This window comes from Quercus robur, chromosome 1 (genome assembly GCF_932294415.1).
Source record: "Quercus robur chromosome 1, dhQueRobu3.1, whole genome shotgun sequence".
NCBI lineage: Eukaryota > Viridiplantae > Streptophyta > Magnoliopsida > Fagales > Fagaceae > Quercus > Quercus robur.
In genome coordinates this window covers 9621350-9677953 of record NC_065534.1, presented here as the reverse complement: position 1 = coordinate 9677953, position 56604 = coordinate 9621350, and the positions used below count along the sequence as shown (strand labels likewise).

The following is a 56604-nucleotide window of genomic DNA, read 5'->3' as shown; positions in this document are numbered from 1 at the left end:
TGAAGGCCTACTCGGACAGATACTGGGAAATGTACAACGAGATAGAAGGAAATTACGATGACGTCGCCATTAGTACGTTCAAAAGGGGCCTTTCGACAGAACATGGCTTAAGAAAGTCCCTCACTGGGAAGCCAGTCACCAGCATGCGCTAACTCATGAACAGAATCGACAAGTACAAAAGGGTCGAGGAGGACCAGCAGATGGGGAAGGGTAAAACGAAGGTTGTCCCTCAAGAGAGGAGGGACTTTAGGTCGGACCGCTTTCACAGCAGTAACAGGCCGAAAAGAGACTATGCGGAACAGTCCGGACCTACTGGGCTCAGGCAGTCCATGCTGTGTTTCGAGAACCATTGCACAAGATCCTAGAGAAGGTGAAGTGCGAACCGTTCTTTCAGTGGCCGAACAGGATGGCAGGCGACCCCTCAAAACGCAATCAGAATCTGTACTACACGTACCACCAGGAGCCAGGTCACACCACTGATGATTGCAGGAATCTGAAAAACCATTTGAATTGGCTTGTTCGAGAAGGGAAATTGAGGCATCTGTTGCACCGCCCTGAAGGATGGCAGGAACAGTCCAATACTGAAACCAGGCAAGGCACATTGAGGCCACCCATTGGCACAATAAATGTCATTCTTGCCGCACCTGGAAGGATCGATTCCGGCCCTCTCAGAGTGATGTCAGTGGGCAGGTTCCCGACTGAGTCAGACGAAAGAGAATCCAAGAGAGCTCGAGTGAGTGCCACGCCATTAATTAGGTTCTCGGAGGAGGACAAGTAAGGAACCCTTCAACCCCACGACGATGCCCTAGTCGTCACGCTCAGAATTGGAGGTTACGACGTGAAAAGGGTGTTAGTTGATCAAGGCAGCGCTGTGGAGGTAATGTATCCTGATTTGTACAAGGAGCTGAACCTGAAACCAAAAGACCTGTCGCCATACGATTCCCCCCTAGTCAGCTTTGAAGGAAAAATCGTCACCCCAAAAGGCATGATAAGGCTGCCTGTGCAAACAGACTCAGACGTGGTAGAAGTGGACTTCATTGTCGTGGATGCATACTCTCCCTACATCGCTATCGTGGCCTGGCCGTGGCTTCATGCACTAGGGGCTGTGCCATCAACCTTGCACCAGAAAGTGAAGTATCTGTCAGGAGGTCAAATCAAAGAAATAATAGGGAACTAAGGAATGGCTAGGCAATGCATGGTGTCGGCAATCTCACGACGACCAAATAGTGAACCTTCCACTTCAGCCGAGAACGGCTTATAGCAATCAATGACCCCGGTCCAAACTGCGGGTAGTGGAGGACCAGCCATGGAGGTGAGCTGTGAGGAGCTGGAGAAAGTACTCGTCGGATCAGACCCTGAGAGGTTTTTTCAGATCGGCTCGAAATTACCACCATAGGAGAAATCAACGCTAATTGATTTTCTTCGACGGAATGAGGACGTATTCGCCTGGGATCCCTATAAGGCCCTCGGGGTTGACTCAGATCTCATATGCCATCACCTTAATGTTAACCCGGCTATAACACCAAAGAAGCAACCTCCTTGGCGGCCGTCAAAAGAACATGCAGACGCTGTGAGAGAAGAGGTCGCAAAATTAAAGAAAGCTGGGGCTATCAAGGAGGTATTCTACCCCGAATGGTTAGCCAACACAGTCGTGGTAAAGAAGAAGAGCGGGAAATGGCGGGTCTGCGTAGACTTCACGGACTTAAACAAGGCCTGCCCGAATGATCCTTTCCCAATGCTGCGGATAGACCGATTGGTAGATGCGACTGTCGGACACCCCTGAATGAGTTTTTTGGACGCTTTCCAGGGCTACCATCAGATATCGCTGGCTGCCGAAGACCAAGAAAAAATCGCTTTTGTCACCCCAGTTGGAAACTATCATTATAAGGTGATGCCCTTTGGTTTGAAGAATGCCGGGTCGACCTATCAGAGGATGATGACCAGGATGTTTGAACAGCAGATGGGTAAGACCGTTGAAGTGTATATAGATGACATGGTAGTAAAGAGCAAATTGGTGGCCGACCACATCAGAGACCTCGGTGAAGTCTTTCAAGTTCTGAGAAAGTACAATCTACGTTTGAACGCATCCAAATGTTCATTTGGGGTGGGATCAGGGAAGTTCTTAGGTTATATGGTGACCCACAAAGGAATAGAAGTCAACCCTGACCAAATAAGAGCCATTCATAGCCTGCAGCCCCCTCGGAATCCCAAAGAGGTCCAACATGATAGCTGCTTTAAACCGTTTCATCTCCTGCTCAGCGAACAGATGCAGACCTTTCTTCCTCCCATTGCACAAGTGGAAGGGCTTCGAGTGGACTGAGGAGTGTGCTTTAGCTTTCCAGCAGCTCAAGGAATACCTTGCCTGACCACCGATCATGTCCAGTCCCGATGCCGACGAGGTGTTGTTCGCATACATCGCAGTAGCCCCTCATGTGGTGAGCTTAGTGCTAATCCGAGAAGACAACAGCACGCAACGACCCGTGTATTACGTGAGCAAATCGCTGCAGGAGGCAGAGACTCGGTATCTCCCCTTTGAAAAAGCTATCTTGGCCATCGTACAAGCCACACGGAAGCTCCCCCACTATTTTCAGGCACATACAGTAGTTGTGCTAACTCAACTTCCGCTGAAATCTTTCCTCCGCAGCGCCGACTACACAGGTAGAATTGCTAAGTGGGGAACGATCCTGGGCGCCTTCAACATTAGATACATGCCTCGCACCGCCATAAAAGGTCAGATCTTCGCTGATCTAATAGCTAAATTTGCGGAGCCCACCCTAGAAGGAATGGAAATGTCAGGATCACCAAGTGCTGATGAGAAACTGATCAGCACAGTCTCTCAGCATGAACATAGTTGGTGGAAAGCACACATCGATGGAGCAGCGAACCAAAGGGGCTCAGGGGTGGGGCTCATTCTAGTCTCTCCCGAAGGGATAACCATAGAAAAGTCGTTGAGGCTCGGATGCTCTGCCACGAATAACGAGGCCGAGTATGAGGCGCTGTTGGAGGGGATGTCAATGATCCGAAAATTGGGTGGAAAGTGCGTAAGTATATTCTCGGATTCAAGACTCATCGTGGGACAAGTGAACGGGGAATTGGAGGCGAAGGATGAAAGAATGCAAGAGTACCTTGCCCAGGCTAAACACCTGCAGACCCATTTCTATCACTTCCGCTTAACACATACTCTCAGGAGTGGGAACACCCATGCTGATTCTCTCGCAACGCTGGCCACCTCCTCTGTTCAGACCCTTCCGCGAGTTATTTTAGTTGAAGATCTTTGCCGCCCAACAACAGAGAAGGCCAACGGAATTCGAGTACACAACGTCGGGGCAGGACCTAGCTGGATGGACCCTCTGGTGCTGTTCTTAAAGCACGACGCCTTGCCGGACGATAAGGTTGAGGCTAACAAAATCAGAAGGAAAGCTTCTCGATTCTGGCTGTCCGAGGACTCCAAACTTTACAGACGCTCGTTCTCGGGGCCATACCTGCTGTGTGTGCACCCAGAGGCTACAGAACTTATCCTAGAGGAGTTACATGAAGGGATTTGCAGAAGTCATACGAGGGGCAGGTCCTTCTCCCACAGGGCCATGACGATGGGTTACTGGTGGCCGAGCATGCATAAAGAGGCTCTGGAATATGTGAAGAAGTGCGACCAATGCCAAAGGTTCGCCTCAAACATACATCAGCCAGGCGGAGAACTTAACCCGCTGTCCAGCCCTTAGCCATTCGCACAATGAGGCCTAGACATACTAGGACCGTTCCCCAAAGCGGCTGGGAACAAGAAATTTCTCCTCGTCGGCACCGATTACTTCACAAAGTGGGTTGAAGCTGAGGCGCTGGCAAACATCAGGGACGTCGATGTTAAGAAGTTTGTTTGGAAAAATATTATCACTAGGTTCGGGACCCCGCACACCCTGATCTCGGACAACGGCCTCCAGTTTGACAGCAAAGCCTTTAGAGAGTACTGTAATGAGCTGGGAATTATCAATCGATACTCCACACCGGCCTACCCACAGGGTAATAGACAGGCGGAGGCCATCAACAAAACCATAGTGAATGGACTGAAAAAGAGATTGGACGACGCGAAAAGGAGGTGGGTTAAAGAGTTAACCCACGTCTTGTGGACATACGGCACCACGCCTTGCAGGTCCACAGGAGAAACCCCCTTTTCATTGACTTACGGAGCCGAGGCTGTCATCCCACTGGAGATAAACTTCCCGACACAGAGGACTACTGCCTTCAACCCCATTGTTAATAACAGCCTTCTGGAAAAAAGCTTGGATCTTCTTGAAGAAAAAAGGGAAACGGCAATGGTCCACCTAGCATACTATCAGCAAAAGCTCAAACAGGGCTACGACGCCAAGGTGAAGTCAAGGCCATTGGCGCCCGGGGATCTAGTGCTGAGGAAAGTCCTGGGCACCGCAAGGAACCCTGCATGGGGAAAGCTTGGACCAAACTAGGAAGGCCCATACCGTATCACTTCCGTAGCCAGCATAGGGGCATATTTTTTGGAAGATTTGGATGAACATGTAGTACCACGCCCGTGGAATGTAAATAACCTGAAAATGTACTGTTATTAATGAAAGACACCATTCTTGACGCCATATTACTGTACAGCTACTCAGGTTAAGTGTTAAACAGAACCCAAGTCCTGCCTGGCTCCTCGGACCACAGGCTTGGGGGAAATTAACCACGAAGCGATTCTCACTAAGTGTTAAACAGAACCCAAGTCCTGCCTGGCTCCTCGGACCACAGACTTGGGGGAAATTAACCACGAAACCATTTTCACTAAGTGTTAAACAGAACCCAAGTCCTGCCTAGCTCTTCGGACCACAGACTTGGGGGAAATTAACCACGAAGCCATTTTCACTAAGTGTTAAACAGAACCCAAGTCCTGCCTAACTCCTCGGACCACAGGCTTGGGGGAAATTAACCACGAAGCGATTCTCACTAAGTGTTAAACAGAACCCAAGTCCTGCCTGGCTCCTCGGACCATAGGCTTGGGGGAAATTAACCACGAAGCGATTCTCACTAAGTGTTAAATAGAACCCAAGTCCTGCCTGGCTCCTCGGACCACAGACTTGGGGGAAATTAACCACAAAGCCATTTTCACTAAGTGTTAAACAGAACCCAAGTCCTGCCTGGCTCCTCGGACCACAGGCTTGGGGGAAATTAACCACGAAGCCATTTTCACTAAGTGTTAAACAGAACCCAAGTCCTGCCTGGCTCCTCAGACCACAGGCTTGGGGGAAATTAACTACGAAGCGATTCGCACTAAGTGTTAAACAGAACCCAAGTCCTGCCTGGATCCTCGGACCATAGACTTAGGGGAAATTAATCTCGAAGCAATTTCCACTAAGTGTTAAACAGAACCCAAGTCCTGCCTGGATCCTCGGACCACAGACTTGGGGGAAATTAACCTCGAAGCAATTTCCACTAAGTGTTAAACAGAACCCAAGTCCTGCCTGGATCCTCGGACCACAGACTTGGGGGAAATTAACCTCCCAACGACTCACTAAGTGTTAAACAGAACCCAAGTCCTGCCTAGATCTTCGAACCACAGACTTGGGGGAAATTAACCTCCCAGCGACTCACTAAGTGTTAAACAGAACCCAAGTCCTGCCTGGCTCCTCGAACCACAGACTTGGGGGAAATTAACCTCCTAGCAATTCTCACTAAGTGTTAAACAGAACCCAAGTCTTGCTTGGATCCTCGGACCACAGACTTGGGGGAAATTAACCTCGCAGCGACTCTCACTAAGCGTTAAACAAAACCCAAGTCCGGCCTGGCTCTTCGGACCACGGACTTGGGGGAAATTAGCCTCGCAGCAATTTTTTCTGAATTATTGACTATCATTCTTTACACATTCATTCATTCATGCTTGGTTTCAACATTTAATGGCAGAATAGACATCCATTTATGATGAAAACAGAAGAGAAAGTAAAACAACAAGAATAAAGGGAAACGACACCTTTCATTAAAATCCCCAAAAACGATCCTTTTACAACCATTAAAACAGAACAAAATATAAAGGGTCTAACAAGTAAGATCCTACACTACTTCCCTAAATCTAATCCCTGAGCAGGCCCGGGTTGGCCGTCTGCTGGCTGTGGCCCCGGAACAGTCTCCTTAGCCTGGGCAACAACCTCTTTGATTGAAAGGCTATCCTCGGGCAACTTGTCCTTCACGGCCGGCTGCGCATCCTCAGCTTCAGGCATAGCGGAGTCCGAAGCTAAAGCCTACGTTGGGAAAGGCTCTTCAGGCGCGACCTCGTCAGGGACTGCCACCCAGTCCAAGGCTACACCCCAAGACAGGGTAATGTATTCCCTGCATACAGTAGCCACCTCCTCGGCCAGCCTGACCTCAGTGTCCTTGACCCCGCGATCATAAGAGGTTGCTACTGCTTTCTCAGCCGCCTCCCTAGCTAGACAGGCCTTCCCCTTGACCTTCGCAAGCTCGGCCTTGAGATCTGAAACCGCCTACTTCTCTGTCGCGAGATTTTCCTCGAACTGGCGGAGCTGTAGGTGCAGATCGTCAGCCTGCTTAGTAGCGTTTTTAAGGCCGGCCTCCGCGCTCGCCCGACCCTTCTTTGCCTCCTTTACTTCATGGCTCAGACCATCATTTTCCTTCTTGAGGTCTCCTGCAGTCCTCTCGGCAGCACAGCGGGACTGAGCCTCGTTGTGAAGGTCCTCTCATGCCTTTTTGGCCCATTCCTTAGCAACGAAGATTTGCTGAGTGACCTGCACCAGAAAAGAAGAGGGTTAATTGAAGAGAATGATGCATAAATAGATATGTAACAAGAAAAGAGATAGGAGAAGTTCTCACTTACCATGGCCATGTCCCTCTTCAGCGACATGAAGAGCTCGGGTTGCCGAGTATCCCGTAACCCCTTCATGTCGCGAGGCAAGAGAAGAGGCTGTTGTAAGGCCTCAGCCAAGAATGACGCCTCCCGTCGCTGGGATTCCCACAGGGTTGCATCCCAAGAAATTGGAGCGCCGTTCGAGCCGCGGCGACCATATTCGTTGTTCCCTCCGAACAGCCGCCTCATCTCGGCTATCAATGGACTTGGTCCTCTTCTCTTTCGGCTCTCTGGTCTCTTTGCCCTTCTTTTGAGGCTTGGCTTTTTCTTGGCCAACCTCACCCTCCTCCAATTCCCCCACAGGCCTTTTTCGCCTCAAATTGGGCATAGGTTGTAGTGCCGCATCCGATGTGGGAGGAGGAGCCTTGGTGGTCGGCTGCTCCTTCGGGGCATCCTTGGAGGATTGCCCCTTGTTCCTATTGGCAAGAAGGCCCCTAAGGCCAGACCTTTGTTTCAGGTCCATTCCTTCTTCTTCAAGCTCTTGGCTGGTACCAATTTGCGCGGTTACTAAACCAAGGTTAGGGGCTGCCGAGGCGCGGTCTAAATCTGACTCAGAATCCGAGAGCTCTACTGGCCTGGCCGACACCTCTCCCTCCTCGGCGAAATGGAACTGGTCTATCTGATCCTCCAAAGACAAGTGCGAGGAACCGGCTTCTTCCTCGGGGATAACCACTACGGGAAAGGCACGCTGAGCAAGCAGCTGGACGAGGGGCAAATCTCTCGAGGCGAGAAAACCTAGTATGGAGACGTCGATCCGTGCCAATCGCAGACTACCAGCCCTGATTGCTTGGCCGGATTCCACCAGAGCACGAGTAAGGGGCACGTAGTCTAAAATCAGAGGCGCAGCTCGCAATTGCCCGTCTGTACTCACGTAAATCTCAGACCTTAGAAGGAAATTGAGTGCCTGGATGTTGACCAAACTTAGTCGAGGAGTCGTATGCGCCTTGTCTGCAAGGCCCGAAGAGAGGGTTATGTTAATCCGAGGAGGCAAACAAGCAAAGTCAGAATCGAAACAATAAAAAAAAAAGGGGGGAAAGATCAAAACTAAGATCCTTTCCAAGGGATCTAACTCTATGGTGCCCCACCTGGTTTCCTGCCTTGACTGGGCAGTGAAGACCGTCGTGCCACTGTCCGGAGACGATCAAAAGGTCGTCCTTCAAGCCTTTGTTGGACTTGGGAAGGTAGGATATCAACCTCACCTCATCGGACCTGGACTTCAAGTAATATGAGTCGCCGAGGCTGTGCAGTTCATATAGATGAACCACGTCATGCCATGTAAGGCCGAGGTTCATCTGATTGTTCAAGACCTCTATGCACCCCAGGATCCGGAACATATTCGCGACGCATTGGTGAGGGGCCAACCTATGACCACGCAAATAATCCCTAGTTATCCTCCCCATAGGGATGGTCATTCCTCCTTCCACAAAGGCTATCACTGGAATGGCAACCTGCCCCGTTTTCCTCTTGATTATGACCTCCTCTAGAGAACAATACTTTAGACCTACCTCCGGCGGAATACGGTATTTGGCCCTGAAGCCCTCCATACCGGCCGGGGAATTTACCAATTTGTCAAGCTTACCCATCCCCCCTAATCCTAGGTGACGCAAAGACGATTTACTTAAGGAGTAATGCCGGAAAAGGCAATGGAAAATGAATGTACACTTACGGGTGAGGAACTTGCAGGAAATCTTCAAAGGGACGACTACGAAGGCTTGAACGCTTTAAAAGGGATAGTGCAAGAGTGCTCTAAGTGCTTGAGTGCTTGTCCAAAAATGAGAAGGAAATGCCTTCGAAAATCTTATGTATCTGGGAGAAGATGGACAGACATACTCCCGCCTAGGGAAATGGAAATGATCCCAACCGTTGATCTAACATCCAGCCATCGGATTAAAAAGATATAAAACCGCTAAAAGCAATAATTAGTGCCTCCTGGGTCATTAAACACCTCCATCATTAATGAGTCACGTGAGAAGCATACTGTCGCACGGGTGAAGCAGGAATCCACAGTAAATAGTTTTATGAATGTCAAAATCCCGCCTTTCCTCCTCGGACGAGAAAGAAGGAGCCGGAATTTTGAGGGGCTATTGTAGGGGTGAAATTTACAGGTCAACAGTGGGCTTTGGGCCCCGCGCGGAGTCTAGCCATGACGAGAAGGGAAAACGGGGCTAGAAGATTTCTAGCCCAATCCTGTTGGGCCGGACTTATTTAAGGGGCGTCCGAGGAGGAGTGCCTCCTCGGACACACCAAATGGGAGTCTAACGTACACCCTGCACACAGAGAGGAACCATCCTAAACAAGAGGAAAATGTTAGACGTCCAGGAGGCAACCACAGCTGCCGCATTAAATGTAAGGAAGCTACTTTTCCAGCCGCATTAATGTAGAGAAGACAAGTGAACAATGTTATCTTGGCTAGTGCAACTCACAGAAGGATAAGGTGGATGCCCGATGGGACAGGCACTCAAGTAAAAGTCCAGATGGTTAACAAGTGTAAAGCCCTTATCAACTTGAGGGTGCTATATAAGAGAAGGAGATCCCCATGAAGAGGAGATCGAAGAATTGAGAAGAAAGGGAGAGAGAGAGATAAAAGAATTCTGTAGTCTGTAACCAAGAGCAAGAGGTGCACTTATACGTCTCCTCGGATCGATACCCTGTGAACTAAAAATGGAATATTCTCACGTTTAATATGCTGCATGGCATACATCTAACTGACGTTCACTTCGTCTAGCCCTAGTTCTGTAACCCGCTCTCTACAAATTTATTGTCTGGGGTCTTTTGGGCCAGAACCACTTACTTGCTGGGCCTGACCCTCAAAAACCGCCCCTACAAAAGTAAATACTAATTTGAAAAATGGCATAAACAAACAGATATATCATAATTTTTTTTACAATATTTATGAACTTTTCTCCAATAAAATTAAAATTTTATTTCTAAACAAACTTAAATAAAAAATAATCTCACCTCCTAAATCTCATCCACACACAAAATAAACAAGATCATTACAATAAGTTCTTGAGCAAATTTTCTCACTTTCTTGTCTCACCCTCTCTAACTATTTCTCTCTCACCGATGCCTCCTTGGCTAACTCTATCATAACTTTCCCGCCGCTCACCGTCATCATCAATAGACAATAGTTGTGGCTCCGAATTTTCATGCTTCATTTTTTCTCTACAACATCAAACTTTATGCGATTATATGTGGTTTTGCTATGATTCATTTGATAGAATTGTTTTGTTTCTTTAACACTTTCATTATAAGTGCAATCCAACAACCCAAAACCATGGGTTTTTACTTGAACTTTCGAAACCAACTTTATTTCTAAAATACTTATGAATCATACATAATCTACCCATAATCCCAATTTATTTCTAAAATACTTATAAATCATATATAACTAACTCATTTTTATAGGAAATAAAGTGGCAATGAATCTAATCCCAAAAAAATAAAAACTTAATGGACAAAGGATCGTATATGCTACACATTTTCATTTTCATTTTCAATTAACTTAATAGATTAAAATTTGAGCTAAAAAACAAAATAACTTCAGTAGGTTCTAATCCTCAAATAAATGACAAACAAGAAAGACAAAACAAGACAAATCAAAACAACACATCACTGTTGATCTTATTCTAAATAAGGATTTTTTGGTCTCCTCCAAAATCTCAAAATCTTACAATGGGCTTTTTCATTAGCCGCAACCCGCAAGTTTGATAAATAATAAATAAACAAATCAAAAGATAAGTAAATATATTATCAACAACTTCATGGTCTAAAGGAATAAAGATTTGAGGATTATCCTAAACTCATGTTTTTATAGCCTGTAAAAATACAAACATGATGCTATGGGTTGTGCTCCTCATGATCATTGTATGTTCCTTAAGAACCCATGTTAATTAAGCATAGGAAAATTCACAATGGTAATTGCCACAAGAAAACCCTTATTTGCATGTTTTGTTCTATTTGATTATTATGGACTTGCCATCTTGACCTTGGAATTAGACAATGTCGAGGATCAATTTTTTGCAGTGGCCTATTCTGAAGCCTAATCAACAAAACAGCCTAAGCAAGATAAAACCCATACGTTATCTTATTCTTACGTTATCTTATTCTTATCCCATGTTGTTTAAAGCCCACTTGAAGGGATCTCTTATGGGAAAACGTTTTTTAGGTGTTTATTGGAGGGCCAAATAGTTTTTTTTTTTTTTTTTTTTTTAATTTCATTTTTTAGTCCAATGGAATAGTAATCATGTGGGCTTGAAGCACATGCACTTAAATGTTTTAAATATTGCTTTAAATGTCTTGTTGATATAATCCCTTACAGGGAAGCCAAAAAATAAATAAATAAATACAGGGAAGCCAACCAAGTAGCTTACAATGGCCCGTTTGGTACATGTGTTTAAAAACTGAAAATTGTTATTTGAAAACATTTGTGGAAATACATGTGGGTGAAAAAGTGCATTGAAATGCGTCAAATGTTGTTTAAAAACTGAAAATGGTTGTTTAAAAACATAAACCAAACACCCCCAATCCCAAAATCAACACTGAACAAAACTAATTTCATTTTTCCATAAACACATGACTTAATTACAAAAACTCGATTCTCAAAAAAAAAATTACAAAAACTCAACAAAAAAAAGAAGAAGAGAGAAGTAAATATAAATTTCTACGGATTTTCGACATTCTTAGAGATCTCTATAAAAGCCAAGTAGGTGGGAACATTGAAGCAATATTTAACAACCTTAAACCGCTATCATTTATTATTGTACCACAAAACAATGTTTTTGGGCCAAATAAATTAAAAGCCAAAACAAGTTTATTAGGTTATTATCACACGTGTGGATTCCAGTTAGCTCAATTGGTAAAATCTCTGATGGTTGAATAAGAGATCTGGGGTTCAACTCCCACCTACACCAAAAACCAACTGGTGTCTTGGTCTGATGATAAAAGAGCTATCATCAGGAGCGGACGCCATAGGTTAAAACTCTCTCAAAAAAGAAAAAAGAAAAAAAAGGTTATTATCACACGTGGATAACCTCTCTCAATCTCCCTTATCTTCTTCTTCTTTTTTTTCTTTTTTTTGAGAATGCAATCTCCCTTATCTTATTGTTCTAAATTTTCCTATTTTGAAACTCATCACCATTGCCAAGAGTCTTTTAATTCAATTGACACATTTTAGTGTTTCAAATAGAGACATACACATACACTTAGATTAGATTAAATTAAAATTTCTATATTGTATAAAACAAATAGAGACATACATGATTTAAATCTCTCATATTCCATTATAACTATTGAATTTATTTTTTATTTTTAAAGTTCATTTCCTTTTCTTGTTGTAATTATGCTCTAACTCCTTTTATTCACAGGTTAATGCTTTTGTGTTCAATTTTTTTAGACAAAGTCGCTTCCCTTTGTAACTAATTGAACAATTTTTTTTTTTTATTGGTGTCTTGATTTGATGATGAAAAATTATCATCAGGAACGGACATCATAAGTTGAAACTCTTTCAAAAAAATTTTTGAACGTATTTTATTCTTCATTTTTTAATTTTATATTGTAAGGACCCCATAGCTCAACCAATTGAACTATAGTCCCAATTAAATATAATAGTAAACTATACATCTTACATACATAAAAATTATTCACACGTAACAATTAACATGTAAGATAATAAAACAAAAAAAGAGCAAAGGTAAGACTTTAATGAGTAGTATTCTTTATAATGTTTTGGATGGGCATGTCAGCCAATTATTCATCATCAATTCATTATCTCCTTAATTTTTATTATTATTTTATAAATAGCTCCTTAATTCTAGATAGACAACAACCGAGACCGAGTTTTAGAATGATTTGCATTTCTTCCTTCACAACTAGTGTGCGTTTGGATTGGGATGAAAAATTAAAATTATTTTACTATTCAGCTTATTTTTGCTACTATTTATAGGCTATACTACAATTTTTGTTACTATTTTAAGGCTTCACTATACTATTTTAACTAATTTTTACCTTTATTTACAGTACTTTCAACAATAAGTTTTTAATTTCAGCAAAATAAACAGTATCTAAACACACTTTAATACCAAAATTCTCACCATCACTAGAGCTTTATTTTTTTATTTTTTTATATGACTAGAGTTTTTTTTTATGGATTTTACTAATATGTGCTCTAAGGGCACACAATAATTTTATTTTTTGGAAAAAAATTTCTTGAGAATTGAAAAAACATTGACAGCTTTTTAAATTTCCAATAAAATATTTCCCAAAATGGAAAGCATAATGTGTACCCTTAGGGCACACATTAACCGACCCTTCTTTTATTCAGTTATCATCAATGTATCGTAACAACACATTATATGGGGTCCAAGCCCATATAACCAAGGTGTACAAAGGCCGCGAATTAATTTGATAAAAAATTATAATAGGCCTTCTAATTCCATAACCAAGTTTAAGCTAACTAATTTTTAGAAGCCCAACATAACCTAAAAATTTAAATTTTCTCCCACCACGACAATGGAAACAATTAATTAATTAATTAATATTATTATTATTATTATTTTTTGTTTACAACAAGTAGGGAAAGAGCAATAACCTAAATAAATCATTTTATTTTAACGAGTTTATACAAACTAGTAATAAGCTTTAAATTAAATAAACATTATTTCCGAGAGAAAATTACCACCGTATAGAAAGCTCACCAGTCACCACCAGGAACAAGAAAAGTTATAACCAACTTGACAAAATGAACTTTCTCAAAAAAAAAAAAAAAAACTTGACAAAATGAATTATTTGACATTTTATTTTATAAGGTCTATATTCTCTATGTATTAAAAGAATATTACTCTTTTTTAGATTCACTTTTTTTTTTTTTTTTTTTTTTTTGAGAAAGTGATTCACTTTTAGTACGTTTCAAAAATACTTAGAAAAATATTCTTTAACATTACTCATTCAGCGAAAACTAAAACAAGACTCTCCAAATAAATAAATAAAACTAAAACTAAAACTAAAACAAACACACCTATGCAATTAAAAATATTTACAAATACAAAAATGGTGATCCACCCTTTCACACCAACTTTTCATTGTCCCTTGCAAAAGAGGGGGGGAGAGGGGAGCCTAGGTTTTTAAAAATTCCTTCCACTTTTTTGCAGTTTCTATGAAAAATAAAAAATATATACTAAGTGTGCGCTTGAGATGAGCTGAATTTTTTAGTTTATCTATACTTTCAGTTTTTTTTCTACTATTTATAGGTTCCACTGCACTTTTTGATACTATTTATGGGTCTCACTGTACTATTCAGCTAACTTTTACTTTTATTTATCATATTTTCAGCAAAAAATTTTCAGTTTTAACTAAATAAGCTGTAATCAAATAGACACTAACTTATACACATTGGCCCTTTAAGAAAATAGTCTGATTTTGCCACCGCTTGAAATGATTGATCTAACAAAATTATTTGAAAATTACATTGTTACCCTAAAGACATATATAGGTTAATGAAGTGAAATGGTATGAAAAGTTTATGAGTTTCTTTTTTTGGGTCTTAGACTCAGTGTATCCCCAAATCTTTTAACAAAGGGACTATTCATTGTCGCGATGAGTAGACATAGGTAAATCGCTAACCTAGGAGGTTTTTTTTAAAGTACTGGCTCGAACTCGGGCTCTTTTACCTCTATTCGAGACAACCAGTCAGCCAACCCCCACTAGGTTAGTTTATGAGGTTTTTAGATCTACTCCTTGGTTCTCTTTACTTCCCGCAATCCAAACCGGTTTTAGGTGCTCCAATTAAATCATTCCACTCACATTGGCCTAAACGGTATCAAAACATCTGCAAATTGAAAAACAGAAGAGAAAAAAAAGAAGGAGATAAATTGCAAATTATACGCCTTAAAAGTTTGGTTCTGTGCAGCTTAAACGACACCGCTTAAACGAACACATCCCTTCACTAACCACTAACCCAGCCACCTCTCCTCTGCTCTGCAACCCAGACCGTGACTCACTCTGTCGAAGGCTCCAGGTCAGCTCCAACGCAGCGGCGACGGCCACGCCGACAGTAAGTTCTCTCTCTCTCTCTCTCTCCTTTTGTTTTCTTTGGTCAATGTGCAATTTTTTGGTTGGATTAAAATAGCTGAAATTGTCTTTGGGTTATGGAGTTAAATGAAGTTACTAAGGAATCAAAGAATGTGATTTTATCGTTTGGAATTTTTTAGCTTTTGTAATTTTTAACACTTTTGTAGTGAGCTGTAGTGTTAGGTGTTGCAAAGTGTTTGAGTGTATATATTGTAGGCTGTGGGTTGTGCTTGAGCTTATGCTCTGCTTTGTGTGATGTTTGTTCTGGCCAAGATTTTTGAGTTTCCTTGTTTCCTATGTTTTGTGGTTGTAAAATTTTGTCTGAATTATCAAAATAAGATTTTAGTTTCGTATTCCGAAACAATGTTTGAAAACCATTTAGACATTTTCTCGAACACTTCGTAAGCACTAGTTAATGTACCTGAAATTTCATCTCATAGCCACTTTCATTCACTTCAAAAATCATGGTATAAATTTAAAGTTACAATAGCTGTTTCTAAGCATCTTTCTTATTCATAAACTGATTGAGGCCTTTAGATGATCGGGAAATTGTAATCGCTCGTAATGTTTGTTATCTTGTAGTTTATTTGATATTTGGATGTAATCAAATTGGGGCAATTTCAATTCAAAAAGCTAGCAAGTATGGTTTGGATTTTTAAAATATTTAAAGATTGTGCATTTATATATTGGCTGTATGTATAACTGTATAATCTTCATTGGCCTTTTTGAGCTTTGAATTCTGGATATGGGTGTGCTAGTGAGGGTCTCACATGGGTTCTGATACAATTAGTCTAGGAACACTTTTTTTTTTCTTCCTTCTTCTCCACAATTGTTGGTGTGGCCTGTTGTGATTAGTGAGTAATAAAAGTGTTGTCAGTGGTGGGCACTTATGAAAGTAAAGTTGCTTCAATCACAATTTATCACTTTAGCAAGTTGTTTCCCTATCATTGCTCATTATGAGATTATCATTGCTAGTGATTTCTAATTCTTTTTGGGCAGCGCTTTTGTATACATCATGCGTATTTAAGGTTCTCCCCTTTCAATCAATTTTCTTATTACTTTTGAACAAAATCATTGCAGGTGACCAGAGCTTGGTGAAGAAGAGTACTCTTTTTTATTTTTGGGGACCCATAGCTGAATCCAGAATTTTGAGACTAAGGCTTGGTTGTTGTATTTTTCCTTGTTTTGCCTTGAGTTATGGTTGTGTACCCCAGTGGAGGCATTACAGAACATGAAAGAAGATGCTTAACAGGTTAAGTAGGCGTTGCTTTAGCACCGCTGCTCTGCAACCATGGCTCTTTGTAGGCTTGGGCAACCCTGGAGATAAGTATAGAGGAACCAGACACAATGTAACATTCAAAATTTTATGCCTCTCATGACCCCAATTTCAGTTTCTTTAAATTTTAGTTAACATCAAAGTACGTTCTTAACTTGGTTTGCATCAGGTGGGGTTTGAGCTGATTGATGCATTTGCTGAATCACAAGGGATTTCAATGAACACTGTTCATTGCAAAGCTATCTTCGGGGAAGGCAAGCTCACTCACTTTGTTAAGCTCTCCCACTTTAAATATATTCTACAATATTTTTTCTTCATTTTTTTGGGGGTTTCCGTTGGTTGAATTTTTTGTAATCAATATCAGGTTTTGTTGGTGAAGTCCCTGTTTTCCTTGCAAAGCCTCAAACTTACATGAATCTTAGTGGTGAATCTGTAAGTGACTGAGACTTTTCACTTTTACATGAAACTTGATATTACATCAATAACAATGAGGGCAACTATCTTTTGTGTGATATGGATGGTGCTTTCTTTTTTAAAGCTACACTCTGCACTATACCCGATTTCATTCTCGCTACTGTATTAATACTAGCCTACTGAATCAGTGAATTGTGTTAGTGATGTTTAACTTTTCTTTATGTCTGGATTCTCACACGGTTATCAGTTTTATGCAATGACTTGTGCATTTCTTCTATTAATTGCAGACTGGACCACTTGCAGCTTATTATAAGTTACCTCTTAATCGTGTGCTTGTGGTAATTTTTCTTTTTAATGGAATTAAAAAAAGTTCTGTTTAATTGATAACAATGATGTCACTGTTCTTTATAAGTTTTTTATGGTTGTAGCTTCATGATGACATGGGCTTGCCTTGTGGGGTGCTTCGTCTTAATGACAAAGGAGGTCATGGAAGCCACAATGGGTATGTGGGGAAGATAATGGTTGACTATTTAAGCAGCTTTCATTCCTCGTGCATAAGTTATCATGACAATTATGGTTTGGCTTTTGCACAATGTTGCTTGATATGAATTTAGATCTGCTCAAACACTTGAAAGTTTCTCACTCTTATAATTTAAATAGCCTAGTATTGCAATTCCTTGACTATTGGAAAGGCAAATGATGAAGAAGATAAAAGACCAGAATTCTGGAACTGGAAGGCATATGATCCTTTATTTGGAAACAAATGAAATGAGAGATGTGGTGTATGTTTGATATAACTAAAGATGGATGGATCAGCATAAGATATTCTATTTGGTGCTAGGATGGTACTCTGGTAGCATGACGTCTAAGCATGTAGATTTACACTAGGAGAGGTATTGGGTATATGACATAGGATAGGACAGTGTGGTATAGTCAGTTAAGGGTATGTATTTAGGAGACTGCAGCCAGAGTTGAGGAATTTTATTTAGTTATTAAGAAGTAGGAGATGGAACCTTGTTTTCTTAATCTTTATAAGATGGGAGGTAGAACTTGAAAGGGAAAAGTCATTACCATTGTGAGATATAATGATAATCAGAAAAGAAACAGATTATATTGTTTTGTGTGTGGTTATTGGAAGCATGGTGTTACTCTAAATGCATGTTTGTTCTTATATTTTCACTAGGCTTGCTGCTATTTGAATGATTCCATATTTCATATTAATTTCCTCCTGCATAGCTTTTATTCATCATTACAAATGACTTAATTTGTACACAAGTTTAGAGAGTGCAAGGATCCAGTATATTTTTTTCCTACTCTATGTCCTGATTTGATAGCCTTTTTATTATTATTTTTTGGTTTGGTAATTAATCTGCTAGCCTGCATATAATCTCTAGTTAAATCCTTATGAATGTGGCTTGTGATTATTTGTTATTGACCACCGTGTTTTGATTTTAAAATTTTGTACTTGAAAATTTTAAATGAGGATTAATTTTGCAGAGGGTCTTTGATCTATTACATTGGGCCTTGTTGAATTAGTATTAAAATTGATCGCATTAGGACATTGTGTGGTAACTTAGGACTTGGTTGGAAGGGATGTGCTTGCAGCTTATTTTTATTGGATAAAAAGCATCATATACTATGTAGTTGCATCCCTTCTAGCCACCCATACATGTGGATTTCTTTGTGAGTGTGTTTTGGGTGTAGTCTGAAAACAGAAAGTATGCGACTGATTTTTATTCTCCAAGTAGGAGTGTTGATATATGTCCTTTTTAATCATGAATTGGTGGGGTTGTTTCTGCATAGTTTTGGTGTTGATTTTAAGTGCATTTCGTGGAACATCTGTACTCATACTTTTTTTGGGTTATATTTAAACTAGGCTGAAGAGTGTGATTGATCAATTTCGAGGGAACAGAGAATTTCCTCGGCTAAGGATTGGTTAGTTTGGATGCTCATAATGTAAATGCAGTTCCTAACTGCTTTAATTCTCTTTTTGTACTGAAACTATTTTGATTATCTTGTTAGGTATTGGGAGGCCTCCTGGACAAATGGATCCCAAAGCATTCCTGCTTCAAAAGTTCAATGCAAGGGCTCAGGAACGAGTAAGTCGTGGTTGCTTAATCTCGATTATGTTAGACAGCAGTGTAGTTAACCCGTATGTTCAAGACAACCTTATCCTTATTAGGATTCCAAAACCAGTTAATAGAACTCTTTTTTTTTTTTTTTTTTGGGTTAATTGAAACCATCCACACTAAACTATAGGCGCATTTGCAAGGTGCACCCTAAAATTTTAAATTTTGCAATCAACACCCTAATTTGATGTTAATTTGCAACGGATAGCTACAATTCATCTTTAATATTTATTATTATTATTTTATTGTTATAAGTTTTGATTCCCCTGGGGAGGGGGAAGGGGAGCTTCAAACAACAAATAATAGAAATATTTAAGGGTGTTTTGGAGCATTTTGCAATTTATTTTATGTGAATTTGGATCTTTGTTATATCCAATACATATGAATTTCACCATATTTTCAGATTAAAAATGTGTTACAGATTCCCCATTCAGATTCTAAATGATATTTGATTTGAGTCTTTATCTATCTTTTGAAGGTCTGTTTTGTTTTACAACATCAGGCTATAAGTGGAAGTTCAGTTCTAGTTCTTGCTTTGTCATCTGGCTTAACTATTTTATGAATTGAAATGGGAATGGTGTGCAACTTTTGCTCTTAATTGGTCGAGTAATATGCTATGCTTTTTTGTACTAGATTGATACTGCTATGCAAGAGGGGGTTAGCGGTTTAAAGCTTCTTTTATCTAGAGGATTGACAGAGAGTGCAAGAAGCTTTAACAGGGAGCAAAAGTACAAGCATATAAGATTGCAGACTATGCCTACATGACAACATTATTACTTAGGGGGAGGTTAGAGGCACCATTTCGGCAAATAACGTTGGTTTCAGCTTCGCTTATACAGGCTGTTCTATCTGTTCCTCCATGGCTCTGCCTTTATTATTTCACTGTTAATAATCCATTTTTTTTTAATCTACTCAACTTACTGATCACTATTACACCATTTTTTTTTTTTTGATAATCATATTACACTATCTTTCTAGTAACTCTTGTCAAACTACTTTCATAAAATTGCATAAGCTTAATGACACTAGGCTAATCACTGTTAAAAAATAAATAAAAATGACACTATAGGCTAATTAATTCTGTTCATAACTTATCTTGACATACTACTGACTTATGCTCAGCTAGAAATTCAACTAGATCAGTTAACAAAATCCAACTACCCCAAAATTGTTTCATTTTTGCTAGAACTGCTTAGTTGGATTTGCTTAGACCATGAATTGATACACATAATTTGGTAATGAAATTGTTACGTATAATTTAATATTTTATTTGGGTGGTGAAAATAAATTTGTTGTAAGGTGAGAAAAACTCTAGCTTTGATAAAGAGCTTTGTGTGTTTTTATTTTATATGTGCAAATATACTAACCATAGCAAAAACAGAGAGGAACCTTAATATCCCTAACTAGTGATACGATCAAAACTGCAAAATTGACCTTAAAAACTTTAGGCAATGCAAGATAACATTCTTATGGGAGGAGATTCAATAGAAAGGAAAAAAATTAATAAACTGCTTCAGAAAATTAAATTAAAGTTACGCACCTGTCCAATAAGGCAATAAGTGGAAAATATAATCATGGTGGTGATCCAAAATACAAAGCCATGGTATTGCAGTCTCGATATGCAAAGTGCAAACAGATCCCATTCTTGATCCATCCAATAGACCTGTAGGCCTACATTACATTGAGAAGTAAAGCAAAGGGCATGATGAGTAACAACAAGCTTACATACACAAATTATATGAGCAAAACAACAATATCTGATGTACAGATGTAGCAAGAAAAATGAAGAAAACAAACGATTAACTACTATTTTGCTTTGCTTACCATTTTTGACTTGACAAATCATGTTCTAACTTCTAATGGGATTAAGGCTCATTGATCACACAATTGTGTCCTCCACATCTAAACCATTGAATGGAGCCACGACTAGCTTATGGTGATCAAGATTAAGCATCTAAGATTAAATCAAAACATGAAAAGGTTAATTAAGAGAGAAGTGATTACCACTCACATCTAAAGGCAAAGTCCTGGCTGAGTTTACATTCATTTAGATCAATGCATTTTTGTGAAGTATCATAATGTGATTCTACATTCACTTTAATGATTACTCAAATAAAATAGGAAACCGGTTTTACTAGGCAAACTTCTATTAGACTAGCTTAATAAATAAATGAGAATCATTCTCTCACACTTGTTGATGTACACTCCATACACATAATGTCTATAATTTCACGCGCAATGTCCATATATATATAATTGATATCCATATTAAAAATGTGAAAATAGATTATGTATGTGAATAATGTACAATAAGGAGTGTGAGAGAATGACAAGACAACTTAATTAAGTGACTTCCCACAAGGAAAAATTGAGAACAAAATCAGAGTTCAAAGCCACTAATTGAAATAGTCACCTCTTAAAGGATTGGAAAGCAAAGAGCTAGATCTCAAATGGTAAACCAATCATGGACAAAAAGGAAAATTATAAACCAATGGCATCGTTACCCAAGAGGCCAAGATGACACATCCCGGTATTATGTTCCTACTTCCTACACATTGAGAGTGAAATGGGCATTTGGAAAAGTGTGTTACAACTAAAGCTAAAGCAGTACATCTTAGGTTGACAATAAAAATACTTAATTAAAGGAATAAAACATTGTAGGTCTCTTTTTTTGTGCCAACAAACATTACGGTCATTGTTTTTTGCTTACACTCAAAGGAAAGGAATAACTATCAAGCAAAGAAAATGAAGAAGGAAAGGAATAACTTTTACATTTTCAAAGTTCAAACCTGACCTCAAGAACCACGCAAGCATCAAGAAGAAGGTGGAAAGAGAGGAGCATTGCAATCAAACAGAGCCCAAATCAAACAAATAATCCAATCCAAGCTCAAATCAATGAAACCTGAAGGAGGTTGGCCCATCTTCTTGTAATCGATATGTAGGAAGGCCTGCTAAAGAAACCCATGGATCCTTGACTGGGCCCAACTACCCTTAGAGCAGAAAAAGGTCATTTGAACTTATAACAATTTTCTATATGTTTTTTTGGTTAAACTGGAAAATAATATTAATTTATGAAATTTATTATATAATTATTTTCAAAATTTAGAACTTTTACACATTTGTATGAAAAATAATAAATTACTACATAAAGAATTTAAACTCATAATTTTTTTGAAAGGTAACAATAGTTTTTATATGTTTTTCCATTGATAAACATATAGAAATCAGGGCGTGTCTCCTAAATGTCAAACCTTGGATACGTGTAGAGTGCAAGAATTAGTAAGGTTGTTAAAAAATAAAAAAAATAACGTCATTCACAATAAGCATGCTAAGAGCTTGCATCGGTCAATGCAAAATAGAAAAAAAAAAGTGCTTAATCTTACATATTTAAGTTTCAAAATCATCCATACTAGCCAAGCTAAAATATGTGAATTTGTAAAGTTACTTTAATAACTGCGTAAATTTAAATTAACACTATTTATTTTTCATTTAGTTTTTTATTCTTTCTTTATGTATCACATGGGTGAAGGAAGAGAGTGGATGACGGTTATTGTGTGTAAAGAAAGAGAAACAATTAAAAAAATCAAAAGAATTTGATATTTTAATAAAGTAAAGTGTGTAATAGATAATCCAATATAGATGTTATAGTAACTGTGTAAATTTAAATTAACACTATTTATTTTGCATCTAGTTTTTTATTCGTTCTTTACGTATCACGTGGGTGAAGGAAGAGAATGGACCGCGGTTGTTGTGCGTGAAGAAAGAGAAACAATTATAAAAATAAAAAAACTTGATATTTTAATAAAGTAAAGTATATAATAAATAATCCGATGTAGGTGTTTTTAAAAGTAGTTACTTAAAATAGAAAAGGTAGGCTCTTTAAGTTAAAATAAACTGAGATTTTTGCATATCAATGGACAAATTTTCCTTTAAACCGACGTAAGTTTGAAAATACAAAAAAAAAAAAGAGGGCTAAATAAATGTAATAGTAAGAGCCTTATCTTCAAATTTGTGTGGGACCTGTAATTGTGAAAATATCAAGTAAAAAAATAAATAAAAACTGGATAATTGATTGTCCGAAGGAAAAAGAGAAAGTATAAAATCTTTTAATGTTTCCACAAACTCATGGGGCTTTTCTGACCGTCGGATCAACCAGTACGATGTGTTGCGAAGTCGCTGGATCTACCAGACTCGCATAGATCCAAAGAGCAAGTTTGGATAGGTTGCAATTGTAGGTCACCGCTTACTCTGTAAAAGTAACCTTAGCGGTTTGGTGTGGGTCCCATTTGTTGCGTCCATGTTGTTGTCTTAGTCTCGTTTCAGAAGTGACATCCAGCTCTCACTCTCTTAAATTTGAAAACCTTACTCATTAAGAAAAAGAGTGTAACAAATAGAATGATATTATTACTATTAAGCACTTTTTTTTTTTTTTTCATTTTTTTGGATAAAATGTTGAAAAATATGAAACACATTAAACAAATTAAAGATGATGAGTTTAAAATAAGTTGATTTAAACAATTAAGGGCATCAAGTAACTTAGTACTTGTTTATTAAAACTATCATTAAAGTTTAAAAAGAGTCCATTTTAGAAAGAAAAAAAAAATTCTGTCCATTTTAATGGAAATAAAATAATTTTCAAGTAAGGCTTGTATTGTATGTCATCTATTCTTATTAGTGAAATTAAGAAGTCATGTTATTTTTTTCGTTAAGATTGGAAATTCATAAACTATGCAAAAGATTGTGCATCCCATAAATCCATACTCTCACTTATTTATTTATTTTTTATTTAAAAAAAACTCAGTAGATGGATAGAAAGTGTTACATTCATAATATTTTCACAATAAATTTTAAATAACAGATTGCTAGATTGTTACAAGTTTTTAATTTGACTCTATTACTAGAGTTATTTTTTTACTCACAAGTAACACAGCAAGTAACAAGGAATAATTTGCAATTTAAAATTTGTTGTGAAAGTAACATTTTTAATAAATTATAGATATTAAATTAAACCAAAAAAGTTAAAACGCGTGAAAGGACTCGCCTCAAAGGCGCGTAGGTCAAGGATATATATATTCTCATTTAACACTTACTTACAGCCTCATCTATATATGATCCATCTTTATTTTGGTTGCTTGTTTAGTTTTTTTTTTTTGAGAAATGCTTGTTTAGTTTATACATCAAAAAACAATATTTCTATATATTCTTCACAAAACCCCCATCTTTTTTATACCCAACGAAGAGAAACAGAGAGACAGACCCAAAAACGAACCATCAATGTCACCTTAAAAACCAAAAAAAAGGTAAATGTCATTGCCACCTCATCTCTGTCATTCACACATGCATACACACATCAAAAGACCCATATAGGCATAGAAATTAGAGGCACCCCATTACCCCAATCTCATATCTCTCACTCTCACACAAGCACACTTACACGTACCTACACTCAAACACACAGACAGAATCACACAAAGAAAAAAAAAAAAAAAAAAAAACCAAAAAAAAAAAAAAATGAGAAACCCATCAGCATCAGCAGGAACAGGTACAGGAACAGGAAGAGGAGGAGGTGGTGGGAGTTCTGGCAAGTCGACACCGTGCTGCGTCAAAGTGGGGCTGAAGAGAGGGCCGTGGACGCCGGAGGAGGATGAGCTTCTTTCCAATTACATCAAGAAAGAAGGTGAAGGGCGGTGGCGAACGCTGCCAAAGCGAGCTGGGCTTCTTCGCTGTGGTAAGAGCTGTAGGCTCCGATGGATGAACTATCTCCGCCCTTCTGTTAAGCGCGGCCAGATCGCTCCTGATGAAGAAGATCTCATTCTTCGACTCCATCGCCTACTCGGCAATAGGTATATATAACAATACCCAGTTCACATCTTCTGGGCTTTCATAACATTCTCAGCAATACATATCAGATTCCTTTTTTGTTTTTGTTTTTGTGAGCTAGTTCGTAGGGTTTCACTGTTTTTTTGGTGGGGTTTTCTATTTCTAACTAGGGTTAGGTTTTCTGTGAGTTTGTAATTGTAATCTGATTGTATTCTCTCTTTTCATTCTATGAATCTGTTTTTGTGTTTCTTCTCCAAAACCTAGAACTGGGTTTTCTTTCTTTTTCTGTATTTCAGTCTATATCTCTCAAATTCTCAATTGGGTTTTCTTTTTATATTCGTATAGGTGGTCATTGATAGCTGGAAGAATTCCTGGACGTACTGATAATGAGATAAAGAATTACTGGAACACTCACCTCAGCAAGAAGTTGATCAGCCAAGGCATAGATCCAAGAACCCACAAGCCTTTAAACCCAGATTCATCCTCTTCTGGAGGCACTGGTGGAAATAATGCTAAAGCTTCTTCATCAAAAACCAATCGTACTGTCCCAAACCCTAATAACTCTAGTCCTGCCACTTCTCCAGCTGTAGAAGAGAGTACTCCTAGTGGCAGTGGAATAATGACCATCAAGGATAGTGGGTACTTCCAAAGTGCTAATTTGGATCAATATCATGCTTCAGGGATCGTTATCAATGGTGGCTATGCAACTTTGCCAAACTCAGATGGTTCAGCTGGAATTGGATTGAGAAGCAGCAACAATGGACTTAGCCCTGAAGATGAAGATGACATAAATTACGGCTCTGATGATGTGTTCTCTTCCTTCTTGAATTCATTGATCAATGAAGAGGCATTCACTGCCCAACACCAATTCCAACAACAGACTATTACTAATGGGATTGCATCGGTGTCTGCTGATCCTTTGATTTCGATCACTGCTTCGAGTTTTGGCCTTGGGGCTGGCTGGGAGTCTGCACTCATGACCTCCACTTTCAACCAAAGTGATACCAAGAGGCCTGTCAATGATCAGATTGAATAGGATTTCCATACCACCTGCTTGTATTAAGTGCAGTTGGTTAGTTAATGGAAATTATTCTAGGGGGTTTGCATTATTATCATTTTATGTATGTTATCTGTTCTTATTCCACTTGTTTTTATCGTGGCTATTGTGTTGTATTTGTGGTGATGTATTATTATATATCTTGTAGGCTACAAAACATAAATATTGAAAGGTTGTAATAATATAGTTTGTATGTGAATGGAAGTGTGTGAATGCTATTTCATACCACAAAGGAATTACAGTTATCATGTTTCTATCTAATTTAACAAGAAGTGAATACCAAAAATTTCAGTTCTTTTTAACATCAAAGCACTTCAAACATTGTCTATACTTATTATACGTCAAAGATACTCCAACCACAAGCATTTCATGGATATAAGATATGGCTATTCAGTTTGACAAGATCCGAAGATAATTAAATTTATAGCAAGCAGTTTATGCAACATTCTCTGACTATTATGTCATGGAAGACAGTACTTTCTAAGGCTATATATACCTTCAAGTTTGATTATCAAATCATGCATAACTTATCCATTTATTTCTTGTTTATATCTTTCTATTTGTGTTTCTATTTTCTTCCTATATTCATCTTCTTCATATTTATCTTTTGGATAATCATGTACCTGCTAAAGAAATGGATAAAAACTTGAAAAAAGCCAACATCAGAACGACATGATAATTTCACTGATCTATTGAATAATCAGGCTTTTACTTGATACAAATGTTTTAAGTTCCCAATATATTATGATTCGAGGTCAAGAAAGGAATATATAATGAGAAGGAAATTTGGTGGCTATGATGTGAAAATTTAGTGACTAGAGAGTAAAGGTTGACTAGCAATGTCGCAGGAACTTCCATTTCATGAAAACTAATAGTGATTTGATGCTCTCCCAAACTGTTTTAGAAGTTTCTATACAGCTTATGTGGGTTTTGAAGGCAATTCTTTTTCAAATTGAATTTGTACAATTTGACATTTCAGCAATTGTTCTGATGGTCAAAATGTTGCATGTCATTCATAACTTTGAAAGCCAAGATGATTCCTATCTATGAATGTGAAATATATTAAGGTGTAATTAGTACCCTAGTCAAGGCAAATTTTGCTTCTTACATATCTTCCTCAGAGAAAAATAGATGAGGTGTTTGTGTCCTTCATGAAATTTGAGAGATACATGAAAATTCGAAAGGAGTTTGTCCAGTATCTCATGTTAAAAGTCTTGTAAAAATGAAACACACATTATAATGGTGACATGGTATGTATATATGAAAAGAGAGAATAATAACATCTTTGTATTGGAACAATGTTTCTTCAGCATGTAAGAGCAAAGCTTTTCAATGTCCGTTGAAAACTTTATAGGCTTTGCTTCAATTGCCTATTAGAAGTAAGTTTAACGACTTAGCTTTAAGATGTATAAACTTATGGTCCGTTTGGATTGAGGGAGATTAAGAGGGAGTAGAGTAGAATAGAATTGGCTCAAAATTAGCTTTTTTTTAGCCTACTCTATTCTACTCCCTCTACTCTCCCTTCCATCCAAACAGGCCCTTAGTTTCCTTAGTTCATATGTAGGTTAATTTTAGCTCTTTCTCTCCTCATTCCAAGATGACTTAATATAGTTTTATTAATTACGTATGGAATTTATATATTTATCATATGCAAGAAGTGGCCTAGATTTTTACCCTGAGTCTAGATTTAAAAATCCACCTATGAAGAGTTTCTCACAATGATTTATCTACTATGCATATGGTTTCCCATTATAGATTTGATTCAAGTCACAATATAAGGTTCCGCACTTTCCTTCTCAAAGTGAGAAATTCCTACAGATTATGTAATTGCTTCTTCAATTTTTATAACAATAATATGGATAAATTTCCAAAGAAGTTATCACAGTCAATTAGTTAAAATTCATTTAAATACTGAATTCATCTAAGCAAACCCTTTTTCTACGATGCACTAGTTATTTTTACCCTAAGTCTAGATTCAATAATCCACCTGTGAAGAGTTTCTCACAATGATATCTCAAATATGCATATGGTTTCCCATTATAGATTTGATTCAAGTCATTAAGGATCCACACTGTCCTTCACAAAATGACAAATTTCTCCAGATTAATTGCTTCTTCAATCTTGGCCTAGTGGTTTTGAGAAATTGATCACAATAAGATGGTTAAATTTACTAAGAGTACTCACAGTCAATTAATTAACATTCCCTTCTAAAAAAAGTTAATTAACATTCATTTAAATATTGAATTCACCTAAGCAAAGCTTTTTTAACCACTAGTTGGTGCTAACTAGCAAACCACTGGGTAGATATAGCTAGCCATTTTAGTTGAATACTTGTCCCACTGCATTAATAGCTTGCACATAAATAATTACATTTTTATGTTATTTTCTTGCTTGCAAGTTGCAACTGCAAATCTTCATCAGTCCTATTACTTCATAGAATTAATTAAGGAAAATGACTTCACATTGATTTTACAATTAAATATTTTATAGACTCATAAATCTAATTGCCATTAGTCTCTGACTCTCTTCTACTTATTATTCTCATTAATTATAGGCAGTCCCTAAATTGTTTGTTTGACAAACTTGACACTTGCTTTTCATTTATGGAATTCCTTTTAGTGTGTTAAAGGCTAGATGACAAATTGTTGCTGCCACAGGCCCACAATACAAGGCTCATCAACCTTATAAGGATTTGACTTTAAATTTTATTAGGTGTCATGATAGTGGAGTGTTATTTGGAACATTAAATGAAAGAATGAAAATTGAGGTTGGGGAAGAGAATATGCTCTTACAATTGATTATTCAGAATGCCATAGGTAGAGATATTTTGGTGGTGATTAGTGAAATTATAGATGATTTTGAATCATTTTAGAAGTATTCTAGCAAAAGGGATACAAAATTTTCATCTTCCAACTGTGGTTTGACACATGTGTAAAAATAAGAAACTAGGGGCAAATTGACATTAATTCTTGACCATAATTTCTTTGTTCTATAGATAAGTCTTTTTTTTTTTTTTTTTGGTTTTTTTCTTTTCTCATGTAAGATATATCAGTTTCAATTCTTCAGATTCTTAGGGCTCGTTTGATACGTGTGTTTAAACAACAGTTTTTTGTTTTTTTGGAAATACGTGTGAATGAAAAAATGTATACAAATGCGTGTAATGTTGTTTAAAAACTGAAAACATATGTTTAAACAAGTCTACCAAACAGTCCCTTAGTGTTTCATTTTGAAAGTTAAATCACATATGCTTAGAGGAGTTATCTCGATATTTTGGTTAATGTGTGATAAAGACCTATGGGACCATTTGTAATTTGATTTTGATACGTACAAGCCTAAGAGGAAAGTGAAAATGTGCATCAGAGTGAGAAAATACACAATCGCAAGGATTTGATGAAGGTGATGTTGATAATGTGTTGTATTCTAAAAGTAGAGATTTCATGTGATTTAGGTCAAGTACTTAATACTTGTTGAGTTGTGAATGCCTAGAAGAGTTAATAGATGCTACAATGGAATTACTAGAGAACTATTAGAAAAAAAAGCGTTGAAAATTCTTATATCTAGCTTTAGTTACAGTGCTTGCACAGTAACATTTCTACTTTTCGATCTCTCAAAACAACTTATATGAACCCATAGATCCAGCATACTTTGTTTAAATGGGTATACATAAGGACTTTTGCGTGATTTTCCCATTTACTTGTCATCCTTATGTGTCGTGTATGTTTCAACGTGAGACTTTTTATCTGCTAGTTTTGTTTTTTGTCAAAGCGTTTGAGATAATCAAATGCTTTGTTCTTTTGTTCTCCATTGATATTTTATGTAGCCTAATCAACAAGTCTTCCAGTGGAATCTAAATGTTATTAAACCTCTGGACGACCTCTCTATTCAACTTCTTGAACAATCTCTTTCTTTCAGCAAAAGAAATTGAACTTGAAAGTTATTCCAAATTATTCTCATATTTCCAAACACGTTGATATACATTCCAAATGGCACAGTAATCTTCTTTTACAACACACTATACTCTTTTAACACTTCAATTGTCATTGGATATCAACAAACAAACACAAAAGTTCCAAAAAAGAAAAAAAGAAAACATCCCAATGTCTAGATATTCAAACAACTCATTCTTGAAAATCTTAGAATTTTCAAGTATCTTACTTCACAAAGATTCGTTTTCAAAAAACACTCTCATTTGCAGCATAGCCTAGTCTTCATGGACATGAGATTGACTTATTGTTTAGCTATTCATTCATCATCATTTCAAATCACAAACTAGGAAGTGAAACAAAATTATGAAGCTTCCAGCATTTCCATTGAACGTGCATGGTAATTGGTTTGCTAAGTTTTCCCCTACGTATCAAATGCTATGTTGAGGTGTATATATATAGGCTATTTGATTGTTCTATATTGAAATATTTACGTTATAGAACTAGATCTTTTAATTGCACCATGTAAATAAAGACTTTAGTAAACCATGCACTATCAAATACATTAACAAGAAAGTAGAGGAAACCACTTACTTGTAGACCAAGTGGTGAAATCGAGTACAGCCTACAGCCGAAAAAGTACTTCGAACTGCTAAACTCCGTTGGTGCATAAAGTTGTGTTGAACCATCTCAGTGATACAATGGTGAAACCTGAACAGGTAAATTATAACATGTCAAGTAACTTGCGAAAGTTCTTAGAATTTAAAATCACAAACCGAGAAAGAAGAAGGAAGTAGTCGAAGTTGGAATAAGAGATATAAATCAAGATGCATACACCCAATTAGTAATTATTAAGCTAATTATGCGGTGTAAATGATATTGAGCTAATTATATCATCTTGAAAAGTAGTTTTATAGATCTAGATGAGCTATATAAATATTTAAGATGCTGAAGTATAGGGTGTTCTGTATTCATTTGAAGGTATGGTTGTTCTACATATTGTTTTGAAATGCATGAAATTAATCTATTGCATGGGAACAATGTGGAATGATCTTGTCCACTCTTATAAAGTAATGACTTATACAAGTATGAGCAATGTTAGAGATATAACTTTTTTTACAATTTATTAAGATTGTAAGTTGTGTTATGAATAACAATAAGTATATTACTTTTATATAGATTCATCATTGACACTACTTTTATTATATCACAATAAGTCAATATGTAAAAATTATATACCCAAATTTGTTGTATAAGTATCCACCACTCTTAGAAATAGCTAGCACCTATATGATTTAAAAAAAAAAAAAAAAAAAAAAAAAAAAAAAAACTAGCGCCTGTATCCTTCGTAAAGTTTCTTGAAACAAACACTGTTTTAGTAGCAATTTCAAATAAGCATGGGACCGAGGATTGGTATTGACTACTACAGTTGACAGGCCACAATTGTAATTTCGCATCCTAAACAGAAGTTTCTTCCACTTATATGGAGAGGATTCTATATTTTTTCTTCTTCAATTTTATTAAAGAGATTTAATGTGCTGTATAATTTTTGCAGTGAATGAAGTGTGGTCTCAAAGTTGCAAGGCTTATAGGATTCTGATCGGAGCTACTGTAGTTCTTTCTAGGGTACAAAAGTACTATAAATCAATAGAATTCTAGACTTTTAAAACAGATGTCAATATACTAGGATTCTATTTGACTATTTCTATCAAATAAAAGATGAACTAGTTTCTTTTGTTTATCATGTCTCCCCTTAAACTCAATATTTTCTTATTAGGTTAAAGTGATTAGCTTTCACGTAAGATAGCATTTTGTTCTTTCTGAAATATATACAAAGGATCTCTTATACGACAACTAACCTATTCACATGAAATCTCATCATAATTGATCATAAGCTAAACATGAAATCTCATCAACAACTAAAAGATGGTCATAATTGATCATAATCTAACTGTATTTCTTCCTGATTAGTGCATGTAAACTAGTAATAAAATATTATTATATAACAAAGATCATAATATGCGCACACCAGAAATCTTATATTAGTAAGTTCCAATGTTGTAAATATGGAGAAGCAGCATCTTCTATTATATATATGATATATGTATACATCTCAAAACTATTCTCATATCATAAATCTTTTACGTGAAATGCATATAAATGGTAAAAACTTTAATTTGTAATATAAAAGAGGGCTACGAAGTACAAACAACTACAAGGCTGTAAAAAGCTTTATTTTTTGTCACAAGTATAGCTATCAACTACGTCATGTCCCCTATAATTTGTGGTATTTGAATGGTATACATATACCTGAATACAATTATATCATAGAAAAATAGCCTAGCTAACATTTTTTGGGCTTTATATTTCTCATCAGAACTTCCAATGTTAGTTGAACTTTATGAAACCTGCAAGCCAAGATAATATTCTTGAAGAATTTAATTATGAATCTAGAATTTCCATCAAATGTGTATTCATCTACAAAATGATACTTGTATTTGAGGCTTTGTAGTGAGTAGAGACTAGTGATTGCTCAACCTGACCCGAAGTTCAAACAGTTGGGCTGTGATTGGGCTATAAAAACTGAATACCCAACAGGAAATTCCAATAATTGATTTTCAGGTTTGAGCCATACTCAGGCCTGATCCAACTCCCCAGCCTTTTATGGGCCTAGAGGGAGAGAAGGGCACTAATTTCACTACTGCTTTATTTATTCATGGGGCCCATACACAAGGACCCATCCTCTATTTCCTTTTTTTTTTTAAAAAAAAAAAATCTATAATGAACTGCTTCTTTATATTATCATATTGCCTAATTGTAGATCTTAAGGGATAGCTGGATTGATTAGGAACCAAGCGAATAGGTTATTAGTTAGAATTTTCCTTTCTCCTCTTTGGAATTAAAAAACTTCTAATGTTGATTCTATTGGTGGGCTTTTTGCTGGCCCATTCCATGGCCTTAAGGAGAGAAACTCAACCTCAAAAGTCCACATCATCCTATGACAGCATGGGCCCAGTGATGGGCCTATTTCAACAGTTTTATGACTTGGACTCAAGTCCAAAATTGGTATTGCAATCATTTCAAAGCCACCAATAATTGCAAAATCAAGTAAACCTCTAGTCGTTTGTGCTTTGGAGCAAAGAGTTTGATCGAATTTCACTCACATTTAAGATTGAGGGTTTTTTTTTTTTTTTTTTTGGTTGAGAAAATTAAGATTGAGGGTTTTAAGAGACGGGAAAGACTATTGGTCTGTTTGGATTGAGGGAGAGAGAGAGGGAGTAGAGTAGATTTAGCATAAAAATAGCTTATTTTTTGTCAACTCTACTTCACTCCTCCTCCTTCCCCCTCCATCCAAACAGACTATATATCTTCATCATATAGCCTAACCATTGAGCAAATTACACAAAGAAAAGGAAAAAGAAAAAAAAGAGAAAAAAAGCAAGACCTCTAAAAATATGAAATACAAAACCTATAGGAGAGGCTGCAATTCTATATTGCACTAACTAAAAAAATTTAGAGAAGAGAAAAAGGGAAAAAAAGGAGAGTGGAAGAGTTTAGCCTAACCATTGAGCAAATTACACAAAGAAAAGGAAAAAGAAAAAAAAGAAAAAAAAAAAAGCAAGACCTCTAAAAATATGAAATACAAAACCTATAGGAGAGGCTGCAATTCTATATTGCACTAACTAAAGAAATTTAGAGAAGAGAAAAAGGGAAAAAAAGGAGAGTGGAAGAGTTTTTACTCACCATTGTTGAGATGAAAGTCGAAGAAGATAGAATTGAAATCTCTTCCTATTGATTCAACTCATTATTTTCTTTTTCTATAAGTATGTTTGGAACAGAGAAGAACAGAAAGATAGAAGATGAAAATGGCCGTCGGAATAGGCTAAAACAACCCAGCCAAAGTAAAGTTTCACCCTTGAAAGTTATTCCACATGATACATAGCTAAATACATGGAGTACCTCAACGTGTTTTTTTCTTTTTTCTTTTTCTTACATTTCTAACTTATGTGGATCCTTTCTCAAAAAAAAAAAAATTATGTGGATCAATGCACCCACAAAGGAAGATAAGGAAATTAATTAACATGAGGTTCATACCTAATTGCACCTTCACCTCCTTCACCTCTCTCTATATACCAACAATATTCAATGGGGTACAACTAATTTTTTTTGAACTATATCTACAAAACTAACAGTCATAACTATTGCTCTCCACTCCCATATATCTAATTACTCAACCTTTGATTAATTTGGAATTCCTCCATAAGAAGCACTAACCTCAAGACTTTAACAATCCTATATGACTTTTCTATAACATGATCATTGAAAAATTATAAACACATATATACGGAAAAAAAATGGTTTGAATATCCAGAAAACCCAAAATAAGTAAACATTTAAAGATCAGCTAGCCACGAATGTTTATGTACCCAAAATAAGTTAACAATTTTATTTTATTTTTTGGCTAAGTAACAAAACTTTTAATTCTCTATATCATTTTGTGGTTTTGTTATCTAAGTGTAAGACCATAGTTATGGTTGTATAGAGCAGTTATAATGTTTGACCAAAAGTCCTTAGACTCATATCTGACCCTCAACTCAAACTACCAGTCTTGCATAAACCATACGATTGGTAGATGGTTGACTTGTTGCAGACAAATTTTTAGTAGGTTGTGCTACAACTTCTTTGACCATTTAGTTCTTTTATTATTATTATTTATTATTGCGTAATATTTTATTCTAAACGATGTTTCCAAAATTTTCTGGTTCTAATAAACAATTAAACATTTAGCATACGTTGCTTGGGGATTATTACGCGTTTTGCTTTTTTGGTTGGGTCCCTTGACATTATTTATGACTCAGTCAAATTTCAAAAAATGCGCAGGTCAGCCGTGGGTCTCTGAGCATTATTCATAGTATAAAAATTATTTTGTTACAGTATTTTCAGTAATAAGATTTTAGTTTTTAACAAAATAAACAGTATCCAAACAAACTCTCAATAATTCAATCATGCATATGATAATAGCATACTATACTCATTGGAGTTAAAAAAAAAAAAAAAAAAAAGACATAAAGAAATAGGAATTTGAAATTGTACTAAAAATTGGCTGTTAATTAAGTACTAAAGTGGGATTTTTTTAATAAAAAAAATTATTATATTTTTTAAAGGGTCACACTGATTCATTTAATTTGGCTATATTCGGGAATCTTTTGGTATTGCATGCTCATACGTGCTTTGAAAACATTTCTGTATATTTTAATTCTGCAATCAAATTAGAGACCTTGTAGCTATTTCGTCACAATCTTTTTGTGTGTGAATTATTGTCCTTTTAACCATTATCTTGGTAATGTACATAGAAATTCAGACATAATACTGAAAATATAATCAAACTGGTTGGTGGGCAATGGATACAGTAGCTAGTTTTGGGTGGCATGTTAGATTCGGGCATGTAATAGTCTATAGTTTGGGCAAAATTCAATCATTTTCAATCAACTATATCATTATTATGCAAAAGTCTTGTATGCACCGGGTGCATGAGATACCATCTCCTATCAGTACTACCCTCCTAAGCGTTTATATTTTTGGATCCCAATCAAGTAGTTTTGGTGGGTCAAGCTTGGAACTTTCATCAAACACGTGTTGAGTGTCTTTCCATGCTATTGGAATTTGAGTGTCATAATATGACATAAAATTGGGAAAGAAAGGGAAAATAGATACCGTGTTGAATATCATTTCATGTCCCACATGTGTTACATATATTTTACAAAATATTCTGGTTTCCTTTACAACTTTTCGTCAATTACACCACAAAGGTAATAATAATTTCTTCTTTTCTTTTTGTTTTTTTTTTCCTTTGGGTTTGGGGGTTCTGAAAAAGGTGAACCTGCTTTCATAATTATTGTATTACATTTTTCTAATCATTGAGCCGCTAAATTTTTATATAATTTATTTTTTTTGAGGAAATTTTATATAATTTAATAATTTATTGGTTACACTAGCTTTTATATATTTTTATTTCTATCCTAGATTGAATACGATTTTTTCTGGATTTTTGTATCCTTCGTTGTTATTTTGACATTTGTCAGTTGTCACACATAACAAAGCCAATAGGTATGTAGATCCACTTATTCAAGCATAAAAGTAAACAATCAAATCCATTTGAGCTTCTTGAAGAACCACTCGATTTTGTTTAGAACTTTGTGTAATTTTAATTTGTCTCTAGTTTCTGTTTAATGAAGCCTTTTACCATTTTTTTTTTAAATTCGAGCTATGGGAAACAAAAATAATTATTATAGATGAAATAGGAAACATCATATTTCCCTAATCCCTACGCAACAAGTTGCTAAATGTTGAAATATGCTATCTTCAAACAACCCTTCTTCACCTTCTCATCAGTTCCTAGTGCTAAAACAAAAATTACTATCAAATTTTACTAAACACAACTTTCAAATGGAGTGTAATTAGTCCTACATCAACAATTTAGTAAGCAAAATTTTCAATCACTATTTATCTTGTATTTAAAAATTACCACATTAATTTATAAAACTTGTAATATTCTTAACAATATATATATATATATATATATATATTTTCTACAATGCTTTCTACGAAGCATGTTTCAACCCTTTTCGACAACCAAAAACTTAGGTGGGTCTGAAGTTAAAGGTCAGAGACTCGTGAGGGTGTGGTTGTTTTTGTCTTAACATGAGAAATAGAGTTCGCATTTGCTACAAAGCATATACTTCTCTGAACTTAATTATAATCTCGAAATGATCAACGAAAGTACACATAAAAAGTCACTCGTAAGGGAAGACGGAGACTTTGGAGGGCCTAACTTTTATAAAAAAACAGAGACTTTAGTCCTAACACATTAAAGGGCACGTATTGCCTTGTATATATAAGAGAAACAGCAAAACGCATTACATAAACAACTTTGTTCAACGAAGAAAGCAATTATTTTAACATCCACAAACAACTAGGTAAAGTTTTTTCATAACTCTAAAAAGGAGAAAAATAGCCCTTGTCCATGCTTATATATTCATAATAATTAAGAACCATGATAAAAAAAGAAAAAAGAAAAAAAAACAGAGGAAGACCAGAATAACAAAAAGCTTTGAAAGTTGAGACTATATATGGTGAGTGACTTACCCGGAAACCTTGAAACATGAAATCTTTCATTTGAAATAAGCCCTTTGGTGCCCTTTGAGCTCTTTCCATGAAATGCATTGCTCTAAATATCATCACTCAATGATCAAATGGGGTATTGTGTGTCTAAGTGAGTTGAGCTAGAAAAAAAATATAGAGAGTAGAAGAGGTATTATAAACAAAGAGAAAATTAAAACTCTTCTGTAGCAAGAGTTTCTTATATTTGTACATAGCACCAGGCCAGAGAACTAATATATGGGCCATGCTTTCTAAGAGTGTAAGGACACTTGTAGGTTACATTTTGGGTAAGCAAAATTGGTACTATTCAATGAGGTAGTGAAATGGGGCATTTTGGTTTGGATTGACCGGTAGATTTGAAATGCCCATGTGAGGGAATACCGGCTGAGATTGTAAAGCAAATCTAGGAGGACCAACCAAACGTTCTAACCAAAAGGGTCAGTATTTGTTAGACAGACCAACCTTTCTTTTCTACTGTTACACACTTGGCCCTTCTCAACTGCCTATCAATCAGGATGCTAAATCTGTCTTTGCCAAAGTTCGTCTCTTTTAGAACCTAGCCGTCCTGCCCTAAAACATCATTTACTACTCTAGTGTTATGAAAAAGAATGAGTTTGTACACGATTTCGACGCGGATTGTGGATTCAAGTTATGTCTTTAGTATTAAAGAAATGATATGTCTTTAACATTTTCACAACTAATCCTAAGTAGCAAGTTGTTACTCGTTGTTACTAATGGGTAAAAAAATAGTTTTAATGGTGAGTTCCAAATTAGAATCAATAATAATTTGCCTTTTAGAATTTGTAGTGAAAATATTGTGAAAATGTTGTGAACGTAATATTTCTCTTAATTTTATGCTAAGAATTTTGTAACTCAATTAATATTATTTTCAACAGAGAGAGTTTGAATCTTACTAATTAAATCAATGATATCATAAAATATTCATAACAAAGATAAATGAAAATGTTGATAACGTAGCATTTTTCTTAATTTTATGCTAAAAGTTTTGTAAATCGACTGAGAGCGTATGAATCTCACTGATTAAATCAATAATATCATAAAATATTCATCATCTGAGATAAAGGAAAATTGTTGGGGAGATATTAAATATTTTTTTTTTATACATTGTAAGAATCAGAAGGGTTTTGAAAGAGTTTTGAAAGTATGTCAACAAAAGAACAAACAGGGTCTGGCCATGTAATCGGGGGTTGTACTAGGTACTAACTGCCATGTCACAAATAATGACAAGAAAACGGGATAAGACTAATACACATCCACTATGTGGCTTAAGCCAACTGAAAATTTGCACGTGAAAGTTTTTAATAAATTATGAACTCGTTTGCAAAAATTATGGAAAAATTTTGTTGCCACAAACTATTGCACAATTTTGTGTACAACTCAGTCATATAGGTGAGTTGTGCACAAAGTTGTACACTAGTTTATAACACCAGTACTTCTCAAAATTATAACGTTTCCTTATTTGACCTTAATTAAAAGCTATAAGCTACTATAACTCTCTTTTTTTGAGAAGAATTAAAATCTATAACTCAAAATAGGTTATATAAGCAGGTGTATGCATACATTATTATACACATTAATATTATACAAGCGTAGATGAATAGCTTAAGAACCTTTCGTAATGTTTTATAAAAAAAAAAAAGAAAAAAGAAAAAGGAAATTTGGTAACATAAGTACAATAAAATGAATTTTGAATTAGAAGATAATAATTAATAAGAGCATTGACATTAGGTGAGCCAAATGCTTAAAAATACTAAAATTTTAGAATTTGGCACACCAAACACCAAAAACATTCCTTATTAGATGTGCCAATTTTTTTGCAACACAATACAATTCTACTAATAAAATGATACTGAAGCATGTTGTAAAATCGAATAATAATTTTTTTATTCTATCTTCTCTCTTTCTTATTTATTTTTTTTTATCTCTTCTTTCACATGGACAGATTCACCAGGCCATCTCTCTCTCTCTCTCTCTCTCTCTCTCTCTCTCTTCTGGGCTAAGATCGGAATTCTCTTCTCCCTCTTATATTTTTTTTCTCTCTCTTCTCTCACACTTGTAGAAAGACTTTTTTTGTTTTTGTTTTTTTTTTTTTTTTGAGATTGGTGTTTCCAGCGATGATGGGGCTGAGATCGATGGCTTTTTGGTTTCCCTCTCCTACACACCAACAAAGCCACCATCAGTGGCTGCCGGCATCTCTCTTTTCCATCTTCTTCTTTTCCTTGTTTACCTTATGGTGTTTGTGTTTTGGTTTTAGGATGGGTTTTGTGGTGGTTTTGGTGTCTTAGGTGGTAGGTTCCGATGGTAGTGGTGGAGGGTTGTGGGGTGATGCCCGGTGGTGGTGGTGGACGTGGGGTGATGGACAGTGGTGCTTGGATTTGGTTTGGTTTTTGATTTTACTAATTTTTTAATATAAATGAGTTATTATTATTATTATTTTAATGTGGTGTAATTTTAAAATAGAAGACGTGATGTATAGCGTATTATAGAATAATGTGCTAAAATTGATAAAGTAAGTTTTGGTATGGTAAAATGGCAATTGACATAGCACGCTTAGTGCTAGTGCTCTTGCTTGTTGTTTTTGTTTACCGTATAGATAATTATAACTTTAGATATACGTTTTTGCTTAAAATAAATGGATAAGGACGTCCAAGATTTTGGATTAAGTGGACTATATTAAAATGAAATAATGAAGAAAAAGTTAATTCCAAAATTATTTTATATAAAGATATAATTAATTAATTTATTAAACAAAAAATTTGATTGACATAGAAAATATATTGTAAATGTAATTTTTTTCCTGTGCTAGGTTTCAATTTTTTTTTGCTCGAACTGGATTTAGTATATAATTTAAGATACTACATATATATATATAGTCCATTAGTATATCAATTAAGAGATTAATTTAAATATGATATATTCAAAAAAAATAATTTAGAATATTTAAAATTTAAAAAAAAAACTTAGAAGTATTAATAGTATAATCATATACTTGAATTTTTTTATTTTTATTTTTTATGTATGTCTTTAATTTTTTTTAAAAGATTATATGGCATTATTATTTTTGAATTAACTAAAAAATATTAAGTGGATATTGTGATAATATACTATGTTATAATTTGAAGGTGTGTGGGTTCTTTTTTTTTTAGGACACAAGCCCAAGTAGAAACAAGGATCCTGAGTCCAATACTTATTGTTTAAAGGGACTGGGCTTGATTCATCGCAGCTAAATTAGGTTGATTTCGAACCAGGTGGTACACAGAGCACGAATTCTACAACACATACATGCTAACATACAAGAAATATATGCACTGAACAGCAAGAAACAACAAAGGAACGAAATGATAAAGAAGGAACATAAAATAAAGTGTTAGGGATCCTTAATGTAAAATACTTCGTTACTTTCTTTATTATGTAATACATATACACTACACTCACTAGGACATGTTACAAGGTCTAAATAAGTTCAAAAATCACAGACTTAGATGGCCCTTCAGGCCTCTAAGACTTACAAAATTTGAATCCCTTTGAATCCAAGTGTGTTCTCTAGTGGCTGCTTGAGGATATCGGACGGTATTTCCCTCTCTTTTCTCTCTTTTTGAATTCTTACAGAGTTTTATCAAGGATTTTTACTCTAATTCCCTATTGCTGACTATCTTTCATTGCTGGCTGCTTCCCCTTTTATAGTGTCATCCTTGGGTTTCTGAGGTACCACTGATTCCCTCCATTTGCTCCCCTAGGTACCAGAACCAATGTTGGGCCAGCAACATTGGTGGCTGGTCCCTTCCTCATTCCTCATTATTTTCTTCTTTTGAGGTTCTTTCTTCAAAAAACCTCTTGCTGACTTTCCCGTTTTGGGGGGTCCTAGAAAGCTGGCTTTTTGTTCTTTCCTTCTCCAAGGCTTCTAGATTCCACTTTTTTTTTTTTTTTAGACCCACATTTTTGGTTGCTTTCCCTTTTGTCATTTTTCCTAGGTGAGCTGATTCCTTTCTGCTAGGTTGAAAGATCCCAAGCCACATTCCTTCTTGGTTCTTCTTCTTGGATTCCCCGAGGTACCAGGCTCTTGCTCATGAGTTGTTGGTTCCTAGGCCCTCTGAACCTTTTTTTGCATCATTGGGTGGCTAATAGAGACATATATGTTCTTGTTCCTTGTGTTTCTTGGTAATCCCCCCCCTGAATTGTCTTAATCCAAACTTGGCTTTACTGTATGTCCTAAGGATTCCAGGCTCCTGTATCCTGGCCCAGTTATTTTCCTGGGATCCCCAGCGATTTTTCTGACCTTTGATGGCTGGGTTGGGCTTTTTCTTTCTTTTATTTTATGAGGCCTGAAATTTGCCCATTTATGGATTTAAGTCCCTCTTTATGGACCCATAATGGGTTTGGATCTCTTCCCTTTTTTTTTTCTTTACTGGAAGCCTAAATGCTTTATTTTTTTTTTTTGGCAAAAATGCAAAACTGACATTCTAACTTTCACCTTTTTTCATTTCAGTCCTCTAACTTTCAGTTTTGTCAATTCAGTCCTTTAACTTTCAATTTTTGTCAATTCAATACTCTGTTAAACTTTAGTTAACTGCTGCCGTTAGACCTACTGAAACGAAGCCGTTTGCAAGTTTTTTATTTTATTTTTTATTATTATTTTTAAATTCAAAATTAAAAGAAAATAAGAAAAATCTGAAAAAAGGGGGGGGGGGGGACGACGTCCCTTAAATCAAAACAAAACAAAGAAACCCAAATCCCTAACCCATGTAACTTTGAGAGAGAGAGAGAGAGAGAGAGAGAGAGAGAGACTGAGTTGATCACTGGCATTCGGTATCGGAACCTCTTCGACATGATGGTAGACGTGGTGGTTAGCGCCATGGCCGTCGTCGGCTACAAGAATATTTTGGTGGTCGTGGTCGAGACTGGGTGGTTGAGCTCCGGTGCCGACTCAAGCGAGGTCGAGGCTAATCCGGCTTACGCCGAGCTGTATCTTAAGAACCTTCTAGAGCATTTGAGATCGGGGACCAACACACTACTGAGGAAGGAAAGAATGGCGGAGGTGTATATATACGAGCTGTTTGACAAGGAAGTGAAGCAAAGGAATGATCGAAATTGTGGGATTCTGTATCCAAATATGACCAAGAAGTACAAGATCTAGTTCTCTGGGTGTGGGTGCAATGGAATCATCAATCACCAAACTGGTTTTGTTTTTCCTTATTTTCTTTTTATTCCGAATTAAAAAAAAAAAAAAACTTGCAAAACGACGTCATTTCAGTGGGTCTAACGGTAGCAGTTAATTGAAGTTTAACGGAGTATCGAATTGACAAAAATTGAAAGTTAGAGGACTGAATTGACAAAACTGAAAGTTAGAGGTTTGAAATGAAAAAAAAAATGTGAAAGTTAGAGGGTCAGTTTTGTATTTTTGCCTTTTTTTTCCTAGGTTTCAATTCTTTGCGTTATTTTGGGCCTTGGTACAACATTGTGATTTTTTGGATCTCAACAGAAGGTTACATAGTAAAAATTAGTTTCAATAAAGAAGTTTTAAGTTTGAAATATTATTTTAAAAATTTGGAATCTTGATATTTTAATAAAATCTAGGGGTGGAGGGCAAATGCCCCCAAGATTCTTATATATTGGAAGAACTTGGTAGTACCACATAAATATATAAGGCTGTTATGTTCTTTATCTATATATATATGGTTGTTCACCATTAATTGCATAGTTGACTATTTTGGGCATCCATGCCCCACATTGTCTTGGAGAGCAAAAAAATTCTATGGACGCAAACTTTGTCACATTTTCATATTTCAAATGGTGATTGAATTACTTTTTATTAAATATGTAAATAACGTAATCTAATTTGTTACAAATTGCCAAATATACCAACTACGGTAAGCTTCCTGTTAAATCGTAAAATTTTCTCAGGCGGCTAGGTGTGACCACACCCATGGGTGCGACATTTTGTCCATTCGGCAATCTGAGAAAGCAACTGAACCGAGACAGAAACACATGACTCAAGGGTCAAAAGTCAAAGTACTAATGATGAAAATATGGTACTTGAAGGATGCAACCTACCATTCTTCTGTGCTGAACTTATAATACAATCCATAAATCAAAGTGATAAGAATTAAGAAAGTCAACCAGAATATGAACACAACCAAATATGCTTAACCGGGAGGACCAAAAGCTAAAATAGTGTAAGCCAATCACGGAATAGTTGTGAAAATGAGCATGAACTTAATTATGGGCATAAAATTTTTTATAGTGTTATGCACAAAATTTACGCTTTACATTCTTCTAAAATTGTTTTAAAAGGGCCAAAATAGTAGGCACGATACAATTACCTCAGCTTTGATTGAATTAGTGGTCTTATCGGCCAAAAGGGCCAAAATGACTCACGTTCCAACCTAACCAATATAATTATAAAAAAGCATTTTTTTTATATATAAAAAATTATTTTATCAGGCTGGTACTGATGTTAGTTTAGTTGATTTTGACTTGGATATTGACTTTGGTCGAGACTTGATTTTCTAAGAAATGATGTAAAAACTACCCCCAAAAAAAAAATCAACTAACAACTCCTCACAGAGATGGGCCTGGGCCTGGATTCAAGTGGTGTCTCCGGGCTCTCTCATTTGAGTGGCTAACAGGTTCGATCCCACTAGGATAATTTAGTCCCCTTTATTTACTGTAACCAAAAAAAGAAAAAAGAAAAAGGAAAAAAAAAGAAAAGGAATGTATATATACATACAGTAAATACTCCGTTTGTTTCTATGGAAAATTTTGTATAAAGATAGTTTTTCGTGTTTTTCAGTGTTTGGTAGTATTAAAAAAAATAAGTCAAAGAAAAACTATCTTTGGTTAACATAAAAAGTATGACTTATTTTTAGAGATTGTTTTCCACTAATTTTTTTTGGAAAACAATTCTATTTCACAGCAAACTAAATAAGGAAAGTTAGGAGGTTGTTTTTCAACTCATTTAAAATTACTACCAAACATTGAAAAATGAAATAGTTTTATTGAAAATAATTCTTGGAAAATGACTAATTTTCTAGAAAACATCATTGTTGAAACAAACAGAGCGTTTACATGATCAGTTTTTTTATATTTTATTTTATTATTTTTTTAAGAATGACTTTGTGTAACAAAAAATGTTTTTTTTTTTTTTTGAGAAGATTTTTGTTGTTTGTGTAACAAAAAATGTTAATACTTATTTGGAAATTGGAACCATACTTTAATTTAAGCCTTAGTTAAAAAATTCCTGAAATATAGGTATAGCTTTGCATAAGAAAGCAAGCAGTAACTTCATGGGCATTGCTTGGTCGTTTCAAGGGGTCCTACACTCCTACTTATACCGTAACTTTTTCTTAAAAAAAAAAAAAACCCAGAATTAATCTTTCATTTAAATTTGAAAATGGATAGAATCAGAATATATACAAAACTAATTCACCAGAGCAGGAAAAGGGGTTTTACTTATATCATACCAAAATGATGTCTACTTGTTACTTTCTTCGCATATGATAGATAATAAGCAAATGAGCAATGTTATATATTAGAGGCACAATTTTTTTTACGTGTTAAAGTGATAAATTGTGATTAAAATAAAATTATTTTTATTTTGTATATTAATCACAATAGAACATGTCAGTTGTTGTGAAAAAAAATATAAATTTTTTTATACCCTTAGTTACTTGAACAAAAATCAAGGGATTTATTTATTTTCATCTTCTATGTAATATTTATAAATTATGATTTTATTAAACCTTATGTTGCTTAGAAAATAAACTTTTCTACTTGGACATACAGTAAATTTAGGAAGAAAGTTTCATATCTGTTTTCAACTTACTTATTTGGATCTTATTAAAAAAAAAAAAAAACTTAATTATTAGGAAAGGTGCATGATTAATAAATATGTCCCTCTAATTAACATGCGGCATTTGCACATTTGTTATTAATTTCGGATCTTAGAAAATATTAGTTAAAAAAGAAGAAGAGAAAATTAACATAGGGATTTATGTGATGTCTACATCCACCGCGAGAGCACGTAGCAAAATTTTTGACTATATGCGAAAATAAAGGAATTACAATGAATTTATAATATCTTCAAATAGAAATCCGGAAAATTATTGTGTACTCCCGGAGTACCATAAATGTGTATTCCATTCTTTCATATGAATAGTGGGTCCCACTAATTAAATTCATGGTGGGACCCACTATTCATTTAAGAGGGAGGAGTATGTATTTATGGTACTCCGGAAGTACCTAATAATTTTCCGAAATCCTAACTCAATATATTAAAAATTACCCAATATACCTTTCCATACACCCTTCCAACCTATAATTCGACATAAGTAAACATAAAATAAATTAGCTTAAAATAACAAATTTCATTAGCTTTTATCGGAGAGATAACACTTTTAGAAAACTTCAATTAAATAGTTTTTTTTATTTTATTTTTTATTTTTTATGGAACAATTAAATAGTTAATATAATATATAAGGACACCATTTAACTTAAAAGCTTAAGCTTTTAAATTTTTGGAAATTGTATGATATAAGACTAGTTATACATGGGTTTCTTTAGCATCATCTCTGTTTGAAATTCTTATATATACTATCGATTTTTATTAAAAAATAATAATATTTAATTTAAATTATAAATGCATTAATTTTAAAATGATTTTTTTTTTGAGCAGGTAATTTTAAAATGATGTGATTACGGGCAAGTACTAAAATTTGGCGGAAAAGTTAGCGAAATCAATGCTGCATGTAGTACCGCTCTCAAGTCTGCATATAGTACCGCTCTCACTTTCACATTGCTTTTCATTTATAGCTTTCTCATTTTATCGCAACAGATGCTTGTGTTCAGTCTTCAACGCATAGCAAATAGCAACGCATAGCAAGTCCATCGAGTGTGAACCACCTGCAGAGAAGGAGAGAGGAGAGTCAGATTGGACGGCGGCTTGAGCTCGTGATAACTTCGGAATTAATGCATGCGAATTGAACGTGTACGCCCACCGGATCAGGATACCATGTATATATAAGGTCCACTATAATACCGCTTTCAAGTCAAGTAGCATGTTCTAGAAAAAAAATCTAGTGACAAGGATTTTATGCTATTGATCTGTTTGGATATCGCTTATTTGGGTGAAAATTGAAAATTATAAAAAAATTACTGTTCACTCTGTGATTACTGTTCATGTTACTGATCTGTTTGGATACCGCTTATTTTGCTGAAAACTGAAAATTATAAAAAAAAATTAAAAAAATTACCGTTCACTCTGCGATTATTGTTCATCTGCTTTGGTGCATTGTTCATGGGATTTGGTGCATTGTTCATATCCCATGAACAATGCACCAAGCGCTGGTCCAAAAAAAGAAGAAGAAGCTGAAAACGCAAAAAAGGCTAGACGCAGGGAGTATCCAAACGCTCACTACATCTAAAGCGTGAAAATCTAGGATGCATAGACACTACATTTGTGGTGTCGTATGTAACGGTGTTTTATTTACTGTATTATTTTATAATTTTTCAAAAAATGCTTATGTTGCTGCATTATACCTGTGTCCATTTTAGTTGAAACTTGAAAATACTGAAAGTGTTTTCTAAAAAAAAAAAAACATTTTATGTTAAAACCAAAAAGAGTTTGGGTATTTTGAAAATGTTTTGGAGGTTGAAGGAGCTATCTTGGTAATTTTAGAGTTTACAGATTATTTTGGTTAGGCTCTAAGGTTGTGTTTGTGATTAGAGTTTAAAGTCAGCTTATTTTACTATTTAACTTATTTTTGCTATTATTCAGTTTATTTTTGTCACTATTTATGGGTCCCACTACACTTTTTGGTAATATTCATAAGTCTCACTATACTATTTCAGTTAACTTTTACTTTTATCTATAGTAATTTTAACAAAAAATTTTCAATTTTAGCTAAATAAACTATTCCTAAATGAATCCTAAGTATATTTTGGCCATTTTAAATGTATCAATGGGGTTATTTTAATCATTTTAGAAGAGTTTGGTTATTGAAGGGATTTGAAACCTTTTGTTTGAAGAGCGAAGATATTTTATGCATTTTTTGGGGAAAACATTTTGCACATCTCAAAATTGTATTTTCATGATCAATTAAAAATATATTCAGTTTGACCAGAATTTTGTGCCATGTCAAACTTTTGAAAATACTGTAAATGTTTTTGAGAAAGCATTTTGCATATTATGACATATGCATGACTTTACATTATTGTCGTAATCCATGCTCACTTCAAAAAGAAACGAGATTTTTTCTGTTTACCAAAAAAAAAAAAAAAGAGCTTTTTTCTCACTGGAACTTCTAGCTACTTTCCTAATTAATGTAACAGGTTGAGTTTTATAGCTGAATGGACTTCGTTGTATTGAGCAAAAGAAATAAAGAGTTGTATGGAAGCACAAAAAGGCATGGAGGAAATTAGAGAGGAGAGAAGTCTTAATTATCCGATTAGGAGAGCTGGAACTGTTCGGAAGAGAACAAAAACAAACATATCGAAGTGCAAGTGTAATGTCATGATCAGTTGCAACAATCATCAAAGGTACGTGTTGTGTTGCCTTAATTATTCTTTCATTTTCTTGTAAGTGTCTGTCTTAAAATAGGTTTATTCTTTTGGGTTATTTTCCATAATTATTCTTTTGGACAAAATTTAGTTATAAAATTGGTTGTAATCTAAGATTACAACATTACCCAATATCATTAACATTATAAAATTGGTGAGCTTTGATTGTTTTATATCCAAGAGTGTGCACGCACTCTCTTTATGTGATTTTTTTTAAAGTGTAAATCCCGTAAAAAGATTAAATTCTATAAGGATTTGGTGTAAACATTTTGGTTTACATCATCAAAAAATGACACGTCACAGTATCATATTACTAAAATATAAATACATTTGATCGCATATGATAACATATCAATAAATATTATATTTCATGTTTTAAGTAAAATGATGATGTGGTGTTATTAGGTATGACAAGATGTATTGAATTTTAAATAATAAGCTGATGCGACAATCTTTTATTGGATAATGTAAAATATAGGTTTTATACCCATATTTACCGAATTCGGACTCTCTTAAAAAATTTGGAGATATAATATATGTTAGAAGTGAGGACATTCTTAGAAATTGTGGATACTTTATGTTGGAAACTATGGAGAATATGTGAAGTAATAGTTTAAAATAAATCTCAAGCTTCAGTTCATCTAATCTATGTATTTATTTATGTTTAATTAATTGTGCAAAGGGAGTATGAAGTCAGTTCCTCCACACCTTTGCATGCGGTTTTTGGCTTTCTTATCATGCTCTTACTTGCCCTGGTTGGAATACACTTTCAAGGCTTGAACATGTCTCCACTCTCAAAACATTATGCAACAATGGTGCTCTTTATCATAGCAGTAGTCATTTACAGCATTGCATTTGCTGGGATAAAACTAGGATCTCACAACACAAGCTACCTCCCAATATTCAACTTCATTTGTCTCACTTCTGGAACTCTTGCATGTGAGCTGCTTGTGTCCATCCTCATCGCTCCCTTCTGGTTGCTCATTGTTAATTTATGTGCAATCCTTTTAGAGGTTTTGCGTCGCTGGTACAAACAAATTCTTGAGTCAGGTGCCTTGTTACAAAAGATTTATCAATCAGCTTTCAAAGCATTCACAGGGTTTATTTTGACTCAATGTGGCACAAGGAAAGAAGAAGACGATGACTTTCAGAATGTAGATATCGTGTAATGGGCGAATACAAATCCTCTGTACTATATATTTTGTGTTCTACTTTATATTTCATTAATTACAATTTGTTACATCTTTATTTTTTTTCTATTTTAAACTTTGTCTATTTTTTAAGGAAATTTAAATAAATACATGGCAAGTTGTGATTGGTGGAATATAAAGTAGAACACAAAAAATAGTACAACGGATCTGTGTTTGTTATGGGCTCATTTGAGTTCCTATTGTGTTTCTTTGTACATTAAATTTATGCTATTAATGATAACTTATAATTAATGCAACATTGCTTTATATAGAATCATTATTGATATTATTTTTATTTACACCAATCACAAACTATGACCTTAAAAATTATTAAAAATATGGTAAAAATTTAGTGTAGACGCAGGGGGGCTCCATGTGTATCTTAAGATGGTAAGTTGTGATTAGTGGGATATAAAGTGGAATACAAAAACTGGTATAACGGATTTGTATTTGTTATGGGCCCATTTGAGTTCCTATTGTGTTTCTTTGTTCATTCAATTTATGCTATTAATGATAACTTATAATTAATGCAACATTACTTTATATAAAGTCATTATTGATATCATTTTTATTTACACCAATAAAAAACTATGACCTTAAAAATTATTAAAAATATGGTGAAATTTTAGTGTAGACTTAGGGGCGGCTCCATGTGTATCTCAAGATGATCATAAGATCACCTTGACTTCCCAGAAAAAAAAAATGTATATATATACTTGCAAAATACACACACACATTAAAGTAACCTATTTTAACCACCTTAATAAAAACATTAACCACCTTGACTTGAGAATTATAAGAATTTCGGTTCAATAAAAATAAAAGTAATACTATATTCATAATATTTTTACAATAATGTCACAAAATTTTTTTGCTTCTCTTTTGTTGTTTCTTTCTTTTATTTTCTTTAAATGTTTGATTTGACTTGTGTTTTGTGGGTGAGGGTTAAACTCAAATGGGTTTTGTTTTCTGGGTTTGAGATTCTATTTTTATGAATTTTGTTTTGTTGGTGGGGTTAAATTCAACTGGATTTTATTTTATTTGAAACAAGAAGACCACCAAAACAGCAAAACAGTAAACACCAAAAAAAAAAAAATGAAGAAGAAGACCTTAGACCACCAGCGTGTGGGTTCGTGCAAGAGAGATAAGGAAATAAAAAGAAAAAGAAGAAAGAAGGAGACACTCAGTGGGCGTTTCGTACAAGAGCCGAAAAAAAAAAAGCCATTTAGAAGAGAAGAAGAAGTTGTCTGTTCGCGTCAGTGGGTCCCATGAATTTTGATATATTTACAATTGGTAGAATTTTTTTTTTTTTTTTAAATTTGGTACCGTTGAAAAAAAAAAAAAAGTTTCTCATATACTTTTAATTTGTAATTTTATAATTAAAATATGTCACATCATATAAATAAAATGTCAAGTTATTCTCTGATAGCAACATAAATAACACTATTAATGATAGTTAGTAAAAAGATTTATATTGGTCATTTTACAAACTTGAGGGGCTAATTGTGTATGCTTCAAATTTGAAGGACCAATTGCATACACAAGGTAAACTTGAGAGAATAATATTGTAGTTTCTCATAAAAAAAAAAAAAATAATATTGTAGTTTTGCCAAACAAAAAAAAAAAAAAAAATCGTCATTTTTTTGGTTTATCGGTGCGTCACCTCCAACTGTCTATGTTTTCGAGCTCTCTTAAATAGCAATTATCGGAATGAAGAAGCCTAAGCATACAGCAAGTGTATGCAGCAAAAGAAATATAGAAAGTGGTATGATGGAAATTAGAGAGGAGAGAAGTCTTGGCTCAATCTCACTAACATTACGGAAGAGAACCAAAACAAACATATCAATTAAGTGCAAGTGTGATGTCCATCTTAATTATCATCAAAGATATGAAAGGTATGGTCTTTAATTTGTTCATTTTCTTAAGTGTCCGTATTCGAATGGGTTTCTTCTTTTATATACATTTTTTTGAAATCTCTCTCTAGTCTCTACAACCCTAGTGAGGTTCCAGGAAGAGCTTTGGCTAACCATCTTGAGTGAAGTTCCATATGGAGAGTTTGAGATTGCTTTTTCTAAGCTACTACCATGGAGAGCTTTTGGTTGGTGGCCATCTTGATTGAGGTATACCATGGATAGCTTTTGGTGGCTATCTTGAGTGAGGTCCCATGGAGAACATTTGGTGGTCATCTGAGATTCTGAGTAAGCCGGCTGGGTTTGGCATGCATTTTACGTACTATTTCATATGCCCATTGCTTTTGCTTAAAGGTTAAACCTATTACACACCTGTCGACAGGTGTGTACACAAGCGTGTAGCAAACACTACTCATTTAAATGGGTCATCTAAGCATGCATCGATCCAAACGTTAACACCAATCTCCAGTAGCTTGATAGTTGGCCACCAATAATTCTATGACTACACTAGTTACCGTATTATTTTTCATAATTATTTTATGTGGTAAATTGTGATGGATCATTTGTTACTTTCACCTATCACTTTTTCTTTAATACTTATAGCCTACTATATCAAAGTTGTGCTAAAAATATATATGGCTAGATTTTTCGTTTGCCACCTTTTGGTCCCATATCACACTTTATTTTCATTGTTTTCTCTAGGAGCTTCCATATAACAACTCAATATTATGTTACGGACATAAAATATCTCATAATATATTTTACAACCATTGAATTGACAAATTTTTATAAATTTTATCTAAACTAAGATTATCTATTTATTTATTGTTAATAATTTACCATGTGAAAATATATTGTGTTTCAGCTCTATACCCATGAGTCAATCATAGCATGCGAGCTATACACATTAATGCGATTTATATTGTTTGAGAGGGTAAGTACATGTATTAGCCGAAATATCCGAAATATGATATATCTTTTCCTTTACCACGGGCCCGTGTTAAATTTGTTGCGTATAAACTTTCTACAACATTTTTAATTAGTAGGGCCAGAGGAAGAGCCGCACGTCAGCCTGTCAAATCTTTCTCTAATGTGAAAACTACGAGCTTGTCGTTGACGAGGAAGAAGTTGGTCAGAGTCAGGAGCTGAGGAGTCCCTTCTTTGGGTTGTGTTTGTTAGACAAGATAGCTAGGATAAGGTGGCCAATTGTTTGTCAATCATACACAGGAAAAGGTGGCCCATTGTTTGTCAATCTTACACATGTTTGGACGTAGAACATCTATGGGGGCAGAGTTTAGACCATATTAACAAACATGAGAAATTTCGTCCCACACTAAAAATAAGAAATTTTCATATATACCGGTCTTATATATGTATCTCTGTTACCAACATGTGGGCCTTGTATTTTGCTGTTGGAATTTTTAGATTTTCTTTTGCTCGAATAAACACATATGAGAGCATCCACAGCAGTGAGATTTTCTTTTGCTGAATAAACACATATTAGAGCATCCACAGCAGTGGAACTAAAAATTTAGCTTTTTAGCTCTACAAAAAGTTACTTTATCTATTTTATCTACACACATGCTGTAGCAGTGAATCTATTTTAACTTTTAATACAATAAAATAATATAAACATCATAATAAAATAATATATCCCCTACAATAAAATAATATATCCCACTACTCAAAAAACATCCACAATACCAACCACAACGACCACCACCACCACCACCACCATTGCCGCCGCCACCACCATTCATCAACTAGAGAAACCCAGACACCATTCATCAACCATCAACAAAATCAAAACCCATTCATCAAAATAAAAATAGAACCCATCAACATAAAACCCAATCAGAGAGATAGCAGAAAGATAGAGGCGGAGAACAAAGAGATCAATTGGCGTTGGGCAGGGGCTTGGGTCGATGGCGAGTGGAGGAATTGAAGCTTGCAACAAGAAGAAATGAAGAGTGTGAGGACTGACTGACGGAGAGAGGAGCAACGGGTAGAAATGGGGAAGGAGGAGAAAGAAAAAAAAAAATTCTAATCAAGTGTAAACACAAAATAAAATAATATATATATTTTTTACCTTTGAGTTACAGTGCACATCTAAAAATAAATGTGCACTGTAGCTGAGAAGCAAAAAATTTTGCTTATAGCTCCACTGCTGCACTCTTCTTTTGTGATCAGTGATGCTAAAAAATAGCCATATAACTATTTAGCACCACTGCTGTGAGTGCTCTTAGAGTCATTCTATAACTATAAAGGTCAAGCAGTTCATCTAATTTATATGTTTATTTATGTTTAGTTGTGCAAGTGAGGATGAAGCCAGTTCCTCCACACCATTCCATGCGGTTTTTGGCTTTCTCATCATGCTCTTACTTACCTTGGTTGGAGTACACTTTCAAGGCTTGAGCATGTCTCCACTCACAACACATTACGCAACAATGGTGCTCTTTATCATAGCCGTATTCATTTACAGCACTGCATTTGCTGGGATAAAAGTAGGACCTCACAACACAAGCTACCTCCCAATATTCAACTTCATTTGTCTCACTTCTGGAATTATTACATGTGAACTGCTTGTGTATATCCTCATCCCTACCTTCTGGTTGCTCATCATTAATTTATGTGCAACCCTGGTAGAGGTTCTGCGTCGTTGGTACAAACAAATTTCTGCGCGCCTTATTGATGATCTGGTGCTCGATACATCAAGTCATTTGTTACAAAAGATTCATCAATCAGCTTCAAAAGCATTTGCAGGGTTTACTTTGACTCATTGCAGCACAGAGAAAGAAGAGGACAATGGCTTTCAGAATGCAGAAATCGTGTAATGGGCCCATTTGAGTTCCTATTTATTGTTGTGCTTCTTTGTTCATTCAAATTATGCTATTAATGCAATAAATTTCACAACTTATTAAGATGACAACTTGTAGTTCCTTTATAATATGTGTAGTAAAAAAGAAAAAGAATATATATATATATATATATATATAGATAGATAGAGGGCATGAATTATAATATGGAACCAGAATTTCAGTTCAAAGGGCAAAATTAAAAGATAATTAATATATCAATTCAGGAGGACAAAATTAAAAGACAACATAAAAAAAAATAGCCTAAAGAAAATCAATCGATATTAATAATAAGTAAATAAACAATTGTAAACAACTATAATTTATAATTGTTATAACATTTTGTTGTGTCCTAATATTACTTATTATTATTATTATATTATATTGTGTATAATATTATTATAATATTATTACGAGGCCCATTAATTGAGTTGTTGTGGCTGGTTTGAAAGGAAAAAAAATTGGGAATGGGAGAAACTATTAAAGGATAGTGTGAATAATGTGATGTTATTGGTGTGGTGAAATCATATGTGACAGTGACATTATTGTTTATCTAAAAAACATTTTATAAGGAGCCAAGGGGGCACTTGCCCTCTCTTCCCCCTTGGCTCCGCCCCTGATAATATGAATGGGAGAAGAGGAAGGAGGTTTCTTATATATAGTGGATCTATAGTCAGATTTTGCTAGCTTGTACTGGTCCTGAATTCCTAATGCTTTGGATTAATGAAAAACAAAGAAGGTTGTTTAGTATCTTTAGTTCACCTTCACGTGAATGTTAAATTTAAAAAATCAATCCAACGGTGGGTGCATATTCCAAATTGCTAAGTTTGTTCAAATTGTGGGTGTAAATTATAAGTTCTTTAGTTTGAGGTGCTAAACGCAAATACCCCTAAAAAAGATACACCTGATTTTCTCTTAACGATTAAGTTGACCTAAAGTCTAAAGAGACCTTAAAAAATATAAATATTCAACTAATCCACACCTGTACCCCTTCTAAAAGAGAAGTAACTTTTGGTTAATAAATGATTAAATTCAATGGTGCCTATGTATTGAAAGCTTTAACCACTTCAAAAAGTGTTGCCAACTTGTACATGAACAAAATCAAGAAGCCCTTGAATTTTGATAAATGTCTAAATTGATCATTATTTTACTATTTTGTTAACATGATTGAATGGAAAATGTATCGTGATAAGCAACTTTATTCAATTTAATAATATATTCATTTAAAAGTAAAATTCATTAAAAAAATTTTAAAAAATATTTGAATTTTAATAGAAAGTAACAAAAACATCAATTTAGAAATTTATCAAAGTACAGTCTTGTTATTCCAAATTAAAGAACAGGGGGTCAATTTAATTTCGAACCATAGTTTTTTTTTTTTTTCCTTCTCATTTTTGGGTATCTTATTTGGTGCTAGAGGAGATATGACAACATAACGTTGTTTATATACGAAAATTTAGGATAACCTCTTACTTTAGAGTCAAGAGAAATAATTGTGAAATTTAGTATATAAAATTAATTATAAGATCCTATAAAAAAAAAGAATTAAGAATAAGAGATTTTCACGATTAAAAAATTCGAGTTATATTTTGTCAGATGATTAAGTTAAAACGTATTAAAAAATAGTTATTCTGTTTTTCTTTTCGTTAACACAAAATAGATACTACTTTTAATTTTAATGTATTAATTTACTCATTCACTCTCATTCTTAAACAGTATATTTTATTTTATGTTCATAATTTGGCATCCTAAACATAAAATCTTGGCTCTGTCCTTACTTGTGATTAGTGTAACAACTTATATACAGGACAATTATTAACATCTCTTTTTACATGAAAAGAGCTTTGACATGTCATGTATATAAATGATTAATCAGTTTATTCGAACGTTCATGACTTGTCTTTTTCAAAGACTTTTGCTAATTAAGGGTGCCCCCATTATGGAAGCAACTACTACTCCCATTTACATGACAAATATGGATTATTTGTGATAAACGTTGTTTGATTTTTTTCTTCTTTCCTTTTTGAGAGAGTTTCCTTTTTTTCTTCTTTCCTTTTTAATTTGTCTGAATGATGAATTGTCAGCTGATCGGCTGACAATTTGACTGTCCTCAAATTTTTCTACCGACACTCCCACTTTACAAAAAAAAATTTCTTTTACTTTCTCTCCTTAACCATTTGGGAACAACATATTTAGTTGAAACTGAAATTATTTTGTTAAAAGTACCATAAATAAAGCTAAAAGCTAGTTAAAGTAGTACAGTGAGATTTATAAATAATCCAAAAAAGTGTAATGGAACCCATTAATAGCAGCAAAAATAAACTAAATAGTAAAAAAAAAAAACTGCATTTTTAGCCCATGCCAAACGCAACCTTAATAAGATCCCTATCTTTTTCTTGTTGAGTTTTTCTCTGTTATTGTACAATTAAGCCTTCATCTATGGTGACTTTAGAGATGTTAGCAGCAAAGCGAGTAGTTCAGTTCATCCATGAAACTGGTTTTCATCACTCATCCTTCGAAGGAGACTTTGAGATAGTTATTTACTCTCTTCGGCATGGAGATATGTCATTTTCTTCTGTGGGTCACCTTATCAAAGGCACTATATCTTTTGCCAGCTCTTTATAGAGTTTCTCTAAGGCGGTAGCACATACTTTAGCTCAAAGTGTAAGACTTTCTTTTTTGCTTTCAGTCTAGATGGAATATGTTCTACCAGATATTGTCTCTTTTGTTATGAATGATTTATCAGTCCATAAATAAAATTTCTTGATGTTAGCCCAATCATAAATTAAACTATGATTTGTATCAAGTCTTTAGCCCATCTTTATAAATTAGTTGTTACGGTTGAGACCAAGGTTTTTAAACCCGGACCGTTCATTGAACCGTAAAAAGGAGAGGTTCAAGGTTTTTGAGGTCGAACCGAGGTCGAACCGGGGTCGAATCGTGATGACGTCATAATTAATTTACTAATTAATTAAAGCCTAAATATAGATATTAAATTTATAAAACTAGCAAAATTGACAATATATTTATATATGTGAGGGAAATTTAATGATTTTCAAGCATATATTTAATAATTAAATAAGAACGTTAAGAAAATAAAATAATAACCCTGAAAACATTAAAATTTATGATTAATTTTTGAAGTAAAGTTGAATATCTTTGAAAGATTTTAATTATAATTTTTTTTATTTCTTGTAAGAGATGGATAATTTAATTAAGTAGAATAAAATTGTGTTAAGTTGTTTTTTTTTTTTAAATTGCTAAGAGGTTGGACCGCACGGTTCTCACTGGTTCGTGCGGTCCAACTCCGGTTTTAACGGTTCATAGAATTAACAAAAAATCCGGTTCTTTATGCTTAAAAAATCGGTTTT

At 35.0% G+C, this 56604-nt stretch overlaps 2 protein-coding genes and 1 long non-coding RNA gene across 5 annotated transcripts; 2 read left to right on the top strand and 1 right to left on the bottom strand.

Moving 5' to 3' along the window:
• Positions 1-14636: 14636 nt before the first annotated feature.
• Positions 14637-19723, top strand: LOC126719703 (peptidyl-tRNA hydrolase, mitochondrial). 3 transcript variants are annotated; one of them, XM_050422234.1, is made up of 9 exons: positions 14650-14910; positions 16004-16272; positions 16369-16453; positions 16564-16631; positions 16901-16951; positions 17042-17115; positions 18490-18548; positions 18636-18712; positions 19376-19723. In XM_050422234.1, the coding sequence occupies exons 2-9, from the start codon at positions 16165-16167 to the stop codon at positions 19505-19507; spliced, it is 654 nt and encodes a 217-aa protein (XP_050278191.1). In that variant the 5' UTR covers positions 14650-14910; positions 16004-16164; the 3' UTR covers positions 19508-19723. The 3 variants fall into 3 exon arrangements, with proteins under 3 accessions (XP_050278197.1, XP_050278191.1, XP_050278190.1); XM_050422233.1 differs by having other exon boundaries at positions 14652-14906; XM_050422240.1 differs by lacking the exon at positions 18490-18548 and having other exon boundaries at positions 14637-14906.
• A 4202-nt stretch (positions 19724-23925) lies between these two features.
• Positions 23926-25818, top strand: LOC126719696 (transcription repressor MYB5-like). Its single transcript, XM_050422226.1, has 2 exons — positions 23926-24585; positions 24908-25818. Exons 1-2 carry the CDS (start codon positions 24254-24256, stop codon positions 25596-25598), a joined length of 1023 nt encoding a protein of 340 aa, XP_050278183.1. The 5' UTR covers positions 23926-24253; the 3' UTR covers positions 25599-25818.
• LOC126719731 (uncharacterized) lies at positions 25270-36916 on the bottom strand. The gene is made up of 3 exons (XR_007653191.1): positions 36689-36916; positions 30137-30253; positions 25270-25615 (listed from the first exon to the last, which is right to left on the bottom strand). It is a non-coding gene; the product is annotated as an uncharacterized LOC126719731 (long non-coding RNA).
• Between the last annotated feature and the right edge of the window lie 19688 nt (positions 36917-56604).

What these genes read in the sequence shown, in the direction of transcription:
- LOC126719696 (XM_050422226.1), top strand. Translation starts at nt 24,254, where the DNA reads ATGAGAAACCCATCAGCATCAGCAGGAACAGGTACAGGAACAGGAAGA. An exon ending in CATCGCCTACTCGGCAATAG is followed by an intron (nt 24,586 to 24,907) that starts GTATATATAACA and finishes ATATTCGTATAG; the next exon opens with GTGGTCATTGATAGCTGGAA.
- LOC126719703 (XM_050422234.1), top strand. Translation starts at nt 16,165, where the DNA reads ATGCTTAACAGGTTAAGTAGGCGTTGCTTTAGCACCGCTGCTCTGCAA. An exon ending in CAAAGCTATCTTCGGGGAAG is followed by an intron (nt 16,454 to 16,563) that starts GCAAGCTCACTC and finishes AATCAATATCAG; the next exon opens with GTTTTGTTGGTGAAGTCCCT. An exon ending in GGTCATGGAAGCCACAATGG is followed by an intron (nt 17,116 to 18,489) that starts GTATGTGGGGAA and finishes TATTTAAACTAG; the next exon opens with GCTGAAGAGTGTGATTGATC.